The following is a 72,089-nucleotide window of genomic DNA, read 5'->3' as shown; positions in this document are numbered from 1 at the left end:
GGGTGGGGAGAGGTCGAGGGGGTATAGGAGGGATAAATGGTGATGGAAGGAGACTTGGGGTGGTGAGCACACAATACAGTGGACAGATGATGTGTTGTGGAGTTGTGTCCTGAAATCTGTACAGTTTTGTGAATCAGTGTCACCCCAATAAATTCAAAAGGAAAGAAAATAAAAAAGGAGTGTGTATGTTTGACAAGACAGGCAAGAGAGCCACTGAGTTTCATGAACGGGAAAATAACGATGACTGCTTTTGGAGAAAATATCTTACGAAGTTACACAAATAGATGAGAAGGAGGCCAGTTTCGTTACTAGGCAACGAGAGTGGAAACAGACCTCAAAGCCATTCTCAAGGACAGGTGCCAGGACCCAGTGGCAGGATGAATGAAAATAAAGGGCCAGAGAAGAAGTGGAAAGTAAAGTCTGGAAAACTGAAAGAAGGGAGCTAGACTCCAAGGGATGGGGGCAGTTGGATGGGTGAGCAATTCGGGAAAGACAGGTGCCTGGATCAGTTCACGTTTGAAGCCACGGAGGACATCCGTCTGCAGAAGACTGGGTCTGTACGAGCTGAGAGAGCGTAGAAGTCAGGGCTGGATTTCTAGATCCAAGGAGTATCGACACGCTGGTGACATGTTAATGCTTCTCTGCATTCCATGTAAGGGTCGAGACAGGGATCTCAGAGGCCAGAGGGAGAGCGGGAGCTGGTCAACCTGGATGAAATTCACCTAACGAGTCTCTTGAGAGCCTGAGGCATTTCCTGCTCATCTTTGCATGGCACACATAGAGTGCCCTGACTAGCTCACAGTAGGAGTCCTCAATAACTATTTGATTAAAAAAAAATGCAGTTCCTACCCATGCTGCATGGATCCAGGGCTACCTGAGGACTCGGGAGGGCAAGCACCTGAGGTCTTCACTGGGAGGCGATGCCGTCAGAGCAGGGACACCGTTTTCCTCCTCACAGCCCTGAGGACCCATCTGACCTTTCCTTCTCTGTGGGCCCCTTCTTCTTGGCAAGTGGAAAGGAATACGCAAGACCTCAGTGCCTCTCCGATCTGTAGTATGTTTTGATGTAAAAGACCAAGGTAAGCACCCATATTCTTTTTTTCTCCAACAGTGAAAGGGAACAAACCCAACAGCAAGCGTAAGTATGCACAGTGTGCTTGCTGTTTGTGTGGGTTCTAAAAAATCCTCAGTCCCGCCCTACATAGTTTTGTAATCAAAGTGGCAATGAAGTCTGTGCAGGCCAGCTCTGCCCCTGTTCCTCAGGCTGCGTCATTCTACGTCCTCATTGGTTGGCATCTTTCTTCCATCATGGAGCCACAATATTGCTTAAAAATGAAAAAACAAAAAAAAGCCAGTCATCTAATTGAGGGTTCTTAGGATTTGCCATTCCAAATGTGCAGGTGTGAGGATAGCCCTAGACTCTGTATACCAATCTCCAACAGACCATGATTACCCCTACATCCAAACTACACAGACTTCTGAAAACCGTGAGCTGGTTTTTAACAATATGAAATTTCTGCAGACACTCACTTAATTAACTCCATGAATCTTGTCAAGTCGTTTTTGGCAACGTCTTTGCTTGTGGAATTTCTAAAGTCCAAAGACCTGCCAGAATCTTTCATTTGCTTTTTTCTCTTTCCCTCTTCCTCACCGGGCTTTGAGGGGAACCTGTGAGTGTGGGTTTTATTTGCCAGTCATCATGGGTGGATGTGAAGTTTTAAATGGTGTCTTTCTTTGCAGGTAGGTTGGCAGACAGGGCGCTGCTGGCAAACTCGATGATTTCAGACGCTCAGCCTGGGATGGGAAAACCCACTTTGAATTGCTTATTCATTCTTCTTTTAAGGGCTAGTGTCTCAACATTTTACTCAGCACCTAGTTAGTTGGGAGAATTTTATTTGCTGCTTCTTGCAGAGAATTTTTTTTTGTGTGTGTGAAAAGGCAAAATCAAGTTGATTTATTTATTTTTATCTTCTACTTTTTTTTTGTTCTTTGACAGAGAGTAGATTCATAGCCCAAAGCCTTTGACTTTCTTGGGCTTGGCATGTCTCCTTGGGGCCTGCTTGTCCTATCTGTCTCTGTATTTATATAGCTGTGGACACCCTGCCTTGTTTCTCTCAAGTAACATGTGACACTTTCAGCTCATACTTGGCTGCTGGGCCCTGGAGGGCTGCAATGTTCTGAGGCTGTATGAAGGGGTATATTAGAGAGTTGAAAGGGAAATGCTTGTTTGGGCCAGGCTTCTCTTGGGACATTACCCATTACTCTCCTTTTCTTCTCCCCCTTCTCACTGGCCAACCAAGCACCATGAGCTTCCTTTGGAGGACCCACATAATTACATGGTACATGGTTGTGGATCCCTAAATTGGGGTATTATTATATGATACATAGTACTCCAGGAGTTGGATACATCCTTTGTGATTGTAGTTTGGAGAAGAAAGTGTAGGGAGGATGGTAGAAGGTACCTACAGGTTATCATTCATTCATTCACTCATTCATTCATTTCTTCATTCATTGCCCATTTACTGAGCAGCACTAGGGATTTGGATTTAAAGCATGACTTCACCGGTAGTATGGCGTAGCAGAAAGACCCTAGGATTTGGAGTCAGGAGATCTGACTTTGCTACCTTCTGGGTAAGTCAGCATGAGTACAACATGCAGGGGCGCAGAGGAAGGACGGGCTAATTTGGCCTGAGACAGCTGAGGAAAACATCAGAGGCAGGAGCTGCATTTGAGCTGTTTCTCAAAGAATCATTGGGAGTTTGTTAGGTGGGCAAGGTGAGGTGGGTAAGGATTCTAGGTGAATTGAATAGTGAAAGGAAAATCATGTGTAATGAAGATATACAACATCTTAAGGGGACAGTGAGCATATTGCTGGAAAGGTGGTCTGTAAAGGCCCTTGTTGATGCCTTGAGAAGGAGGTGGACTCAGTCTGCTGCCAGGGCTACTCCAGATGGGTCACAGGGTCAAATTTGCGTTTCATATGCTCCTGGGAGCAGCACTGAGGTGAACTGGAGAGATTGGGCCCTGAGGAGAGGGAGGAAGACAGGCAAATACGTGGTTCAGGTGAGAGCTGAGACATTGTTGCTTTTTGTGTCTAGTTCAATAAAGCACCACGGATGCCTCTGTGAAAAGGTAAGTCCATTGAAAGGGAAATCATGTGTGGATGAGAGTGGAAGAATGTCCTCAACAGTAAGTGACAACCAACTGGTTATCCGATGGTGCTGTGGTGACTGCGAAGTCTCAGGGAGGGGCTGGAGATGCCCTGAGGTTCTCCAGAGCCAGGTTTCAAAGGCCTCAGTGGTGATGGTGCCACCCTTCCAAGGAGAGCATGTTAGCTTTCCTCGATCCAGGGAGCAGGACAGAACAGTCTGCTTCCCCTGTGTGAGCCTTCGAGCCTCTTTGAAGTGAAGAGGATTTTCCTGCTGCCACAGCCAGAACGTGAGTTCTCTTTTATGTACTTTTGTCACTGGACTCCATGGGGAATCCATTCTTGGCAAAAATCTTAGTTGTGCGCTGGACTGGAAGCCACGGTTGTTGCATTGGTTGGACACCGCTGGTGCTCCGTGGAGCCCAGGAAGTAATAGTGACGACCGCGATGCCAGTCAGAGCTAACTGGTAGAAATAATGTCATTCTATGGAAAGGAAAGGAAAGGACCCTTGGTCTGGCCATGGTGATGTGGCGGTAAAGCGGGTATTTGTTGCAGGGTCACACGGAGGACAAATGGCGTCATCAGGATGGATGACAGGTTCTGTTGTAGTAACTCGATGGGAAAAGGAACACAGTGAATATGGTGCCCTACTAATTCGTGACTTTTTTCTTTATGTTAAGTTTAGACTAAAATAGAAACAGGTGAAAGTTAAGGATATGCTCACATAAGAAGCAGCAGGGAAAGCTCTGGCTTTTGTTATACCCTTGGTTCGATTCCTTACCCCCTTGGAGACACAATTTCATCTGTGCAAATAGAGACCAGACCACGTGGTCTCTAGGATATAGTCCCTTTCAGTTCCAACACTGGGCACCTGGGACACAATGTGCGAACCTGCCAAAACCCATAAGGCAGTTCAGAACAGGTAAGCAGCATAATGATTCAATATTTGGATACATTGCGAAATGATCACCACAATGAGTTTAGTTAATGTTGATCACCATACATAGTTACAAAGGTGTTTTTTCCCCATGTGATGAGAACTTTTAAGATCTACTCTTTATCAGTTTTCAAACATGCAAAATCGTGTTGTTAACTGTAGTCACTGTGCTGTACATTACATCCCCATGACTTATTTATTTTACAATGGGTGCATTGTACTTTTTGATCCCTTTCATCTCTTTTGTCACCCCCACATCTATTCTTTATGTCTATGAGTTCATTTTTTTCCCGATACCACAGATAAGTGAGACCAATCATATGGTATTTGTCTTTCCCTGTGTGACTTATTTTTCTTAGCATAATGCCCTCAAGGTCCATCCATGATGTTGCAAACGAAAGGAAAGATCTTGAGGTCTTAGTTAGCTGGTTGCTTTATGTGGATTTCTCCTCCTGTCCCTGGTACGCAGGTCAATTCCCACACGTCCAGCTGATCTATTTTTTTCCCCACAAAAATAAGGAAAAATACAATAGAAAGCAACAAAGTACATTTTGAAAATAGCTTATTGTATCTGGCCTAGTAATTCACTAGTTTACCTGGTCAAATATATTTTCTTATTATTGCTATAATAACATTGAATTATTATTAATAGAGTGATAATTGTTAAACTAATTATTATATATTACTTACATTTGTATTTACTTATTGAATGTATTCCATCTTTTAAACTCTAGGAGGATTTCTGATCAGTGCTGGCCACCCTGTCCGCGTTGCCACACACAGAGTGAGTGTATACCTAAGAAGACTCGGGCAATCAAAACCCACAAGTGTGGAAGCAGGAGTGATAGGCCCCTTTTATTTGTAGGCAAGGCTGTTTCAGCTTCCTCAAACCTCTCTCGGAGCTAGCTGGCAGGGACTGGACATCAAGGACAGCTTTCCATTCTTGAATTAACTGAAGTGCCCACATTCGTGTGTGATAATGCCCAATGTTTGTCAGGCTTTGAACTTGATCACTTAGTTTACTATCAGCACCAGAGAATTGGGCAGAATGAAGCTCCCAAGGTATGGAAAATCTTTATCAGATGTGAATCTGAACTTGTATATCAAAAATTGCCCCATTGGTTGATTTAAAAAAATAAATGGAAATATTATTTCCAAACCATTGTGAACTAGTAATGACAAACTGTCATAATAAAGCTGGTGTTAAATACAGTGCTATGTGGAATTCTATATGGATTGAGTTAATCAAGACTATTCCTGCCTTCAGGGGGTTATGCCCTCAGCTCTCAGTTTAGAAGCCTGTTATGCAAAAACATCCATCACCCCATAGACAACACCCTTTGGACAACCATCTAGTTATCACAAAGTTCACTCAAACAGATTTTTATCAGTGCAAGCATTGAAACTGGTGAATCAAAGTGTCTGCTCATGAGAAAACAACCTCCAAAGTTTACTGGTAACAGAGTAAGAAGATCCTGGTTACTCAGGACTCAGGAAACCATGGATACATAGGTGTGGATCTTTTATTGCCATATGGCCTCCGGGTTAGATTGAGATTCAAATAAAGCGGGAGATGGGAAGAAGGCAAAAATAAAAGGACCCAAATAAAAGTATTGGTATGTCTTGTTATGATATTGTGAAAGTTCCAACAGTTTATTTTTGGTGTTTGGGTAGAAGTTGGGGATCTATTTATGGGCTCAGTTATTACCCAGGAGGAAAGGATGCTGTTTGCAGCAGGAACAGCATCGATATCTATGGGTTTAGTGAGTCACGGTTTTTTGTGATGAAGCCTGGTTTCAGAACCTCCCCGCAGGGACCTCTGGTTAACTGTTGCAGGAAACTGCAACTTCATGGGGTCCTTGTTATTGCTGCTCCCCAGGGTTTCCAGGACTTTGGAATAGGAAAAGGATTTATACTGGTGATAATGATGATGACGACGACGATGGCTGATGATGCTGATGAAAATAATAATAGCTTCCATTTTGAGGGCTCATTGTATATCAAGGGATGTTAAGAAAAAAAAATTTGTAAAAATAACAGTACTTAGCAATTAATGTTACTTTCATATCGCGTGGCTGTGGTGGCGATTGTTGGCTCATCTCTCTATTAGGAGTTTTAATCATACTGTTTTTACACACGATGCTGACAACTTCATGAGTTTTCATGGTTCAACTCAAGCAGAAAGAACTTCAATATTTACTCAGCCTGAACATTTTCTTCCCAATCTATGCAGGGAACACTTCTGACAAGAGGCAGAACCTGGCCAGTTTCTTCAAGGTCTTGGCCCAGAGTACACTGCTCAGGCATTGAGGCCCCGTCAGTGCCTGCCTCCTGCTGGGAAGAGGCAGAGAGATGTCACGTTGCTTCAAAGTTGCCCCGAGTTCTCGCTGGAGACTTGGCGTGTAGGTGTGTGTTGCACATGGAGAACATCGGGGCAGGGACTGCCCAGGTACAACCAGTTTTTTGTAAGTCTCTTAGGTGGCTCTTCTGCACCCCAACATTAGGTTCAAAAGGTCACAAAGATTCAGTGAGAATAGGCTAGATATAGAGTCCCGGCTTTCTTCTTGATTTTAGAGCATAAGTGGGAATCTACCCTGATGGCAAAGGCACAATGGTTAACAACAAGCATGGCTTTGGCGTGAGATCCAGTTGAGAATATAACCTCTCTCAGGGTTTTCTTTTGTAAAAGGGGGCTAATGCCTTCTGCTTCATGGGTTTGTGGTGTAGATTAAAGATTAAATAGACTATTTATTGCTCCGATGACGTACCCAGCTAACTCAATTCTTTTAGGTCTCAGCTATTTTTTGCATTCTTTTTAAAATATACTCTATCTCTCTGCCCATAACTCCTTAGCACCTTACTCTGCACTGGGTTTCTTTAATAGTATTTATCATTACTCAAAATGCATGTCTATGTCTGCTTTCTTTTTTTGTTAACCATGTGTCTCCCTCTCACTAGAACATATGTTTTATGAGGGCTGGGACTTTTCAGCCTTGTTCTCTGCTGTATCATTATCTCCTTGGAGAGGGATGGCCCATAGCAGGTACTCAGTAAATGAGTTGAATGAATAAATGAATGAATGCAATGAATAAATGTAGAATGTGCTGCATAGCAGCTGACACACAGTGAGTACTGAAAGGATTGAAATTTCTACTGTGGATTGCATGTGGGTTGGCACTAGGTGGATGGCTCTCCTCTGGGGAGAGCTGTGTCCTTCTATCTTGGTTTGGGCCAGACAGAATGTGGAAGGCCCAAGGGCTGGTGATTGGTGTATCACCATCTAGAGAACTTTATCAGGCCTTTGGTGATGTAGGGTCCAGCCAAAGGGATCTCCACACGTGGAAGCCAGGCAGTGTTTGTAGGTCACGATGAGATACTATCAGTGCTCACTTGGGAGGTCACCACGGCCAAGGTGACATTGGCCTGCTCCCCAAAACACATCACCCACTCCCACTTTTCCTCTTGTTATGGGAATAAAGAATGGCTTTTTGCTTGTTGCTTCTCTTCTGGCCTCAACTTGCATAATGGGTATTTATAGTTTTGAAAGGGTTGCACACAAAATAAAGTCAGAGATACAATTAGTCGACTTGAGCTTCTATATTATGTCTCCTGGCTTCCATACTTTTATGATAATCGTAAGAAATCTCCAGGGTGATAATTTATGTTCAGGGGACAATCCTAGCCTCTTCTGCTTTGTTTCTGAAGATACAATTCAAATGTTCGTCTTTGTGTTAGTCGGGGTCTTCCCAGGAGCAGACCCCAAAATAGTGTTCAATGTCGCAAGGCTGTTCCTGGGGGAAGAGCCTGTGTGGAGGGACCCGTGGAGGGACCTGGAGAGGCTGCGTTAGCAGTCAGAGCACGACGTGAGCCTGGCTGAGTGAAGGGAGCCGCCGAGGAGGTGGGGTGGAAGCAGGCTGGACTGTCTGCTTCAGCAAAGCCACTGGGAAGTCCTGCCGGGTCAGCCAATGAAGGAGTACTCCCAGATAGAGCACTCCCTCTGCACCCTAGCGTTAGCAGGGAGCAGCCCTTGGGAAGTGGGGTCATGGTGCAAACACATCAATAGACTTCAGCGATTCCGTTCCCTGCAGAAGGAGGTCTGTGCGCAGTCTCAGGGTTTCCACAGTCCACGAAGCAAGATGATGTTCTCCCCATCTCCTAAAGCCGGTTACTTTTCCACGAGCTACGAGGCTGCCGGTCGGGAGGGCTGGTGTCAACCCTTTCACGCAGGAGAAGGCAAAGGAAGAGCTCGCACAGACACGAGAAGGGAGGGGTAGAGTCCTTTCTCCCAGCAGCTACTCCGGCAGCTTCGCTAGTATTCCCGACCCAGGGAGGCACCACTCGAAAGTGGGTCTGTGTCCTCGAAGGTCCCCCGACGTCTCTCTCCCCCAGGACCCGAGCTTGTGCTCAGCAGGGCTGGGTAGTTCCGAGAGTTACCGCCTTTAAGAACCAGAACCACTGCCCACTCAGAGGTCCATCTTGGGGCGCAGGCCTGCCCACCGGCCCAGTCTCTCCCTCATGATAGTTTCTGGTCCTTGGTTAGGGTCACCCAAGTCCATGCGGATGGGTTCCCACTAAGGAGACTCTCAAGGAGCGGGGCTGGCCATCTCTTGCCTCTCAGAAGGCTGTTTCGAACTCCTTATGAAAATGTCCTGATCCTCTTCAGTACCGTAACATTCCTGTATCAGCAATTCACTTCTGGGGGGAAAATAACAAACACACGCTTCACTGTAGCTCTACTCTGCTTGTGAGCCGAGAATAAAAACAGTTGAAATAACATCCCAGACAAATATTTTCCATAACCTGTAGAGAGGAATCAGTACTTGGGAAGACGGGTACTTGGCGACAGGGCCAGCTTTCCGGCCGAAGCAGTCTCGTGTGCGCCTCGCGGGCCCGCCTCTTCGGGAGATCTGCCCCGCGGCTCAGTGACCTCAGAACCGAGTGGGCCTCCTCGCACAGATCTGGGGCGCTCATTTCCGCTGGGTTCCTGTTATTTTCCTAGAGTTGTGGTATGGGAGGAGGGCTAATGAAGCCAGTCGGATAACACAGAGCTGATTTTGTTCCCCGAGCCCCTCCTTCTGCGGAACGTTGACTGAGTTGGCCCGTGGGAAGAGGCAGCTGCTCGCAAGCGGCCTCTGTGCCCCCGAAGCAAAGGAGGAGCAGCCTCCCCGTGAGCTTCAGGGCACACGCTGGGGGTGGAAGGGCTTTGTTTTTCACTCTTAGAACTTGTTGCTCCCAAACAAATGGCTGTAAATGGAGATGGAGGGAGAAGACTTGTGACTAATTTCTCTGGGGAGCCTAAACAGCTCTGCTCCTGACCCTAGCGTGTCGCCCGCCCCCCCACTGCAAGACTCATAGCAGCTTTATGACAAGGTGGGTGTTAGTGATCCGGCTCAGGAGGGGGACTCACCCGTCCTCCCGGAGGGGGTGTTCTTTCCATGACGGGGCTGACGCTCAGCCAGTGGAATGTCAGTGAGCTCAGGGAACAGGCGGTGTGTGTCAGGTTGATTCAGCTGAAGAAGTCACGGCCTGGCCTTGGCCTTATAAGGCTGTGGTTCCGGTGGAAGGGAGACTGTCTCGGCTTGAAAACCCGAAGCTCTGAGCATTCCCAGATGACATCTGTAGTTTTTCCAAGGCACATTTGGCCTCCTTGGTTCCTTGCAGTGCTGGGATTATGCAATCACAGCTTGGCAGGTTCTCCATCCTGTGAAATCTGTACATTTTCTGCTCTGGCATCTCAAAAATAATCACCGAAGCGTTTTTATCAGGGTGGGTTATCGCCAAGCAGAACCGCTCCCCCGACATTCTTGTAACTGGTACCAGGAAAGGGATGACTTGGTGGGGGAGGGGGGAGGTGCAGCGGAAGGAGGGCTGGCTGTGGACTGGATAGACTTGACTTCCTCGGTCTTGACTTCCTTTTCTTACCTGTTGAAGGAATTAGGCCCTCAGGACTCAGATTAATCTTCTGTAAAACAGAGAAAATAGGATCAACTTTGGAGGGCTGTTGTGAGCATTAGAGATAACGTATGCTGAAAGTTAAGTAAGTAAATGGACTCAGAAGTTTTGTATAAATATATATGTAGTGTGTGTGTACGTGTATTTGTGTGTAGTGATATGCCTAGTGTAGAGATGGAAGTAGTTATAAGCTGACTGCATATGTAGGGAATCTCGGCTCACATTTTAGACTTCAATAAATCACCCACACACTCATATACGTATATATACATCCTCCCATGCACACATACACGCACCATGTGTGTGCATGCATGCCCACTCACATTCCTTGTAAACCTCAACTTTTGATAAATAATTTGCTTCTGAGGTTACTCCAAGACTCCTTGTGAGTTAGTCCTCAGGCCCCCACTCTGGCAATGTCAGAACTGGGCTCTGGGCTGATGCCCAGAGGCAGTGCCGGGCCTCTCCTGCCGGCCGTCCCCAATCAAAAGATAACCAGTTGCTTACAATTCTCTCACTAATGTCCGAGCTATGAAGACAGAAGTTATTCTGAATGGTAGTTTGAGACATCTGGGAAAGAGGGAACCGCTTTTCTCCAGCTCTTGGAATCATTCCCTGTCCCTGAAGCATTCGCGTTGTTTCTGAGCAGAGTTTACAGCAAACCGTTCTTTGCACAGTGAGAAAAGATACGGCCTCTTCCCTGCGGCAGTCTCCACGCCAAAGCTCGGTCACCAGCTCCTTAGAACCTTTCGTAGAAGGCTCAACACTTCCTAATTAGGAGCCTCAAGCAATATAATGGGGAAAAAAACAAAACATTCCTGCTTAGAACAAGCGTTGCAAATGTGACTTGTCATTTCTTTAAGCTATGGATACGTGAAGCTTTGTTTTCATCATTTAATTACTCAGCCAATGGATTAAGCAAAATATTTATTAATAACCCACTGCACTCCAGGCACTGTTGAAGTGTGGGGAGTACAATGATGAACAAGACAAAGGAAATTATTGTCCTTTATGGAGACTCCAGTCCATGAATTAGCAACACGAGGTGCACCGTGCCGGGAGGAGAGTGTAGGGCCTGGTGGGAGCACCGCGGAGGGCTCTGTGTTACAGGTGTGCAGAGAGAAGGCCGATCACAGCTCAGGCTCATGGGGATTTAGTGTGGACGCTGTGCGTGAGGCTGTGGGGGGAGGCGGGGCCCAGGCATCAGATCTCGCTCGCCCTAAAAACCACTGTGGAGGGTTCGGATTATATTCTGAGGTACTGGGGAAGCTACAAAAGATTTTAAGTGTGTGTCATATGTGAGGAAGGTCAGCATTTCACTTTAGAAAGATCAGTCTGGTGACAATATAGAGTATGGGCGGGAGGGGCTGAAGTCTGGAAGCTGGGAGGATACTTGGGATTCGTTGCTGTGATCTGGGCAGATGACGGTGGGCTCAACTCTGGCAGTGGAAATAGGAAGAAGTGTAATGGTTGAAGACATTATTTAGCAGATAGGATCAATAGGACTTGGTAACTTACTGGATAGACAGACTGAAGAAAAGAAAGAAGACCAGGCTGCTGCCCATTCCTCTAACCGAAGCAACCCATACGGTGGTGCCATTTGCTGAGACGGGGCGGAAGGAGGGAAGAAAGTTTAGGGGAAAGAGTGGATTTCATTTTAAACATGTTGAGCTTGAGATGTCTGTGGTCAAGTGGAGATGTTGAATATACAGAGGGGTATCCAGACCTAAAACTACGCCAAAGTATCAAGCTTGCACATGTGGATTTAGAAGTTATGACCATGCAGGTGGTAGTTTAAGCCATGAGGATTTACTCCCTGAGAGGCTGTGGAGTGAGAATGAGACCAAGGGCACATCTCTGAGGAATATAACACATCGAAGATGGGCCAGCGGAGAAAAACAGATGAAGGAGCTAAGGAGCAACCAGAGAAGTAGGAGAAGGGGATGCGGGGTGCAGGAGAGTGGGGGGGGGGTTCAGGGAGGAAGTGGTCCAATGTGTCAGGGGCAAGTAAGAGGTCAAGGGAGATAGAGATTAAGAGTTTCCTTTGGATTTTACAGAAGAGAAATGTTGTTTGTCTTGGCAATCACAGTTTAAGTGGAGTAGTGTTGAAGGAAGCCAGATTTCAGTGGCTGATGAGTGAGTGGGAGATGAACAGGTGGATGAAGATGTGAGGGTGGTGAGGTAGGAGGGGCAGTCGTTAGGAAGGCACAGGGGAAGGAGCAGAGTTGAGCTTTTTTTATTCTATTTATTAATATGTTTTGATTGATTTTTTAGAGAGAGGGGAAGGGAGAAAGAGATAGAAACATTGATGTGAGAGAGAAACATTGATTGGCCGCCTCCTGCACACCCCCTACTGGGGATCGAGCCCACAACCCGGGCACATGCCCTGACTGGGAATCAAACCGGGACCTCTCAGTTCATGGGATGACGATCAATCCACTGAGCCCCACTTGCCAGGCCCATTTATTCTTTTTAAAAAATTTATTTATTTTGTTAAGGTAGGAGAGGCTTGAGAATATTTAGATGCTACTGAAGAGCTGTTAGGGAGGAGTTAACCTATGAGAAGGATGATCAACAGGAGAAATCCCCTGTCAGAAGGGGACATGTCCCAGATCACATGTGAAGGAATCAGCCCTGTAAGGGCGCCCCTTTCCTACTGTAAAAATGAGAAGGAAGGATGTATACAAACTAGTAGATTTGGTGGAGGAAAATGTAATATTTCCTCTCCTCATTCTGCACCCCCTCCCCCAAATCAAGGCTTTTTATTCTCAGCTTTCTCCTTGTATTTCGGGTATTATTTTAAAATACAAGGATTTATCTACCTGGGCATTTGTCCTTGTGTTTTAGGTTATCAGCTCGTATGTTTGATGACATAACTGTGAGTTCTGGAGGGTTGAGAATCTGTGTATTCACTTAGTCCTGCCACGAAGCCCTTTGCTTTTGCTGAATGGGTAGCCAGGGGCCAGGGCCCAGACTTTGGCCTTGAAATAGAACAAAACACAGTTAGAGCCTGGCCTTCATTCATCTAGTGCTCTAAGTAGGTGCAAATCAGCCACAGACACCATCAGCACTTTCTTCAGGTGGGTGCTTTATCTTTGACTCTTAAAAAATACTTTAGGAGCTATTTTCAGCTCACTAAGGAAAGGGAGTCTAGGTTCATTTTGCTTACCTTTTCATTGCTCAAGCACTTTGAAAGCATGACAAATATAAGACTTGTCTTCTTAGCAACAGTTTCCTTTAAATTCATTTGGTTGGCTTGGCTCTAAGAGAATTTATGTCTTAGGGTAGGACTCTCCCAGGAACAGTGGCCCTAAACCCTATTGAAGTATTGTTTATATGTGTAAAGCTGAGCTACACAAGGCAACTCTGAATGGGGAAAAAGATGCCACACTGTGTCCACCGGTCAGTGTTGTGGAAGAGAAATACTAAGTCCGTTGGGTGTCTTTCCTCATCAGCTAGCTGACTTACCTTTTTCAACTGATGAGTTCTCAAAAACACATTTTATTATCTGCAAGTCATTGTAATATAATGGACTTCTATACATTTGTGTTTCAGGGCTGCATTCACGTTTGATTCCTGGAAGCCTTTGAGATGAAGGGCGCGGGCCTCACCAAGCTTTGCTGCACTTACTCCCTCCCGCGGCAGGGGGCGTCAGCAGCGCGGCGCTTGCGCAGAAGGACTGTATGAGGGGGAAGCGCACTTTGGTTTCCATGTACTATCCTCTGTGGGGAAGGTGGAAACTAAGGAAACGTAGTGTACCACTCCAAGGAGTCAAACCTCGGCTCAGTTGTTCTTGGTAGCATGTTTTTTTTTATTTTCATTAATTCATTTTTGTTACAGATGCCCCCCCCCTCCTCCCTCCCCCTCCCCCCTCCCCCCAAGCATTGTTGTCTATGCTCATTGGTTACGCATCCCCTGCCCCCTGCTCCTCTCGAAATGGTGTCTTTGCACGATCAGGGGTCCTGAGGAACTGGGAGTAAGAGCAGGACCCCGTGTCAACCCCAAATAGGCAGAGCTGTGTGTTTGAATTCCACGCCGAGCGATTGCGGCATGCCCGTGGAAACGGCCACGTCATTCTGCAGTAGCCCAGATTTTATTTGTTAGCGTTACTCTTAGTCTTAAAATCTGTATGAACACAGCAGGAAAGAACATGCTAGTCATTTCTACAGGAGCCCAGGTATGAGTTTTTTGTGTGTGAAATAAATAAAACGCGAACACATATTCTTACTTAATTCTCAATACTCCAATAGGTTAATCTAGTGACAGTGTGGGCCCTGGAGAGGGTATCAGAGGACTTAAGGGCTGGGCAGCCTTCTTTGTGACTTGAACTTCTTTCAAGGCACTAAGTTCCAGGGTGTTTATCTGGTGACCGAGTTACTTATTTTCATTTGCTTCTTTGGCATGTTTATAATTAATTTTGTAATTTTCTTAGCTTTGGTTATTTAGAGCCACATTAGCATTTTAAAAAAAGTGATGCTGTCATTTTACAGCTCTTCTAGTCTCCCAGGAATTACACAAACCTTTGGTTTCAAATGCTCTGTGAGAAGACACACGGTTTGTTAGAACCTCTCCTTCATGCGACCCCAGCCCTTCGGAGCCTTGAGCTGCACGTGATAGCTTCTTTGTGGATGTGGTCAGCTCTTTCTGATGTCAAAAATACTGGGATTTTGCATAGGAAGAGTCGGCTATCATTTCGTGACTCAACCCATAATGCATGGCCGAAGCACAGGTCTCTCCATCCGTAGCTGGAGAAACAGGCTGGTAGAGTTCCCAGGAGGCTCATGATTGGGGCGCAAGGCAAGCTTTGGGTCACGGCGGAACCGTGCGAGCAGGCGGCAACCGAGTTGTAGGAAGTCCACAGTTCAGGGCAGAAACGGAACTGGTAGCAGGATCGGCGTGTGCTGAGCCGGTGAACTCTTGAACTTCTCATTTTCCTTCAGGATGTGTTTGAATGAGAGTGGGGGGCAGGTTGAACCCTAGCAGTGGAGATTCAGTGGCCCTGTGGTGAAGGTCAGAGGGAAATAACTCCATGTATTGTTGTAATTGAAGGGTTAACCTTTTTTATTCTGTGACCCTTTCTCAGAGAAGCCTTTAGTGCCCTTCTATGGGCAGTCCTAGCAAACGGATACGATTGATACCACCATTTAAGGTTTTTTTCTCCATGGCTTAACGAGTGTACAGACTCCAGGTCCCTTTCCTCAGCCCAGGAGAGCAGGATACAGGTAGAAATAGCCTCCTGCCTGTTAGGTTTTAAACTACGGTCTATGTGTGGGCTTCAAAGATTCTTTCTTTTGATAGGATTTTTTCATTTTTCTAACAATAGGATTTAGAACTTCCACAAGATCCTCAAATGTTTATAACTTTCTAAAAATTATAAACCTAACCCTAACCACCATTGTAGCATTGGTCACACACTCTGGGCCCCTGCACCATGGCTGCACAGGACATGGTGTGTACCTGCGGACTGTGGCTGCACAGGACATGGTGTGTACCTGCGGACTGCGGCTGCACAGGACATGGTGTGTACCTGCGGACTGTGGCTGCACAGGACATGGTGTGTACGTGCGGACTGCGGCTGCACAGGACATGGTGTGTACCTGCGGACTGCGGCTGCACAGGACATGGTGTGTACCTGCGGACTGCTGACAGCCCTGCAGCTGGGACTGTCCAGTGATGCAGCTCCATGAGCGGGGCTGCCCACGTGCTCTGAGAAGTAGATGAAAGCCCAGAGAACAAAGTGAAGGCATTTATTTGGGTGGATGTTAAGGGTAAGGTGCGGTGTTATGTGTAGAGATATACAAAGATGCGTAGGGGACGATCACTAACCTCAGATATTTTCTGAATTTCATGACCCATGGTGGCTCTTCTTGGCTGAGGCCAGACAGACAGCTCTACTGTTTTTTACCTGGTGAACTGCCAGGAGCTTGCAAACCTATGGCCTCCAGGTGGCTCCATGGAGTCCCACCCTGTTTCAAAAGAGTATCTGTGTAGGGGCAGCTTCATAACAGGGTCTGCTCTTAGGAGAGAGCTGGGGGAGGAGAGGAGAAAACAGTGAGAGGGAGAAACACAGCAACCGCCTGGTAATGCCAAGTCGGGGAGGATGCGGGGCGACTGGAATACTTACACGTTACTGACGGAAATGCGGGAGATGCAGCCACTTGGAAAAAAGTTTAGCAGTTGCTTATACAATTGAACATATATTTACCATGTGACCATCAGTCCCACTCCTAGGTACTTGCACAAGAGAAAGGATAACAGCTTTATATTAAACCTGAATGTAAATATTTATAGAAGCTTTATTCATAATAACATGAAAAGACAAACCACCCTAATGTGCTTCAGCTTGTGAATGGATAAGCAAACTGTGGGGCATCCACACAATGAGACAGTGCTCAGCAGTAAGAAGGTGAACTAACCCTTCATGTACAAAAAGGCTGGGCTGAATCTCTACTGCTTTGTGTTAAGTGAAAGAAGCCCGAGTCAAAGACTCGTGGTATGATTCCATTTATCTGCTATCCGGAACAGGTGAAATAGTGGGGATGGAGAATAGTAGGTAGTCGTCAGGCGCTAAGAGTGAGAGGAGGCCCTGGCCTGTGTGGCTCAGTTTGTTGGAGTGTCATCTGGTGCACTGAAGTGTCGCGGGTTCAATTCCCGGTTAGGGCACATACCCAGGTTGTGGGTTAGATCCCCAGTTGGGATATGTACGGGAGACAACCGATCAGTGCTTCTCTCTCACAATGATGTTCTAGCTCTCCCTCTCCTTTTCTCCTCTCTAGAATCAATAAAACATATCTTTGCATGAGGATTTAAAAAAAAAAAAAAGAGAGGGGAGCATTTGATCCAAAATAGGCATCACCAGGGAGTTTCAATTTTAATTTTTTGAAATGTTATTTATTTATTTATTTATTTATTTATTTATTTATTTATTTATTTATTTATTTATTTTCAGCCTGCAAGCCCGTTTTCCTCATTTTTCACACTACTGGACTCCACAGCTTGAACCAACCACTTAGGTCAGCGATTTTCACCCAGTGTGCTCCGAGAATTTTTAAAACATGCAGTACCTGACTGTTTAGTCAGGGAATATTTTGGGTGCAAAGGGGCTGTTTTACATCTAGATTTTGGTGGTGATCACATAACTCTAGACATTTGTCATAACTCATAGAACCGTGTACCAAAAAAGTATTAATTTCACTGTATGTAAATTGAAAAATAAATTTGTAAAAGAAAAGAAAGTAGCTCCTGTCTGGAACAGAGTTTATTTCAGAGCCAAGAAGGGAGCTCAAGGTTATAAGGGGACATTCCTCTCACTACTGCATGTTCCACTGGCTTTAGCCAAACCCTTGGTGTGGACAGGCAGTTGGAAGAACATGGCTATGTTCAGGGTGCAGGAGCCCTAAAGTTTGACTCATAAAACTAGATAAATTTTGGAAAAGGGCAGTTGTGTCGAAGGGGACAAATTGGTCTTCTCAGAATGAAGTTAGGAACACATATTTTGGTGGAACCACACTGGAAAAGAACAATGCAGATCAGGGCTCGTGGTGTTTGGCTGAGAAATCTGAAAAGCTGCTGGAAGACTTCCAAAGCTTGTTCCCTTCTCCTGTCTCTTTCCTCTGCTAGCAATTAAGTGAGTAAAAGCTGTGTCTGTGAAGGGAAACCAACTTTTGGGGGTAATCATGCTGTATAGAAGCAGATTTTAAGCATTTTTGTCAGCGCTGATGGGTTTTTATTTTCAATTAGCAGGCAGGGGAAGAAACTTGTGTTGGAGAGAACAAAGGGTTAGCCTTAGGCTTACCTGGGTCACAATAGCTTTGAGACCATGTGTGAGTTACCTCTCCGAGCCTCCCTTTCTTCCTCTGGGATAGAAGGTTGTTGTGAAGATGGGCGATGAGGCAAAATGACCCGAGCCTGAACTGTCCCCCACACACTTGCACACACATATCCATGTGCACACACACACACATCTGCACATCCAAGAAGTCTGGGTGAGTCATCCTCAGCCAGTGTTCATCAGGAACAGATCAGGGGCAAAGTCACACTCACGGGAAGGACATCTTTTCGTGATACGGGATGGGAGAAAGTGGTGAGGGTTATCTCCAGAAAAGTAAGATGCTCACTTTAGCAGGGCAGCATGCTCCTTCGGTGACTAGCGAGAGTTCATCGTACGTCTTTTCGGCGGGAGGCTGGACAGGAGGGAGAGGCTTGCTATTCCCCAGTCCTGGGGCCGGTCTGCTCCTTTGCCTTTGGATTTGGTGAAATGTGGGCAGAGGGGGGAGACTTCAGTTGCCTCCTAATCCACTTGAGGTCTAGGGACTGATAACCCCCATCTGGTGGGGATGGTTGGAGGTTCCCAGGGTGGAGCTACAGGAATGTTGAGAGGATCATGAGGGGGGAAGGTGGAGAGAGACAACCGTTGTGGGCGGGCTCTGGTGCTTTCTGACCCCCACAGCCGTGTGTAAGCCTCCCTTCCTTTGTGGGGTAAAGGTCAAAGGCACGAACAAGTCAGGGAAAAGGACAACATCCATTCCTCTCATACTGAGCTGCTCAGTGTCGTGCTGCGAGCCACCTGTCACCTTCGCCGGCTACTTCCGTCACGCGCTGCCTGTGAGGCCTGGAGAAGACTAAGTAGGTAGATGGAGGAACTTGGTGACGGGGACCTTAACTGTTGTGTGGTCATCATGATCATCACCACAGTTAATGTTTACCAAACGCTTCCTACACGTCGAGCTCTGCTTCAGGCATGTTCATCATTTCGATATATATTCACTCCTCACATTAACCACAAGTATGCACTTTTAGTTTGGAGACGAGGAGTGTGAGGCACAGATGGCTTCCACACCTTGGCCTTGATCACACAGTGAGAGAAGAGTTGAAACCTGGGCCCTCTGGATGGAATGCCCATGTCCTTGGTTACCTTCCTGCACAGAGGCCCCGCCCCCACCCCCACGCGAGAAGCTGTAAGAACACATTCTCGGACAGAAGCTCGGGGTTATCAAGGAGCCCTGTTTGGTTTTGAGAACGTTAGGACGGGTGTAGCAAAATGTCACGGCTTGGGGGGCTTCTACACCCCGTCAGTGTCATGATCAGCACCGTTGTCATCAGCTCTGTCCCCGGGGAAGAGGGTGCAGCCGTCTCTCCCGTGCGTTTCTGTGTTCTCTCCACGGCTTCAGTGTAACAAGCTGCACCTCGGTGAGCTCCTGATAATCTCGGTGAACTTTCCATCACAAGGAGTTGATTTGAAAACAACAAACAGAAAAAAATGAGGTCTTGCATGGTACTGATGATCCGATATAACACATTACTCAACCGAAATGGTCACCAGTGATGTAGGAAGCCTGAAAACCATCCGAGGAGCTGCCGGTCCCTGATTCTGTAGAAAGAAAGGCATCTGTCTGGGTAGGGTAGTCTAAGTGTCACGTGTCTTACAGAGAAAAAAGTTCTTGGTGACTTTCTGTCTTCTACACACATGTTCAGCGTGTGCGTGGTGTGTGTAGCACTGCGGGCTTGTAGGGCCTGGTCCAGCTCTTCAAAAAGATATAGAGGAAAACCATGAAGAGGTCAGTATGGAAGCCAGGTGAAAAACAGGGTGGGCTTTAAACTGAGTACCTGGGGGTCAGTTCAAGGCCTTCCCTTCCCAGGCTGACCTGAAATCCCCGTGCGGAGAGGTAGTCACCACCACTCTGAAATATTCAGGTCAGTGAGGATGGAAGTCTTGTTGCGTGGTCTTTGAGAGGCTGTTGTTGGAGCCTTTGCCTCAGTTGGTTAAAGTATTCAAGTTCAGGCCAGTCCTCCTGATAAGTTAACATGAAGATGCAATTGTCAGCAAGTGTTATATACCAATAGTTCTTTTGTTTTTTTTTTACCTAATCTCAGGGCTGTTTTATTAATACCAATAGTTCTTTTTTTTTTTTTACCTAATCTCAGGGCTGTTTTATTAATACTTTAATCAAGTTATTGAAGATGACTGGTATTTACTACTCAAGACACTACTATGTACAAATTCTTACTGCCACAGAACATTTGACATTTTGCAAAGCTCTCACTGGACCTACCCACAAAGAGTAGAAATTCCCAACTTTTTGGAAAGGATGCCTTGTTATTAGTGTATTAATATCAATGATATTTTGAATTGATTGGTCATTGATATTTTCTTTCTTTTTTTAAATCCTTACCCGAGGATATTTTTCTTTTTATCTTTAGATAGAGTAGGAGGAAAAGAGGGAGAGAAAGGGAGAGAGAGGGAAACATTGACGTGAGAGGGACACGTCGAGTGGTTGCCTCCTGCATGACTCCGACTAGGGCTGTGGATGAACCACAACTGAGGTATGTGCCCTTGGCCAGAATCGAACCTTGACTCATTGGTCCAAGGGCCGATGCTCTACCGCTGAGCCAAACCCACCAGGGCGGTCATTGATATTTTCAATTGTTGCTCTTCTTGTATTAATGACTATTTAAAGATTTAAGAATGTAATTTTTTAATCTTCACCCAAGGATATGTTCATTGATTTGAGGGGCTTGGGGAGAGATATCGATGTGAGAGAGAAACATCAATCAATTGCCTCCTGGACACATCCTGACCGGGGATGGAACCTGCAACCTAGGTATGTGCCTTGACCCAGATTAAACTACAACCTTTTGGTGTAGGGGACGATGCTCCAACCAACTGAACCACCCAGCCAGGGTAAGGACGTGTGTTTTTTAATTGTCTTGCCTTAGTGTAATGATTATATTATCACCATTTTGAATTTTTCCTTTCTCTTTTATTTTTTATCATTGAGATCTTTCCATTGGTAAGTGGACATTAGTGGGCTAGACAAGTCACTTGGTCCTTTTTGCTCCATCTATAAGAACCATTGACTAGAATGTGGTGTTAGGGATTCCGTATAAAGCCGTTTTCATTGATGCATTCCTGTGTTTCTGCCAGGTTGTCCCTCTGGGCTTGCATTTGTGAGCCAAGTGCAGGGCCAACGGGGCAGAACAGAACCACAGCTCGTGCCAGAAAAAAGCAAATGGACAAAAAACATAAAATCCCCCGAAACTCTCAAGCAATGAAAACAATAAACCATGAAGTGCATGTTTTATTGCTGCAGAGTGGCGGTCTTTCGAATGAGAAGCAAGGTCACACTATAACATCCCCTTTAACATCTGGAGACATAGGTCTATTGTCTGCACATTCAAGTCCTGACTTGATTCTTGAGATGAGACATTTTGAGAATCTTCACAATACTGTGGATATTGCCCAGCTATAGATCCTGCCACATCCTCATGATCTCACACTTTGGATGGGATGACTGTGTCCCCCACTCACACCCATCATGCATGGCCATCTCTGGGACTTTGCTGCGCCTGTCATCTCACCATGGGAGTGTCTACCTCTTCCTCTGTGTCCATTCATGTGCCTGTATGCGCATGCCCACACATGTCCACAGTGCCCTTGACTGTCCGCTGAACTCCAGCACATCCTTAGAGACCCAGTGCAGCCCTCTGTGATTTTCTCTGACAGTTTCTGCAGCATAGCAACCCTGAGGGGTCAGGGGAGCTCATTTTGTTCTTAGTTTCATTGTGCAACTGGATCAAGACCCTCACTTCTCCTTTTTTTGTTGTTGTTGTTGTTTTGCTTTTGTAAAATGATAATAATCCCTTTCATCGAATGAAGTTTTAAAAATATTTGTGGAAATATTCAGATAAAAGAAGCAATTTAATGAAATGAGTTTTGTGTAACTCGACCAATTCTTTGTGCCAAATCCTTGAGCCAAATCCTTTCTTGCAGCCCATTCTGATTTATATCTGTGTGTGTGTTTGTAAAAGAAAGACACAATGTGGAATAGATGTGTGTTGTTTCATGCTTTCCCATGAGCTCAGTCAAATGCACCCTGTGGTATTTACATTTTGTTCCACACAGTATAGAAAACATTGGCTGTTCAGTCAGTGACAAGTTTCTAACAAGCACCAGCTCTGGGAGGGACATGTTGTTAGGAAATGTACAAGGCTACACAGTAGGGCTATAAATTCTGATTAGTCCATATGGAACATTCTGTACTTTGCAAGAGGAGCAAGACAGATGTTTGTCTCAACTTCATTTAAAAGGCGTTTTCCTCAGATTTACACACGGAACCATATGACCGATAGGTTTTTTTTACCCCCATAACTCTTTCACCCCCATGTGTTATCCATTATGGATTTAGAAGGCTGCAAACACCAAAGCCAGTGTGAGTCAGCAGAGGCGAAATGCAGATAATAGGTTGCTTTGAGTTCTCCCTCTTTGGGGCTTCCTCCGGCTCATCCTGATCACCGCACACCAGACGCCTTGCAGGATCCGGAGCAGGTTCCTGCCCTCCTGGTATAAAGGCAAGGACTCCAGACAGGATCTTCTGGTCATTCCTTCAGGGCCCTTCTCTTAGTTAGACACCCCCCTACTGGGAGTCATTCTTTAATTTACTGGAAAAAGAAAAAGACTTAATAAGAAATTTAACATATTTCTTTATTCAAGAGACATTAGTGTATGGAATATGGCCTGGGCGCTTGGTTGGGTACAGGGATCTAACGATGAACAAGAGTAGCTTTTGGTCCTTGAAGAGCTCCCTGTCTGCCCTGAGGGACAAAGTGCAGGGTGGGGAGAGCCATAACACGGGTCTGGATGGGGTGTGACCCGGACCCTGAGAGATATATGACCGACTCTGACTGGTGAGGCTGGAAAAGGCTCATGGAGAAGGTGGCATTGGAATTGGGTCTTGAAGGATGATTAGTATTTCACCCGTTTCAACTTTATAGATATAATCCGAATATTATCCTCTTTCATTGCAGACAAAATCAATCAACATATCAAAATTGAATTTATTTGGCAGAGGGTCAAAAATAAGATTTATTAGATCATTCTCATTCAGTTGTCAAATAGAAGCTACTCTTCTTATTACAATTATAAACGGATTCTGACAAGACATGATAGGTGGTTTCCCATCTGAAAGTTCACCCAAAATATGGTAACAAAGATGTCCTATGAGATTTCAGAACCCGCGAAAAGGCTTTCAGCAGAATATTTTGCAATTCAGGAAGTCATCACTTTGCACGGTGCTGGTATACGCATATGAATTTCTGTTACCGTGGTGTATTAACTGTGAATAGATGTATAACGTGCAAGCTCCTACAGACTCTTCAGTCTACAAATTACCATGAAAATAACCGATAACCGATGAACTTTATGGTAAGTGACCTCAATCATGTTGCCTCCGTGTCACTTAGTCAGAAAGTGACATTTTACAGAAATGGAAATTGAAAGAGGGAATTGGTCAACAAAGATAAAACACAGCCAAGGACAAGATTTGATAATGCTGGATAACAAAATGTGAATCAAATATACATGGAGTTATAGGAAAAAAACCCAGCTGACTTGAATTGTTGACCCTGCCTCTAAGACACCTTAGAAGTACAGCCAGAGGAAATTAGTGAAGATGAGCTTAGAAACATAAAGGAGGAAAGTATTTGAGACAAAAAGAATTAAGATGTCCCAGAGGAAGTGACACCAGCAAAAAATCTTCACAGTGAAGGAACTTTTGGAGATATTTCACAACATTAAACGCACAGAAGATAAAGTACTGGGAGCTGACTCAACTTTAGAAAAGAGTATGACAATTTGCCAAGGCAGAAAAATATGCTCACACCATAGTTATGCTGTGAGGAAAGCAAGCAAGCCCAGTCCAAATGCGTGCTGGTAGTTGTTTTTTTACAAAGAAATAAAATATGTTAATTCTCAGTGTTTCAGATTTTTAAATTATGGTGTACTAAATAAATATTAGTTTTACTACTTTTTAAAGAAAAATTCTTATCCGAGGATATTTTTCTATTTCTCTTTAAATAGAGTGGGAGGTGGGGGGGGGGGGAGAGAGAGAGAAACATCTATGTGAGAGGGACACATGAATTGGTTGCCTCCTGCACAACCGGACCAGGGCCGGGGATGAACCCAGGTAGGTGCCCTTGGCTGGAATCCAACCCGCGACTCTTTGGTCCTCGGGCTGACGCTCTAACCACTGAGCCAAGCCGGCCAGGGCTTAGTTTTACTACTTTTTCATTTTCCTGTACATTTATAACCAACAGCAAGAGAGTTTTAAAAGTTTTGACAACGTTTTTTAAAGACCATGAATGGTGAATGATACTTTCTCCCGTTGATTATTCAGGCCGTGGTTCCGCTCACGCAGCCGTTCCTGCGGTTCTGTGCCGCACGCGAAGCAGGAACTTGCTGTGGTTGGAAAGGACCAGACACACCGAGTGCTAGTAAAGCCCATGACGGCAGGGAGATACATGTGTGGGTCCGCTCCCATTGGCAATCCCGTCTGTAAAAGCAGAGGCACTAGCTGTGTAAACCCGGTGCTCTGTTGTACATTTCGGAACTCTTCCGTTCCATAGAGCAGTTGTATATAAATATAGTAGAAGGGATGTCTTCATCTCTTTGGCCTCCTAACGACTTTCCCAATTGCTATTTGGACCCGTTTTCAGAGTTTGCCTTCATGGAGGGCAGTTGTGTTATGTTCTTTGAGTAAAGAAAAGTTCATGGTGAGATTAGATTTTTTTTTTTATCCTCACCGGAGGACATTTTTGCATATTTTGTTCAGATAGAGTGGGAGGGGGAGAGAGAGAGAGAAACATCGATATGAAAGGGACACATCGAGTGGCTGCCACCCGTACAACCCAACCAGGGCCGGGGACAAACTGCAACTGAGGTACGTGCCCTTAGCGGGAACTGAACCCGGGTCTCTCTGGACCGCAGGCCAACGCTCTAACCGTTGAGCCAAACCGGCCAGGGCGGAATTAGCTTTTTATACTGTTACCAGTCAATGAAGGCCGCTGTGAGAAATATCAGATTTTGCCTGTTCAGAGTCCATTCCCCAGTATCTGGTAATAGTCCTCTGCTTTGTGACATACTTTTTTTTTTTTTTGGATACTGTATTGATGGCCAATCTCTTAAGGGGCCTCACACTTTCTTAGCCTTTCTGCCTAAAGTATTGATTAGTGTACCATTGTACCTGATTCTCCCCAAGCAGATGTACCCAGCAATACTGTCCATTAATTCTGCCCCTTATATCCCCAGAGCTGCCTTACTTCCCATGCTTTCTGAGTCTCAATATTTAATTTTTCCTCTAATTTTGTAGACTACCTTGTATTCTTCCAGTGGATTTCCATTTTTTGTGGGCCCACATTAGCTAGAATTAGTTTCTGTACTTGTTCAGGAAATATATGCCTGGCCGGTGTGGCTCAGTGGTTGAGCATTGTCAACCCACACACCAAGAGGTCACCGGTTCGATTCCCGTGCAGGGCACATGCCTGGGTTGTGGGCCAGATCCCCAGTGTGGGGCATGCAGGAGGTGACCAATCAATGTTCTGTCTCATCGATGTTTCTGTTTCTCCCTCTCCCTTCCTCTCTGTCTCAAATCAATAAGGAAAAAAAAAAGAAAAGAAAGGAAATGTAAACTGTGTTTTGTTCTTAAATTAGTTCTACTTAAAAAGTAAAGACAGCTCTGGCCGATTTGTCTCAGCGGTTAGAGCACTGGCCTGTGGACCGGAGAGTCCTGGGTTTGGTTCCCACTAAGGGCATGTACCTTGGTTGCAGTTCATCCCCGGTCCTGGTTGGGGTTGTGTGAGTGGCAATCAGTCGATGTGTCTCTCTCACATTGATGTTTCTCTCTCTCTCTCTTCCCCCCTCTCTCCCTCTCACTCTATCTGAAAATAAATGCAAAAAAAAAAAAAAAAAAAAAAAAATGTCCTTGGGTGAGGATAATAATAAAAAAAAAGTAAAGACAATCTTTAAAACCTTCATGTACAAGAGCAATCATGGAATGCGTCTCCAAATCTTAATAAATTAGAAACTAAGAAATATCAGAGGCACTTGGCTCAATTCAATGGCTTTCTCCTTCTTTCTCCAAAAGGAGAATTTTGCCAGGGCAGTGGTCCCAAACTCACAGAAAAGTAACTAGTTCTAAAATATGGCAGTGTACTAGAGGTTCCTTCCTTTGAGCAAGGTCCAAGTGAGGTGAGAAAGGAACATCCTGGCACGGATTTCATCTATTCATTAAATTATTCGTTGAGACTTACTATTTAACAGGCACTGTTCTAGGCCCTTGGGATAAATTAGTCAACAGAATGGACAAAGATCTCTGTCCTCTTTGAACTTCCATTCTAGTGGGCGGAGACTTAAAGGGAACTCTTGTCGGCCATTATTATTTTGATCTAGGGACTACTAGGTATAGTGTATGGATCAATACAATTTTACTTGAGATTTTGACTTTTTACCTCAAATAGAAATCAAACCCAAACTAATAGCTTTTGTTAAATTATTCTCCTATTTTTGGCTTGGTCAATTATTTTCCCCTTTGCCAGTCATGGCCCAAATTGGAAGACAAGCATGTCTAGCCTGGGTGAATCTAGACTATCACCAAGAGACTGGACAGTGTCTGGTGCCTGGAATTTGGCAAAAGATTCTCTACACGCTTGTTGCTCAATAAGCATCGAATAATGGACGTTTCTGATCTGAGGCTGATTTCTCAATAGAAGATGGGAATGATCCTGCCTTGGAGGTTGGGAAATGCCTTTCTTCTCTCTTCTTTTCCTAACTTCTGGGATGGAGAGGAAATTACTCTGGAAATGAGTACCCAGAAGGCATCACTGGCTCGATTTCATGACACTAAAGGCAAAGGGATGGGTGCGTTGACGTTCAGTATGGATTCTAACATCTCTAACTACATCTGGCCAGTTAGCCATTGCTATAGAAGGAAAGATGGAATACAAACGACTTTATTTTTTTCTGAAGCTGCCAACCATACTCATTATGAATCCCTAAAGAAATACATTTTGAAAACAACTCATTGCCCTGCTTGTCGAATCATGTTATATGGGAACTGTTCAGTAGAAAGTGCGACATCTGATGTATAGGGCATAAGATGGGCGTCAGTGAACACTGTGGCCAGCAGGAACTAGGAGCCAGAAAAAAAGCAGCAGATAAATACTCTATTTGTTCTTCCAGTGGACAGCATCGAGGTCCTCTTTTGCACTGTAGAGTGTCTGTGGACATCCCGTGAAGATGTGTGATTGGCTGTGCTTCTTCATGAAGCTGGAGCCAGCTCAGTATCCATCACCTTGCACCGGCTTCCCACCCTTCCTTAGCTTCTCTCTTCCTCCTTACTCCCCAGGAATTACATCTTCCAAAAAGCATTAGCACTGGGTTCTGGTACTATTTCTGGAATATCCAAATTATGAGAGGAGGTGATCTATTTTTTTCCCCAAAGGGATAGCCTTTTGTCTTCAAACTATTTACTAAATAAGCCATCTTTCCTCACATGTTCCACTGGGTTATTTGTCTTTTTCTCCACAGCTATCAGACTTTGAATTTCTATGGATTTAAGGGTGGAGACCTGGTACGTTCTAAGTGATTCTTAAATCCACTGTCAGCCGCTTTCCTTTCCTCGAGCTCTGCGTTCGCTCAGCCTTGGTTTTGTTTTTCTGTTTAGTCCCACTCGCTCTCTCAGCGTGGAATCGGTCACCGCGTCCTCTCATCTGCTGCCAGCACCGCAGCCAGCTTCATCTCTTATTTCAAAATTCCCTGTGAACTGCATATTATACGAGCCTGCTGGTGGTCTCCTTCCTCACGGAGCTCGAGCTTCTGACTTGGACTGTATATACAGTCTGCAGAATGACAATTCCAATTCATGATCCCCTCGTACATAGGTTTAGCCATGTTATTAAGTTCTGTACACCAGGATATAAGCAGAAATGTCAGCTGGAATTGTCCTTTTTTAAATATGTTTTTATTGATTTTTTTTTTTACAGAGAAAGGAAGAGAGAGAGAAACATTGATGTGAGAGAGAAATATCGATCAGCTGCCTCCTGCACACCTGCTGCTGGGATCGAGCCCACAACCTGGGCACGTGTCCTGATGGGAATCAAACTGGGACCTCTCAGTCCATGGGACGGTGCTCAATCTACTGAGCCACACTGGCTGGGCTGGAATTTTCTGATAAACATCTTTAGAGACAGTGCAGGTATCCTTTGCCTCTACCTCTTCATTGTGCCTGGAGCGCGCCAGCCGCCATCTGGGGCCATGAGGCTGAGGCTGTCCACAGAGGAGCAAAAAGGCAGAAAGGACTTGGGTCTCTCTGGCTTTATGGGGAACCAGACCAGCCCTGGACCTTTTACACTGAGACATAAATGATCTATCAGCCTTGGCTGGTTTGGCTCAGTGGTTAGAGTGTCAGCCTGTGGAGCCAAGAGTCCTGGGTTCGGTTCCCGCTAAGGGCATGTACCTCGGTTGCAGTTTGTCCCGGGCCCTGATTGGGGTTGTGTGGGTGGCAACCAGTGGCTGTGTCTCTCTCACGTTGATGTTTCTCTTTCTCTCTTCCCCCCTCTCTTCCTCCCGCTCTATGTGAAGATAATGCAAAAATGTCCCCAGGTGAGGATAAAAAATAAATGATCTATCATGTTGTTTAATAGACTGTTATTTAGGGTTTTCTGCCATTTACAGACAAACTGAATCTGAGCTAACATGCTGAGAAAATGAGATGAAGAAGGCAGGGTAGAAAGAAGGTATTTGCCAGAAGTGCTAACTAAAGGTTTCTCTCCTAATTTTATTGAGAGCTATAGGCACCTTAACAAAACCTTTTAGCTTTGGTCTCATATGACCATTGTGGACTTTGGGTAAATTATGTGATTTATCAAATGATCATATGACTCAGAAAGTGTCATCTGGAACTTACTACATATCAGAAGCTTAGAAATTCTCACTACTAACCCATACTGAATTATCTTACTATTTCACAGAAGTCAAACATGGTGGTTTTTCACATGGTTTCTTGACAAAGGAGAGTGAAAAGAAAGAATAAATTTTCTGATTATATGATGAAAGTATTCCAAAAAGTTTTGCTGGATGAGATTGGTTGAAAAATGCAGTTACATATATACTTCTGTTGTTGAAGGACATACATCTTTCATTATTGACAAGTGGAAAGAGCCCTGGCTGGTGTAGCTCAGCTGGTAGAGTACGGTCCCGCAGCCCAAAGAGTCGCAGGTTCAATTCCAGTCAAGGGCACGTACCTTGGTTGCGGTTCGGTCCCCAACCCTGGTCAGGGTCATGCAGGAGGCAACCAACAAATGTGTCTGTTTCATAGCGATTTTTTTTTTTCCTTTCTTTTTTCTCTCTCTCTCTCCCTCCTCCTCTGAAAAAAAAAAAAAAAAAAAAAAAGGAAGAATATCCTTTAGTGAGGATTAAAAAAACAAACATATATTTGAAAAGACATTAATGAAGATTATCTTCTTCCTATAACACCAGGACTCTTTTTTAAAACTTTTTATACTGTCATCTCAAACATGAGCAGCCTCTTCCACGTATGGTCTTGACTCACTAATGAGTCAACATATGTTGGTGGAAGGCTTTTTCTTAAAGTTGCAGGAAACCTGATCTAATAGACTTTATCTGGTGCAGGGAAGAAAATCCTGGCTCTAGAGTTTGAGGATAAGGACATGTATGTCTCCTTTTTGGGGCATATGTTTATCTGGACTGCCCCAGGGCCCGCTCGCCCATGTACCCGCAGATGTGGTTACACAGAAGAGTCCGGGAAAGCAGAGGTAAATACCTTTCTGTTTTCATGGCGACCATCAGAGTGACATTTTTGAGGCAGGGGAGCAAGGCTTCACCACTCTCCGCTCTCTGGAGAGTTTGGTCAGAGACGAGAGTCGTTCAAGTTGTGGCTGGTGTGAGAAGAACGACAAGGGTGAGGGACGGTGGTTAAAATGAGTATCAGCTGCAGAGAAAACCACCCAGAGTGAAACCAGTAGTGATGCTTGTTTTGGTGGCGGTTTGGTTCACCTTCTCCTGCAAGGCTGCTGGGAATAGGAAGGAAGAAATCACAGTTAGAGCAGCACAGGCTCTACAGTCACCACGTGGAGAGAGGTGGGCGGAGAGGAAGGTCTACAGCTCCTGAGGTGTCCCCGTCACCCTCTCTCCCGCTCGGGTCTCATTCCCTGGGGCCTTAGGTTAGGTTATTACTTCTAACACACTTTGTTTAAAGGTCATTGTGAAACCTGAGAGAGTTAGTTCATCAGTCCACCCTCACAGTGGCAGACTGCTTGGTTAGGTTAGGAGTTCAGGGCCTGTGGGAGTTGAACCCAAGACAGGTACATTTTGAAAGGTGTTTAGGGGCAGGACATTTGGAGACAAGGCCACTTCTGGGGTAGGACAGAAGGCAGCCAGGGCAGTGCCCATCCAACAGGCAGAGAGCCAACGGCAGGGTGAGTCAATAGTGAGGCACACGAAGGGGAGATGGGGAAGGTCAAAGCCAACATAGTTTTGTATCAAGTCAGCTTTATATTCAATACTTCACAGGGAGAGTCTGTTCAAATCCTCGGCATTTCATTGGTTAATTTACACCTTTAAAATGATGGGCTTTGGACAAACACAAAAGAGATGCAGCAAGCACATGGCCAGAGCAGGCCTGCTGGCGTTCCCAGCACAGGAAGTGCCCCCGTCTCCCCTGGCATGTCGGCATCTTAACTTTCTCTTCTCTCTCTCTCTCTCTCTCTCTCTCTCTCTCTCTCTTTCTTTTTGTAGAGATTTTGTTGTTGTTTTATTGCTTCAGCCTTTCTCAGTTCCTTCTGATCAATTCTACCAGGCATGGTGTGCACTGAAATTTACTTAAAAAACAAAACCAAAAAACCCCCAATTATACACAGGAGCAGATATATCTGCTTTTTGGCACAAATGAATTTCTTTTAAAAGATCTTCTAGTGACAGGGAAATGCATGCCTGTCTCTTCACAGCCCAAGCCCATGGCTGCTTCTCCTGACACCCTGGCACATAATGTCCCCAGAACCGCTCTTCCTCTCCTTTGTGGCCAGTAAGCAACAAAGGGTTTTTTATTTTAAGGGTTCTGTTGTTAATCATCATTACAGGAAATAGAAAGTAGACAACAAAAGTAATGAGTAAGGGAAAGTCAAATTTTATAAAGCTCCGTATACTAGCGGGTGACCCCTGAAATACTAAAGGGTCTTAAGTTAAAAATTAGGGTGGCCCAGCCAGTGTGGCTCAGTGGTTGAGTGTCAACCCATGTACCAAGGGGTTGCCGATTCGATTCCGGGTTGGGGCACATGCCAAGGTTGTGGGCCCAGTCCCCAGTGGCGGGCATGCAGGAGGCAGCCAATCGATATTCTCTCTCATCAATGTTTCTATCTCTCACCCCCTCTCCCTTCTTCTCTCTCTAAAAAATCAATAAAGAAAAAAATTGGGGTGTCAGAAGGCTTGGTTGAATCTCCCATCCTTCTCGCTCACCTCTTAGGATGTCCAATTTGTGATCCTGAATAAGTTCTTAACTCTCTAAGTTTCAGTTTCCTAATTATACAGTGGGGAACATCCCTACTTTATCAGGTTCCTGGAGGATTAGATGAAATACTGCACATTAGTAGAATCTCAACAGGCCCACAGGATGAATGAGATAAAAGGAATGCATGATTGTTCACCTGTGATCTTTCCTCTGCTCAACAAGATATTTCAGTCAGAAGTCATAAATTTACAGTAGCTAAATATGGAAACAACCCACGTGTCCATCAATTTATGAGTGGATAAAGAAGATATGGTAATGAAAAAATGCTCAACATCACTAATCATCAGAGAGATGCAAATTAAAACAACAATGAGGTATCACCTCACACCTGTCAGAATGGCCGCCATCAACAAATCATCAAACAGCAAGTGTTGGTGAGGGTGTGGAGAAAAGGGGACTCTAATACACTGCTGGTGGGAATGCAGACTGGTGCAGCCGCTATGGAAAACAATATGGTGCTACCTAAAAAATTAAAAATTGAACTTCCATTTGACCCAGTGATCCCACTGCTGGGAATATACCCTAAGAAGCCTGAAACACCAATCAGGAAGAATATATGTACCCCCATGTTCATAGCAGCACTATTTACAATAGCTAAGATCTGGAAACAGCCCAAGTGTCCACCAGTAGACGAATGGATAAAAAAGCTGTAGTACATATACACAATGGAGTACTATGCAGCGGTAAGAAAGAAAGATCTCTTATCCTTTGAGACGACATGGAGGGACCTGGAAAGTATTATCCTAAGTGAAAGAAGCCAAGCAGAAAAAGACAATACCACATGATCTCACTTATATACGGAATATAATGAACATAACAGTCTGAGGAATACAGTAGACCCAGAAACATGGAAGTAGGGCACAGACTGACATCCCTCAGAAGAGGGGGTGGGGGGTGGGAAGAGATAAACCACAGAACTTATATGCATGTATGCATGACCAATGGACATGGACAACTAAGCTGGGATGGGGTGGAGGTGGGGTGGGGTGGGGGGAGCCAATGGGGTAAAAAGGTAAAATATCTGTAACAAAAAAATAAATAATAAATTCATAAAAAAAAAAAAAAAAAAGAAGATATGGTAAATACACACAATGGAATATTATACAGCCTGAAAAAAGAAGGAAATTCTGACATGTGGTTCAACATGGATAAACCTTGAAGACATTATGCTAAGTGAAATGAGCCATTCACAAAAGGGCAAACACAGGCACTGTAGGATCTTTTTCTATGAGTTACTAGAATCATCAAATCCACAAAGAGAGTAGAATGGTGGCTGCCGGGGCTGGGAGATTTGGGGAATGGAGGTTAGTGATTAATGGGGACATAGTTTCTGTTGAGGATGTGGAAAAAGTTTTGGGTATAAATAGTGATGATGGTTGTACAACACTATGAATATACTTGATGCCACTGAACTGTACACTTAAAATGGTTAACTTCATGTAGTATATATTTTATTATGATAAAAAATAATAATTTTTGAAAAACTAAAAAACGATGGGCTTTGGATACAATGAGTATCAGTGACTGCTTGGTTTTTCTCACTTAGGGAGTTCAGATACAGAGCTTTAGAAATCAGATGAGAAACAGGAGCTGGAAAAGCTCATTTGTGTAATAGGATGTGGGGAGGTGCCAGCTTGATCTTGGGTTATGTTTACTTTCTGAGATATGTCAGGACTCCTGATGGGGCAGAACCTATGGAAATGTATTTGCATGAATGCTTGTGAGCCTCCTAGGAGAAAGCTTACCAAGAGAGAGAGAGAGAGAGAGAGAGAGAGAGAGAGAGAGAGAGAGAGAGAGAGATGGTTAGATGCACTTGATTTGGTGAAAGAGATGTAGTCTATTGGCCATCAGAGGGGAGAAGACTTTTGAGTAATTTACACTGTCTATCACTTGACTTTTTTTCTGGCCCCGTCTCTCATGGAGTACTATCTGAATCCCAGGAGACTGGAATGGAGGTTAACACCCGAGTCTTTCATGAAACTCCGTAAGACATCCTTGCACAACAGTGTTATGTTGCTGTCCAGCTGGACAAGGATAGTCTAATAAAGAGGTACAGGTCCCACTTCTGTGTGCACTATAGTGGCTTTGGTGGATTGAGGACCTCAGAGGACATGCTTCGGATACTTCAGGATGTCAACATGTTGGTCCCAGCGGAGCTCAGAGAGAGGGAATGGAAGTGACCCCAGTGTTCAGTGGAAACCACAGAGGAGCCAAGTGGACAGAGAAGAACCCCACAGATAGGGGCTTGGGTAGAAAAGTGCAAGGAAAGTAGGAGATGCCACATGGTGGGAGATCTGATAGATTGTGGAAGAAAATATGTCCTGGGGCCCCGCGCCCTCTTTGGAAGGAGGACATCAGAGATGCTGCTCAGTGTGTATGTGTGTGATCTCGCTCGTTAACACGATCACTAACCACTAACAGTACTTGGGATCCTTCCTATATCCAGAAGATGTCCAGGGCTTCTGGGACCCATCTCCAGAGCCACAGATTCGAGGTAACTACTGCTCACAGCATCTGCTTGTCTGCTGCCTGACGGCTCCAGGTGCTAAACACAGCCAAGGTCACGGTGTCAGTCCCTGTGGTGGCTCATGAGAGGCAGCTTTCTCAGCAGATCTCATGCTTGGCCTCTTTAACCCTCTCACACATGAGTGCTGTCATTGGAAGGGGACTCAGCAAAGAAAATATGTGTGGGGAGTGGATACACCACATCCTGCTTTTGGGCCTGCAAGTCTCTGAGTGTCCACTTGACAGGTATATCTTTACATATAAAGGGGGCCTGTTACCATGTATAAAAATAGTGCAATATATTGAGCACCTATTATGTAAGAACTTCACAGAGATTGTGTTACTTCCTCCTTATAACAGTCTTATTAGATGGGTACTAACGTCTTCATTCTGAAGATGAAACGGAAGCTTAAAGAGGTTAAATAATTTGCCCCAAAATGCTCAGCTAGTAAATGGCAGAAACGTATTTGAACCCATAATTCTAAAGCCCGTGTTCTTAATTATGGTGCTATGCTAGCTCATTATGTAACTATGAATTCTTGAATTAAAATTATTTTAAATAAAAGCACTAGTAAGTCTACATAAATATTAAAATATCGACAAACAAATGGAGTACACAATTTTTAAAAATCCTCAGGCTCCCCACCCCCACCCCTGTGAAAGAGTGTGTTTTCTCATGTGCTTTGGTGAAATATTTCACTTTGGTTTATAGTTAGATTAACCAAGCACAGCGAGGACATGAAGGGATACAATAAAGTCACCCTTGGAGGTGAGGCAGGGACAGGGTCAGCACACAGGGTCTCTTGGTGGTTCCGTTACTGAGGAAATTGGATAGGACAGATAAAATTCTGCCAGGAAGCTGAGTTTGGGGCCATTTCTCCCACAGCAAAGAGAAGAAGGCAGCAGGAATCCAAATCGCTCACATCCCTCGGAGGTCCCCGGGGAAATGGCATTTTTCCAGTTTGCTCTGAAGAGTGTAAGGGACACAGCAGAGGCCCTTTTCAGTGCAGGGGGAGCTGTGTACGCGGCCTCCCATTCCAGGCGATGCCACTTTGCCCTGGGGTCCTGCTTGTTGAACCCCCCTCCCCCTTATCATCACCATTATGAATTTTTGTTTCTGGGCTCTTTTGCTAGATCTCTTTCTTGTCCCCTTTTGGTTAGGTCTGTGAAAAGGTGCCATTCCAAGCACACAGCTCTCTGTGCAGCTCTCTAGTTCTTGGGAGAGAATGTGGGAGAAACCAAACCTCAGCGATGAAACCCACACGTGCCCCAGGTCCTGCAGAGCCTCGGCAGCAGGGCCTGTCTTAGTGGGGTTTGATGCTCCAGATGGACTGTGCATCCGAAGCTGGGAATGAGCTCTCTGCCCTTGGCACACCATCCCCTGGGAAAGCAGTGAACGGCCCCTCCACGGAGACCCGAAATGTCAGCATAATGGGCAGGTTGGGATTAAGCTGGGCTCCTGGCAACTGGTAGCAATAGAACAAAATAACTTGACCAAATAAAAGATATAGGATGAAATTGGTGCCCTTTTCTCAGCTTTCACTGATGGCTTTGGAGAAAAGATCTCAAACATTCCTGGGCTGTCACCTCCCCAGCTATTTTCTTGACATTGGAATCTGTCATTTCCAATTGAGATACTTCAGGGATCTCATGGGCCTTCTGAGAACCAACTTGCCCACCTGTAGCCCCTTTGGACCAGTGAGGAAGTATTTGCATAGGAAGTGACCCTCGTAGGAGGATTTTTCAGAATATAATCTATAGAGTATCTGTACCATCTGATCTAGTTTCTTGAAAAGAAGATTCGTGGGCCTCTTCCTGTACCCAGTGAATCAGAGTATTTGGGTTTGGCACCTAGGGATCTGCATTTCAACCAGCCCTAGGAGATCCTCACATCCAGTGGAATCTCGAAACCACTGATGTATATTTATAATACTCACGGGTGAGTGTTCACCAGATGCCAGGCATGGAAGTGTTTCACATGTAAAATCTCACTTGATCCTTGGAAAAAGCACATATGCCGCAGGTACTCTCATTTTATAAAAGAGGGAATGGAGGCACAGCGAGGTTACGTCACTTTCTAGATTACACACTTGGAAGTGGAGGAAGCAGAACTTGAACCGAAGTTTTCTGCCATCTGCATAACATGGCGACATGAGGAAGACACACTGGAGAGCAGCAGCCAGCGGGGAGGGTGAAGGCAAATCCAGCTGTGGAGTCTGAGGGGAGAGCGGGAGACATGCACAGGTATACCATGTTCTGCTTTGGTTTTAAAAAGTTGCAGGACATTGTTCAGTTAGTTTTCCGAAAAGGAATGAATTGCACTAAAATCATCCTGGTTGCATCACGTGAATGGCCAGCTACGTGCAGAGGAATACCTGATCATTCGCGGAGAACACTGAGGACCCCCACGAGGCAGAGTGAGGAAAACAGAGCCTGGCTGAGTTGGAGCTTATACACTTTGCCATGTTGCTGAGTATTACTGACTATGACCTCCACAACCTCAGAGACTCTTAGACTCTGCTCTTGAGCTTTGAAGTTCTTATGAATACTGCTGTCATGATATTCTAGGTCCAGACTCCCAGCCACAGGGAATCAAGGGATGTTGGATGATCCTTCTTTTTTTTTTTTTTTTTCTGGAATCACATTGACACTCACCACACATCCTCAGAGTAAGATTATTAATCACCTCACTGAGATGAGAGTCTGAGCCTGGAGGATCGAGCTTGGGCCTAGGTCTAGGATCACCTTGGAATCACTTTCCTTATGCCTTCTCTGACCTTGTTTATCTGCTGCAATCAAAATCATTTGGGGAAATGTTTAGTTCTTCAATATTGAATATTGAAAGGAAGATGTCAAAGAAGCAACTTGTTTCTCCTTCCTTCTTTTTTTTTTATTCTCACCCGAGGACATTTTTCCATTTTTTGTTCAGATAGAGTGGGAGGGAGAGAGAGGAAGAGAGAGAGAGAAACATCGACGTGAACTGCCACCCGCACGACCAACCAGAGCCGGGGACAAACTGCAACCGAGGTACATGCCCTTAGCAGGAACCAAACCCGGGTCTCTCTGGACCACAGGTCGACGCTCCAACCGCTGAGCCAAACCGGCCAGGGCTCCTTCCTTCTTTTTTTATTTGCCCTTCCCAAACAAGGATGTTAACTGTTATTTCCCTACAGTTTCATTCATATCTTGGGTTTAGCAAGGGAACTGGAAGCCAAACATATCAGCAATAAAATAATTTCTTTTCAGGGCAATATTCATGACTCATCTGACAGAAATTTGAAGTCAGGTGCAAAGATGGTGTCTTCTCAATATCATACAGTCTTTCTTAGGTCCCACATACCTCGCATGAAACTGAATACCGAATACAGTAGACTTTGTCGATCCCAACTCCCCTATTGTTTATGGATATGGTTTGGAGAAACAGTCTGTTGGGTGTCGGAAGCACTTCTCCAATCACACCAGGAATCTCAGCGTGAACACACACACACACACGCACACACACGCACACACACACACTTACACGTTTACCAGGCCTCTTGGGAGAGGGGAAAGGAAGCAGATTTAGAGATTCATACCCGCCTTGCCCCTACACACCGCACTGAGGACTCCTGTGCATCCTGCTACAGAAGGGTGAGGATTCTGTTGAGTGGGATCTCCAGATGTCTTCATGCTCAGCTTCCTCGTCCTCTTTCTCACCTGTCCTCTTCTAGAAAGGGGTCAACCAACTTAAGAACTTAATGAGAATTATTTTGCAGTGATCATGCTCTGTCCTATAAGGGCAATAGTGGTTGTCTAACTGACATGACATGCTTTAGGCACTGCCTGCCATCATTTAGAAATTCTCTCTGGCCCTGTGTCTAGAGGACACTGAACTGGGAGTTGGGAGACATGCTCCTGGAGGGACTCTGCCATTTGCTGGTGGTGCCAGCTGAGACAAGTCCATTCTCCTCTCTGTGGCTTCGGTTCTCCCTCCGTTCCAGCATCTTTTCCTCCAATACACTCCCATACAACTGCCAGAGTAATTCTTCTGAAACATAGCCAGAATCACATGTTTGCTGCAGTGGTGACCCATCGCCCGCCACCGTGGCTTTCTGTCCTGGTCACTGCAAAGCAAACCCCAACATCTGAGCTTGGAGCTTGGAAATCTAAACTTATAAAAACAATTTTGTAAACCCCTGAACCCCTACCTTTCAAAAATATACAAATCCCTTTACAATCTGGCCACAGACTCCCATGCTAGCTGCATATCCGTGGGAGTCCCTGACAGGTGCTGTGCTTCAGCTCAGTAACCCTGCTGATTCTTCAAAGCCTGCTGTTCTTGGACCCCTCCCTGTGCTTGGGGTTATGCTTCTCCACCACTGAACCGCCCGACCCCAGACCAGCTTACATGTCAGCTCTTCCCAAGGGCTTTGCAGCTTCCCAGAGGGACAGCAGGAAACCCCTTCCTGCACCCCCAGGACACTGTGTGTTATTATACATAGTATCGCCCTTTAGCAAACATTCTGTTCCTGTCTATATCCCCTACAAGAATGGGATCTCCTTGAGAAGAAACACAGTATCTTAAACAATGTGTGCACCTCAGCCCTGCAACACGGGCATCTCGTTTCAATATTACAATTGCTGGTCGTGGGTAGGCCTGCTCTCATCCTCCTTCTTTTTTGTAATTATTTTAGCTTTTCAAATAAACTTTCTGTCCATTTCAGCGATCCGGAAAAATTTTAAATATTTTGATACTTTTAAATGTATTAGCATAAATTGAACACAGCATGCCCGTATAATGTGAATATTTCTCAGCTATAGTTATATCCCTTTTCTTTTTCCTCAAGTTGTTTATTGATATTTTTCTCCCATTTTCTTGCTCAGTTTATTCCTTGTTTAATATTTAAGGCATTTATAAAACCCCAGTTTTTGCCCTGGCCGGTTTGGCTCAGTGGTAGAGCGTTGGCCTGCAGACCAATGAGTCTCGGGTTTGATTCCGACCAAAGGCACGCACCTTGGTTGTGGTTGGTGCCTGGCCACGGTGGGGTGGTGCGGGAGGGAACCAGTCATGTGTCCCTCTCACATCGATGTCTCTCTCTCCCTCTCTCCTCTCTCCCTCCCACTGTACCTGATGATAAATAGAAAAATATCCTTGGGTGAGGATTAAAAATAAATGAATAAAACCCCAGTTTTTCTCTAACAAAGCTTTGGCCACACACTATACATTTTGATATGTAGTTTTGTCAATATCATTATTTTTTAAAAACTCCCAAACTGCAAATTTGATTTCCTCTTTGACCCAAGGGCTATTCAGGGAAGTGCTCTGTCAGCCCCTTTCCCACATCATGCTCCTGCGGTGGGACGAAGGCACAGAGAGGACATTTTAGCCGCGGGGACGGGGCTGAGGGAAGTCTGGACCGAGACCTGCGGGTACAGGCCACGTGGGCGAAGTGCTGGGAAAGCAGTCTGGGGAATCCTTGGTGAGGATGCAAAAAATAGGGCAGAGGGTGCGAAAAGGAAACATGGATGAGAATTAAAAGCACACTTCAAGATTTAACCAAGGTTCTGGCTTCTCTGCAGGTAATGGTTGATGCAGAGTTCCCTCTGCTTGGCCCCTGGGCCAGTGCTGGGGGGACGGAGGATCGCTCCACCCAGTGAGCGGACTGCGGCCGCTGGGGAAGCCCCCATGCAAGGTACACTGGCCCCTGGGGAGAAGAGGCCGTGGCTGCACCTTCCTCCTCTCCACGCCTGCAGAGATCTCTTCCGAGGAGCTGAGAACGGCCTCCTCTCTCTCAGTGGCAAAGGTGGAAAAGCTGGATTGATTAAAAAATCCATATTACCTTTATTTTTTCCCCTACTCTCCCCCTACCCAGTTTTATTGAGATATAATTACATATAACATTCTATTAGTTTAAGATGTACAGCCTGATTTGCTATTTGTGTATATTGTGAATTGATTACCACAGTACGTTATTTACATCCATCACCGCACATAGTTACACATCTATTTTACTTGTAATGAGAACTTTTAAGATTTAGGCTCTTAACAACTATCCAATATACAATACACTATTGTTAACTATAGCCACCATGCTGTACATATCCACTGAACTTATTTTCAATTTCACCCATTGTCCCCAGACTCCCCGTTCCCAACACCCTGCCTCTGGAAAACACCAATCTGTTCTGTTTCCATAAGTTCAGTTTTTTCTTTTTTTTATATTCTACATATAGGTGAGATTATTCAGTATTTGTCTTTTTCTGTCTGACTTATTTCACTTAGCATAATGCCCTCCAGGTCCATCCATGTTGTCATTAATGACAGGATTCCCTTCTTTTTTATGGCTGAATAATATTCCATGATATAGACATACTGCCCTTTTTATCCATTCATCTGTCGATGGACACGTCTTGGCTATTGTAAGTAAAGCTGCAATGAACATGGGGGTGCAGATATCTCTATGAGAGAGTGATTTTGTTTTTTCTGAGTGTATACCCAGCAGTGGACTTGCTGGATCACATGGTAGTTCTATTTTTAATTATTGAGGAATCTCCATACTGTTTTCCATAGTGGCTTTACATTCCCATCAGCAGAGCATGAGGGTTCCCAGTCCTTTAGCTCCTTGCCAGTATGTGTTGTTTGCTGATTTATTGAGGCTAGCCATTCTGACAGGTGTGAGGTGATGTCTCATTGTGGTTTTGATTTGCATTTTCCCGATGGTTAGTAATGTTGAGCATCTTTTTGTATGTGTGTTGGCCATCTGTATGTCCTCTTTGGAGAAATGTTGACTGAATTCCTTTGCCCATTTTATTTAATGGGATTGTTTGTTTTCTCTTCTCTGCTTGGACAGCACCAGCAGCACCAGTGCCTTTTGCCACAAATGGCAGACAACTCCCTTTGGCAAAGAGAGACTTCATTTTTGGATACTTCCCGCCCCTTTTTTTTTGGTATGGCTTAAGCACTGCCTGTGTTTGGCTTGACAAGTAAACCTTCAGAATGACAAGCAGTGGCTTGGAGAGGGCCTGACATAAATGGGACACAGGGGCAGCCTGTACTTCTTTCTTTTCGCGGGTGTCGGCCTTCATTTCTCCTTTCATCTGGGGCCGGCTTGCTGAGCCTGGGTGTGGGGGGAGACGTCTGCCCACCTCCTTCCTGTTGTTTTCCATCTGCAGGTTGGATGGGGCTCTCGGGAGTTCTGGCTAGGCAGTAGCTGTGCTTTATCCTGAAAGATGGCTTTGCAAGTGAGCTTCCTGGTGGTTCTGCCCTGCGTTGGCACTTCTGTGTTCCAGACTCACAGCGGGACATCACATGATGGCAGCCCTCACCAGACAGTCTGCACTTTAGTACTAAGGTCATGGCCTCTGATCTGAAGCCAGCTGAGGGACTATATGAACTTTGAAGCTACCTTGGATGGGGTGGGAAGGGGGTGGTAGTGTTGGCCCCAGTAGACGTTTAGGGAAGTTTCTCATCAGGCTCTTCTCTTCTTTTTAAGTGTTTTCTCCAAATTTGGTGGTGCCTCCTTTCTCCCAAGAATTTATTTCTTCTTCCAGTTCATATCTGTCCTCAAGAAATGATTTATTAAGCTTAATCCATCCTGAGGCTATGCTTCTTTCTTGTAGAAGAGAGTACTAGTTGTCCCCTGATTTTAGTCCTTCAAGTAATGAAATTCAGTGCGTGATTCATCTGGACCCGGGGCTGCCCGGAAGAAAAGATTCCCTTTGCCAGTCTCTCTTGCAGGTCTTTATGGCCACGTGACCAAGTCCTACCTCCGCTGCTGCTTCCCTGCTCACACCCTCCCATCCTACCGAACTGAATGCAGATGGGCTGGGGGCCATGCTGGGACAGACGAAGGGGACAACAGAGTAGGAATGGCAGAGCAACAAGATGGAAGGATGCTGGGTCTCAGACACCAAGGGGCTTCCATGTCAGCCCTGGTTATGCTTAGCCGTGTGGTTTGGGTTCTGTTCAAGCAGTTACGCCTGGTCCTAATGAACTTACTCGTGAGATGTGCGCTGATAGAGTCTGAGTGGTGAAGCAGCACCTGTTCTGTCAGAGGGAATCAGTCCAGGCAGGTACCCGGCTTCACATCCCTGCTTCCAGGACTTGCCATGCATCTGGCCATACCTGTGCCCAGGAGCCCATTTTATAGTTACGACGACGGTCTTCCCATGTACATTTTCTACTTCTGAGCTCCCTCCCAGGCTCATCCAACATAGCCTGTGTAGGCAGGAGATAGTTCACCACCCCTTCAGAGCAAACATGTAGCTGTCCTATAAACCTGTGCTCTGTATATTGACATTAACTAATAATAAATCATTTTCCTTGAATATGAAAATCAAATGTTTCTATAAAAAGCAACTGTAACTATAAGCACTTCCGTGGTATGAGGTATAGCAGGTAAAGATAAATAACCAGAGACCACTTTAAAAAAAATGAGTTGTATAAAATAGTGTAGGGAAAGCTATTACTGTAGAGGGCCAGAGAGTCAACACTTGGGGCTTTGCGGGGCCAGTAGTGGTGTCTGTTGCAACTGCTCAGCGGTGCTGCTGTAGGTGAAGCAGCCACAGACAATAAAACACAAATGAATGGCGGTGGCTGAGCGCCAGTGAAACTTTACGAAAACATGCTGTAGGCTGGATTTAGCCTGTGGGCTACAACTTGCTGACCCATGATTTAGGCTCTTATAACACTATTCACTTTTTGGGGAAGTTGTATACAAAAGTATTTAAAGGAATAGTTTTTTTTTTTCCCCATTATGCTTTTCTTGAATCAGAATTATTTTGACAATTGTGTCAATAATAAAAATTATTAAAAATATGTTAGGATTTCAGTTGGTTCTTTGTTTGACCAAGAATGATCTTAACCTATTAGATGAGAAGATAGGCAAACTCCCCATGCTGACCATGTGATATAAATGCTCACTGATACCAGTGAGGTAAGGGCAGAAGCTTGGCTCTGAGGTGTGTGAAAATATTTTGGAGGAAAGTAGGTTTACAAAAGATTAAAAAACAAAACAAAACCCTTTTAATTATAAGTGTATTTGTTTTTTACATAACTCTATTTCACATTTTTAAAGCATTTTTATTTTTTAATGATTCTTTAGAGAGAGAAGGAGGGAGAGAAAGATAGAAATATCCATGTGAAAGAGAAAGATAGAAATATCCATGTGAAAGAGAAACATCAATCATGGGTCAGCAAACTGTAGCCCACAGGCTAAATCCAGCCTACAGCATGTTTTCCTAAAGTTTCGCTGGTGCTCAGCCACCGCCATTCATTTGTGTTTTATTGTCTGTGGCTGCTTCACCTACAGCAGCACCGCTGAGTAGTTGCAACAGACACCACTACTGGCCCCACAAAGCCTGTGCGCCCCCTACTGGGGATCGAGCCCGCAGCCTGGGCATGTGCCCTGACCAGGAATCGAACTGGGACCTCTCAGACCATGGGAAGACGCTCAATCCACTGAGCCACACCAGCTGGGCTACTTTACATTTTCAATGTTCCTTCCAGCAGCTGTGTGGAAGACACTGAGCCTAGGAAAGTGTTCAAAGATTTGTGCACCTCTTAGCTTTTCTAAGTCCCAGTTTTAGTATATGCCATCCAAAGTGGTAACTCAGAGATGATTTCTTGGCCCTTTTCCCCACAAGGGAAGAACCAAAAAATGGCTGTTCATTTTTGTGCTTTCATTTTTATTTAGGAAATCCTGACAGGAAAGGGGCACGCCCATTGAGAATTTAGCAAAACCGGAGAGCCGTGCCACAATCTTGAGTAATTTACATCTGTGCTTTCTAAGGTGCTTTTGTAGCAAACGTCCCCATGGTTTTGGAATGAGAAATGAGATGTTTATTTTCCTCTTGGAAATGTGTGGCCATGCTTTGATTCCGGTTCCTCTAAATTCCACAAGCCTTCATTGAATACTCTCTATGTGCTCATTGCGTCAAGTCCCGAGAGGGGAAAAGCGGGGTTGATCAGGAGCTTCCTAGAGAAAGGAGGCTCATGGTCTTTGACTTAATGTCTCATTCTCATGGCTCACGTCGATCCGCGCACTACTCAAGGGTAACTGTCCGGGTTTCCGCTGCTGTTTTACATGAGCACCTATAAGAGAAAATATGCATCCCCCTCTTTACATTTGGTCCCTCAGTCCAACCAAAACATTAGGCCTCCCCTGGGCATCTGTCTTCTTTCAGCTGTGTCTTGGGAGCACATGCTTTTTAAAATATTAATTTTGTCACAGGTCCCCTCAGAAAAGTGTCACTTGGTGGTACTAGCAGGGATCCAGGCTCTCCTCATCCAAGTCCTGCTGTAGACCCAGGAAAACAGAGAGTGTGGATACAAGATAACCCCGTCTGCAAACAGGGGGCCCTTGGAAAGTGAACACAGCAAATATTCGAGGCGCTTTCCTTCCCGCCTGTCCTCTCCTAAGCCATATAGGGTAGAGGGACCAAAAGGAACAGCCTGGCTACTTTAAATAAAAGGAATTCTTTGATGTGGGAGTCTGAACTGGCTGTTTGGGGCCTGTGGTGGGAGGGGGTTGGGGAGAGGGGAATTCAAGTTCACGAGGAAGCTGTAGTCTTTAGGTCAAGCTGAGATGTGACCCTCAGAGCTTGCCAAGTCCACCAGGGAACATAAGTTGCCTTTGGACAGCTTCTCAATGGCTCCTCTGTGGCCCTGAGTCCCAGACCCTGGAGAGACACTGTTTGTTGTGAACCCAGAGGGTTGGCCCACACGGCAGGGACCTGCCTTGTCTACACAGGAGGTTAACCGGTGGCATCTTCCAAGTAGAGATGTGGGGAATAAAAACGTGTACCTAAAACTCGTACCCCCAATGCCTTAGCTCCCTAACTCTGTTAATTGACTTCTTTTTCCCTGGTGAAGAGGAATGCTGTTTTTGTTTGTTTGTTTTGTTTTGTTTTTAGTTTCTGTCCTTACAGAATTCACTGGGGCAAGGTTAACTCTCCTTTCCTATCTGATTTGCAAGCCTCCAGTTCTTTCTAAGTCCTGCTAAAATATCTCAAAAAGTGTCCTGATCCCCAAACTCTGAAAATGACCATTGCTTTCTCTGACCCAAACTCTTACTAACTAATCTTCTTAAAAGCCAGAATTGTTGCCAAACCATCGTTTTTGTTTGATTTTATGTTTTGTATTCTCCCAGGGACACGAGCGACATCAATTTTTAAAATTGACCACGTTTATGGTTATTGTCTGGTCAGTCTGTCTTTCTAGTTCTCGGGCACTGACCTCGGGCGGCTGTGTTTGGGCTCCCGACACTCCCAAGAATGTTGACGTTTTAAAAAGTCCTCCACCATTCTCTCTCTCTCGCCTAAAGAAAATGACTTTATCTAAAAATGAACAACAAAAAAATTTTTTTAAATTAGTTTTGGGAGCCTAGAAGTTTGTCGTGACATATCGGTGGCCAGTCAGAATGCCTGGGAGAGAAGTTTTGGTAAACAACCAACATGCTCTCCCAATCTGGTTCTTTTCCACGCCTCTTGAGTTTGAAACACAGGTCAAGAGGGTCTCCTGACTCCTGGTCTCATTTCTCAGGCAAGTTTCACAGGGGAAAACGAAGACTTTGACGTCAGAAAGCCTCAGTCTAAGATGCTCACTCACATGCTATCTGTGTGAACTTGGAGAAGTTACATGGTTTCTCTAAATCTCAATTTCCTCATGTACCAAATACAGATAAAACCTGCTTGAGATCCTTCTGGAGGTGAAATGTGATGGCATCTATAAAGTGGCCATCTCAGTGCCTGATGACAATGCTCTTCCCCGACCCCCTCCCTGCCTGTTGGCTCTCCTACTTGTGAGTATGTGGGCTCTGGCTAAGCTAGTCCGTCGCTCCGTAGTAGCTCCTGCGAGTAGAGGGAGGGTGCTGAGGCTGGACATGTGAAGTTGCATGGTCAGCCAGCGTAGACAGGAGAGAGCACATGCTAAGAGCAGGGAAACAAACTTACCTGCTTGGAGCTATCTTATACAGCCGCACCCCTAAAGCTTTCATTTGTAGGTTCACTTACCCCAGACATCAACAGGGAGGCCGAGCGAAGGAGACACTACCACGTGAGACGGTTTAACTGCACGGTACATGGGTGCCGAACAAGGATAAAGGACAGTGTCGGTTCCCGGTGATGTGGTCAGCGCCATGGAATGTCACAGAAGGCCACCAGTCTGAGAGGCCACCTGTTCTCTTTTGATTTTCTTTACTTGCAGTGTGGGGAGATGACAATTCTCATAATGCTCTCTAGGGATGGGAGGCCAGATTGTAAACACTTTACTAATTTCCTGTGAACATTCAGTGTGACTAGACTTGAGGACAGACCCAATGGGTAAGTATGGTACTTGGTGGTTTTTTACAGAGCTGAGTACATTGTTGGCACTAAATAGCGGTCTGTCGGGTGAAGGAAAGAACCCTGACAGCCCCAAAGACTGTTAACATTCCACATACTTTCTTTTCATCTTAGTTCTCACTCCTCTGGCAATATGAAGGTACCATCTAGTACGCCACTGGCTACTGTGCGGAGTGGTATTCCGAGAGGAGTTTATTCACAGGGTATGGTCCATATATGCACAACCTGTTGGATTTGCTCAGAGTTCCTCTCCATACTTCTTGATCTTTGGGCTATACCTCCAAATGGTTGTAGAGACGGACCAAAGTCATCTCAGCTTGCTTATTTATATGGAAGCATAACTGACAGTGCAAAACACCACATATCAAACCTTAAAATCAGTGGGAATACAAGAGAAATTAAGTTGGAGTCAAGTGAAGACAGTGAAGACTGAAGGAGACCACGCCAGCACCAGTAGCATGTTAGCTAAGGTCACCAGTGCTCAAGGCTCTTGGATGTCTCATTGCTTTGACCTTGCTGTGTGCGCTCAGAATGTTGATTAATGGACAGATTTTAAAAAGCAAATTATAATGTAGGATTCTCTTAACTGCTTCCACTGAGCTTGTAAAAATCCTCAAGGTGCTGACTCTGACAATCTATAAATGGAAATCTACACATGAGATGACTTGATTTCTTTATATAGATACCTTCCCAAGAAGATGTTGGACATGGGGGCAGCTTCATGACCAGGAAAATGCAGTCATTTGGTAGGACTCTGGCAGGGGGCACCATGTGGGGGAGGAGGTCCTCCTTGTGAGACGCCTTTGAAGAGCAGGAAGGGGGCGGGAGGGTTTGAGGAGAAAGGAGCAGGAGAGAGCCGGGCAGAGGAGACTCCCTGGGTTGGAACCCGTTATAGAAGGAAGGCACGGAGAAACCAGGCTGCAACACGGTGAGCGCCCAGAGAGTGAGCCCCTGAAAGCCCTTTTTGTCAGGCTTTCCCCCCCAAAATGAAATCATGCCCTGTGCGGTGGGGTAAGGGGGAATGCTTTTAGGTTTTATGGAAGACCTTTAAGGACCTCTTAACTTACTGTATTTATCCATCTCATTGGTGATTATTCTGTGCCCAAGACATCACGATAGACGCTGGGATTATGAAAAGGTGAGCATGAGACTGTCTCTGCCTTCACAGAGCCAACGATGTGTCTGAGGGCCAGGCCTCAGACATGCACTGTCTTGTTAGTTCAGTGGTAGAACCTCATGAAAAGATGGATGAATCAGACTGCCAGACCATAGTCTCATTCACCCCTTGACAAGTTTTTCTCTAACAAGGAGCTATTTTTCAAGTGTAAATGAATTTTAAATTTCTCTGAAATGACCAAAGACCACTTTTTGCTTTCAAAAGGGAAATGTACACTACATTCAGGGAACTGGCTCCCAAGTTTCTTTGTGTCCCCCTGCTCCTAGAGGTCACAGTGGAATAAAACTTACGAGGGGCTCTGTGCTCAGGGACACCTCATGACGTGGCAGCAGGTTCTACACTGGGGTCCCCTTGGCAGCCTGACTGGAGACATCAGAACATTGCTTGCCCAGCCTGAACTGGTATGAACTATTCTCTGGGTGATTCACCCCTTGAATTTTCCCATTGTTACCAGAGCCTCTTGTGGACAATCTCAAGCTTATTCAGCACATATTTTGACAATCCCACCCTCCCTGCCCAGTTACATGTCAGGCACTGTGGAAGGCACTGGACATTCAATGATATACAGGCCCAAACAGTCCCTGCTCTCAAGGAGCTTAAAATCTAGTGAGGGCGACAACATTATTAGTTTAATAATAATTACACACTTTTTTGGTAATGTGTGTAACAATGCTGCCTAAAAATTAGAATGATGTCAATGATAAGAGAGTTCACAGATGCCCGACTAATGAGCATGGTCAGTCCTTTCCCATGAGCCCTGCGCGCATTCCAATTCAGTGCAGTGCTGGCCAGGCCACGCCCACAAAGCCTTGGGTGGGACGCAAGGGTGTGGCGACCACCTACCCTGTGTGGTGGTGGTGGTGGGGCTGCGGAAAGCTTTCTTGAGAAAGCAACGTTTATATGACTTGAATAGCAAACAAAAATTGACCAAGGGAAGAGGAAGTAGAGGTGAAGAATAGAAAGTGGTCTATGCAGAGGGAGCAGGGCGAACAAAGGCCCGCGTTTGGATTTGCAAACCCTTCCAGGGGTGCTCCAGACTGGTCCCCTTACATTTTCCAAAGAGGGTTCAGAAGGCCCTGAATCGCCCAGCCGGGATGTAGTCACCTTATTGCCCGCTCTCCCTCTGCCCTCTCCTCTCCTCTCCTCTCCCCCTGCCCGCATGTTGGTCATGCAGGAGTCCACGTGTTGTACTGGAGTCTCCCTTGACCCTGGTCAGCAGAGCTCTGGGGGGAGACATTTGTGTCTAGACAAAAGATTGGTTAGTCTTTGTGAAAGTAAGTGTTTCAGGTCTGACTCAACCTGATGGAGAGCCAAGTAAGAGATGATAAGGCTGATGGGAAAGATCTCCTTAATGAATGGCAGTAAAAAAAACAGCCAGAGGTGAAGGCACGCAACAGACTTGGCGTTTCCCGAGACTGCTGGCCCCAGACAGCCCTTGAAAGCACTCAAGGGTAAGAGGTGGGAAGGTTATTTCATTTCCTCTCTGCTACTTTGTATTTTAACACTTTCCTGCCTCCCACAGTAATCTCTATTCTCACACCTCATGCCCAGTCACACTTTAGTTTTTGGGGGTAACTATTATCCCTCTTAAGTGTGATAAAATGTCTAGGTTACATGGTCCATAGAAATGCAGGGTATTTCCTGGTTGTTCCCCCCTACCCACCTTTTTTTTAACACTTTCAGCCTCAGTGTATTCATTTATAAAATGGTTGGAGAGGTGAGCCTGTGAAGTTACCATGAGGATTGGGAGTTTAAATAACAAATTATGCCCCTGGCCAGTGTGGCTCTGTGGGTTGGAGCATCGTCCTGTGTACTGAAAGGCTGCAGGTTCCATCCCTGGTCAGGGCACATTCGGAACCAACTGATCGATATTTCTCTCTCACATAGATGTTTCTCTCTCTCTCTCTCTCTCTCTCTCTCTCTCTCCCTTCCTCTCTTTCTGAAATCAATGGAAGACATGTCCTCGGGTGAGGATTAAAAAAAGGTTATACATTTTATGCAACATTGGTTATTAAAGAGGAAAATCCCCTTATTGCTCCCTAATTATCCCGGTGGCCATTATCCACACAAAGGTGTTGTCACCTTGCATGCACGTAAGGAACCCCACTTCAGAACCACCAGCGTAAGAGTAATCTGTCAGGTTTTTTGCTTTCTTCCTCCAAATAAGAAATATGCACAAGGTTTAAATTGGTAGTCAAGAGACATACTTTGCTCTCAATTTTAAATGAGACACATTAAAATAAATAAAGCCACATCTAACCTTTTAAAAACACACTGTAATGTATGAACCTCTTTCAATACTCAGTTAGGTACCGCATAACAGACAACGAACCACATATACAAAGGTGGCTCCGTTAGGTTCTAGGTCAGTGGTTCTCAACCTTCCCAATGCCACAACCCTTTAATGCAGTTCCTCATGTTGTGGTGACCCCCAACCATAAAATTATTTTTGTTGCTACTTCATAACTGTAATTTTGCTATTGTTATGTCTTGCTACTATGAAAGGGTCATTCGACCCCCAAAGGGGTCATGACCCACAGATTGAGAACCACTGTAATCTACTGGATTATAAGCAAAATGTTTGTTTACAATGTTGAAAAAAAAGGCTGTACCCACATATGATGTTGAGTTTCCTGCATCAGAGCATGCACACACGCATACACACATACACGCACACATACACACACGCACACATGTATACATTCCTGCACATGCACACAGTGAATCAGAGCATGCACACACACATACACGCATACACGCACACATGCATACACGCACACACGCACACACGCACACACGCACACACACACACTCCTGCAACGCAAAACCACTTCCCTTCCCGCCATTTCTCTTTATCTCTCTTCTCCCAGTTCTGTTTTTTTCTGTTTGCCTTTTATTATTTCTCCTCTCAAGCTTTACCTCTCTGGGTCTCTTACGATCTCTGCTCTCCCTTTTCCTACTCTTCTCTTCCTCCCCTCCCTCCCTCCCTCCCCCTGAAGTGTACTCTCCCTCTAGTGGCACCTCCCTCCTCCTGCTCCCCCCACACGCATCTAAGCAGTGCACAGACATACATTTTATCTTTTCTGTTTTTTATTTTTAATCCTCACCTGAGGATATTTTTCTATTTATCTTCAGACAAAGATGGAGAGAGGAAGAGAGAGAGAAACATCGATGTGACAGAGACACATTGATTGGCTGCCTCCCGCACAACCCCACCAGGGCCTGAGATGAACCACATCTGAGGTGTGTGCCCTTGATCGGAATTGAACCCATGACTTCTTGGTCCATGGGCCGATGCCCTAACTGCTGAGCCGAACTAGCTAGGGCTCTACTGTATTTTTCTGTAGATAAGTTTAGATACACAAATACCATTGTGTCACAGTTGCCTACAGTATTTAGTACGGCAATATGCTGGACAGGCTTGTAGCCCAGGAGCAATGGGCTAGACCATATACCCAGGTGTGTAGTGGGCTTGACCATCTAGGTTTGTGAAAGTGCATTCCATGATGTTCGTACAACACATTTCTCAGAATAGATCCCTGTTCAGTGATGCATAGATCATGTTTGGGTCTCCTTTCTCTTTCCAATGATTCTTCTGAGGTAGATAGCAGAGTTTTTAGTTTTATGGACAGAAATTTGAGACTCAAAGAAATTAAGTTTCTGGCCCCAAACCATATAACTAGCAGGTGGCAGAAATAGATTTTGACCCGGCTGTTTTGAGTTTAAGTCCCATGATGTCTCTGCTTCATTAACTGCCCCTGGGCCCAAGAACCCATGCTCCTGGAACAAGAAACAGCTCAGTCAATGGAGGGCACCTGCTATGATTCCCCCGGCATTCTGGTATGTCTTTGAGCTCTACCATTTTGGGGCTGTGTCATCTGAACTTCAGTTTTCTTATTTGACAAGTGAAGCTGATAATACCCATCAGAGTATTTCCCTGAGGATTTCAGCGAGTGCATGAGGGTCCCATACAGTACTTGGAGGCAGTATTCAAACGGTGTTGGCACCCACACTCCTGCACATAGGACTCCTATGATACAGTTTTTTGTTTATTTGACTATATGGTTATTTATTGTTTCTTATGTGCCACACACACTATATACATGTCAAGTGGCTGTAATTTTTAATCCACATTCTTCGAAGGGCAGTGACACCATATTCAGTGCCTACAATGGTGCCTTGGGCAAGGTAGATAGGAGTCAGTATTTGTTTTAAAATAATGTAAATCAAACAAATGTGTTGATGCTAAGGCAGATAGATAGAAGCTAAAAGAAAATTCAGCCTCTTAAAATGTGGGACATACCCATGAGTGGGCCCAGGAAGACATAGCCACCTCGGGCTACTGCGCGCCTTGCTGGGCTCGCCCGTCCGGAGGCATGAGGTCCGGGCACTCTGCCTGTGTTGGTCCGGCCTCCTGTCCCGAAGCCCTGCGCGTCCTTGGCCCCAGGGCTGCTCTTCCTGGGGCCCATGGAACTGGACTAACCACAAGCACAAAGAAAAGTATCTCATGTCCCAACATCCAGAGGAGTCATCATTCCTCCTTCTGGTCTCTAGGGTGGCATTGTCATGAGCGGATACACCTACATCTTGACGATGTGTAGCTGTGCTATGTCTCCACTTGGGAATGGTCCTTAGCCCAAAGCAGAAATTGGTCAGAATTCTGGCACTCTTGGTTTAGAACAGAGCCTGAACAGATAGATTTTTCTGTGTCTGTTTGCTAATGGCAATGCACAGTGTCCCTGCGTGAGCTTCTAAAATCCTCCTACGCTTACGCAAGCCTAGTCGGGGGACGAGCGTCAACGGAGCAGGCACACGACCAGCATTTCCCAGAAAGCAGGCTGCAGAGTCACTCCCTTTTGTCCAAGGTGGTGGCACGTGTAAAATCTGTGATGTCACATGGGGCAGGCTTTGGTCGTTGCTTAAAAATAGCTGAGGGTTTGGTTAACCGCAGGAGAGCTGGGGTGGGGGGCGGGCCCTCGGGCCCTCCCCTCTCATGTCCCTTCCCTCGATGATTCAGGGTGGTCCGTAAGCCCCTGTCACAAAAGCCAGATCTCTGCAGGCCACCTGTTGCCCGCTTGCGGGAATCATTTGGCATAGTCACGGCCAGTGACCAGAGTGGCCCGGTCAGAGAGCGGGAGCCTAGAGGACTCCAAGGCGCTGTGGCAGCCACACGCACACAGCCTGGCCCCGGAGCCCTTTGGCCAGTGATCCAAAATGGCATGTGGCTGACAGATGCTTATTCCAGCCGGACTGAACAAACCCGAAGAACCGAAATTCTGTGTAGTGCAGTCAGAAGACACAAGGCAAAAGCCAACCACCAGCCATCGCCACGCCCTTGCTATTTATACATGTCTTTGTGTTGGGGGTTCCTTCTGAAATTCACTTTTTGTTGTAAGAAATGAAAATAAGCTCTGGGTCACTTCGACCTCTTTATTGCAGTTTGAGCAACTTGTGCATCGTGACACGTGGCACAGTTGTGAGAATGTGTCTGCCTCCTAAGGAATAACGAGCACCCGAGGACTAGGGCCTGGACGTCCACCTTAAATGCCGCCCAGCCCCTCCCCAGCTCCACACCCTGTGCCTGGCACTAAACTTTGGACATGTGAGGTACTTGGTAATAGTTTGCTGAACTGAAAAGCTATACATTTTTGTTGTTGTTGTCACTGTTTTTATTTCTCTTCTGCCGCCACTGCTACGCATAGCACGTCTTCATAGGTGTCTCTCCCCTTCTGCTCTGGGCTGGCTTGGCACCGGGAGCTGGTGTTTTGTCCAGGTGGTCCCAAGCTTGGCATTGGGAAGTGATTTCATGAGAAGAGTCATTTGGCACTGGTCAAGGAGAGTGACAAGAATGAGAAAGACAGAGGAGATGGGACCCTGCTCCCGAGCATGGCAGCCCTGCTGTCCGTATTGTGGTCCTCGGAGCACCCCTTCCGCACAGCTGCGGCCCTCAGATTCCCTGGTGGCTCTGGCAGGCCATCAGCCCGCAGGAGTGGACAGAGCAGGACCGGGATCGGGACGCCCAGGTCCCACCTGGGGCTCTGTCAGTGGCTACACAAGTCTCATCACATGTCGCGTTTCAGTTTCTCCATCACTGAAAGGAGGGCGTGGATTGATGACCGTGATAGTGATTTTAGCTCAGTGCGGAGCCTGCCGTCTCCCCATCCAGTACTTTGCCTCCTGCTGGTCTGTCTGCCCAAAGCCCTTGTGGCATAGTGACCTCCTGAAACAACTTGGTGTCCAGAATTCTCAGGGCCGCATCTTTCAGCTCTGGAGTGGAGATATACAGACTCTGACGGGGCCGGCGGGGCTGGCGTGCATTTCCCTGATGTACCTGATGCCGATTTATGGAAACCACAGGTAGGGACTTTGAATCCCCAAGCTCATTTCCTCTTGTTAGGCTGAGAAAAATAAGTCCAGCGTGATTTAAAATAATACAACCTCACCACTGCTGACTCTCTAATAATTCTCTGTGTGACCATGATTTACAATTTTCCTTCAATATGTGCGACAGAGTCCTCTGTAGTTCAGCTTTCCCCGGGACGAGTCAGCCCACCCCAGGCTCTCCTTCTGTGTGTCCACCTCTCTCCGTTCATCTGTCAGACAGAAATGCAGATGAGCCTTAAGATCAGAGAGCGACAGCTTCACTTCTCCCTGGACCTCACTCCAGTTACCTGGGGAGGGGGGTAAAGAAAGTAACTACCCTCTGAGACTCTTGTTATGAGGAGTTTATGCGAAGTCTGCAAGGCCATTGGCTGCCATCCAGTGCTTTAATCTGCCCATTTGACTATTAAAGGACCATTGCCAAGAAGCATCCACGACTGAAATATTGCAGTGCCGATTCAGAACGGCGCCTCAGAGAACCTGGGGTCGCACGCAGATGGCTGGACCAGGTCCACATGAGCAGGAAGGCCAAGGGCTCATTCCACGTCCCCAGCAGCATCCCCGGGAGGTGGACCTGTGTGTGCACTGTCATGGAATTGTGAGTGATGGGATGCGTGTGCCGCAGACGCTCTGTCCAAAGTGAGGGTCATTCCAGGTACTGTTTTCTGAGTTAAGTACCACAAAGCTGGGCATTTGATGAAAAAATTCTCTGTGTTCCATTGGAACACCTGGCAGAGATATAGTGAATAATCATCTTATTTGGAGTTGATTCATTTCATAAGCCTCAGTTTATCAATGTCTGCAATAAAGAGCAAGCAGATAAAAGTGAGAATTGACAGATGGGTCACCAATGCTTCGCTGTCACCCTTGGATCAAACAGGCAAGTCCTTTTGAGTGACTTTGCAGATTAGCCCACCAGACCTGGTGGAGCAGGGCCCTGGGCCTTGAGGGGGGACCGCTGGGCTGTTTCGCAGGCTTGCACCCAGGCCTGACTCACACTCAGTTTCTGGCGGCCTGTTGGAAAGTTCAGACTTGGCAACCCCTTGGAAGTCAAGGTAGGTTTTCAGTGGTTTATGAAATATTAACTTTTTTACAGAGACGAGAAGGTATACCCCCCCCCCCCCACACACACACCCACACACACACCCAGGAACCTACATCTAGGTTGGCAGTGAAAACTTTCAGTCTTATCTTTGAGGTGTGGTATGTCTCCGCATCTGGAGGTTTTTAATCTCTTGCAAAGAATTCTCCTTAGGCGCTTGGAAAGCCATCTGCTCATTTTTCTTGTGCCTTGTCTTCCCATCTAGACAATGGTCTTCTTGAAAAACAGGGATCATATCTAACATTAATTTGCATTCTCCATTGTGCTGAGCATAGTGCTTGGCAGAAAGGTGCCCCATGCTATTTGAATGGATGAACAATAACCCTGCTGTTTCTTAGTAATCAGGGAGCCCATGCGGATGCGCAGAACAGATAGCCAGGAGATGTCTTTGACACTCTGTGGAAGTGGAATTCCCTGGGAAGCAGATGCTGAGATGGAGTTAGAAGTGCGGGGGGTTTATGGAATCGAGGGATAATACCTGTGAAAGATAAAAGCGGGGAAGAAACAGGATCGGGCAGGGAAAGTATTCTGATATCGGTGCGAATCTCACACCTGTCAGAGGAAAAGGGGGAGGAAGAAGGACCGAGCAAGGGGTGTCTCAATCTATAATGTAGATCTGCAATCTTGGCAATTGACGGAGGGCTGCCTGGAGAAAACGTGAGGTCAGCACGAGAGCGAGCAGGTCCCCGGGTGCCGAGTTGGGGGCTGTCGGCTACCGCACACTCCCTGCAGCCGAATAGCTGAGTCCTGGACGGGAGGACCAGGCAGCACAGCCCGTGGAGACACGACTCCTCTCCCTCATCTCTGCCCTCCCTGTTTTACTCTCCATACCAAATCCATTACATAAATTACATGTATTTCAGAATTATTTTGCAATGCAGGGTAACATCTTCTCTCTCTTAAAGTCACTGCCAATTCCATGAGCCTGTGGCCAGTGCCGTCTCACAGGGCCCCCCACGCCAAAGGACTCTCCGCTTGGGGTTTCAGGTTCTGCATCAGCTGTGTTGAAATTCTGAATGATGATTTTACCTTTGAATTTGTATTTGGTGAGTGAAGTCTGGAGGGACAATGGAGCATGTGCTGGGGGCTGGAGCCTTCGCGTACACTGATCCCATCTGCTGCCTCTCCGTCCCCCAGCTAGTGCTTGGCTACTCGTTCCCTTGGTCCCTGGGACCCAGACCCTGTCTAGCCTCCTCATCACCTTCTGCCTCGGACAGGGACCTGGCACATGTGGAGAGGGTTGGGTTGAGGGTGGAATCGTGGAACTGAGCCTGGAGATGCCCATCTCTGACCTGAACTAGCAGTAAGTGCATTTGGAGGGTGACTCAGGGAGGGTGAGCCCACCCCTGGTCCAGCATGTCCTGGCATGGAGGTTGTGATAACTTTGAAGGTTACCCTCTGTCATGAATGGGGAGGCGGGTCCATGGAAGGGGAGATTCCTGGCTGAACTCTCCCGTCCTAGCTGGGGCACTGCGCTGTGATCTGGATGGTGGCAGGACACTGTTGGGTCTGTACTCGTCCGTGAGTAGCCCTATACCCAAGGAAGCAAGACACTAAATAGCAAATAAAATCCCCTAGGACAGACTGTGAGGAAGAGAGATAGAGAGAGAGACAGGGGGTGGGGGTGGGGGCAGGAGAAAGGAAATAGCTTTATACCTTTAAAGGATTTAAATATGTACCTTTAGAAGCACTTAAAAAAATTTTTTTAAATTGATTTGAGAGAGAGACACACACACATGGATGAGGGAGAACATCGATCAACTGGCCGCCTCCTGCATGCCCCCCACTGGGGATCAGGCCCACCACCTGGGCATGTGCCCTGACCGGGAACCGAATTGGCGGCCTCCTGGTGCAGGGGTCGACGCTCAACCACTGAGCCACACTGGCTGGGCCCCTGAGGAGCACTTTAGCCTTCTGTGTGAGCAAGGGGCCTCATAGTTTCATTTTACAGTGGTCCCTACAAATGAAGTCGTCGTGTCAAGGGACACCTAGGCACTGCAACAACTGTCTGGGTGTCCTTTGACACCCACCCGGGCTCCTGGCACCCGCTCACGCTGCAGGCAGACTCAGCACTCCAAACCCAAATCTGGTGAGGTTACCACCTGCCCCGTTATGGCCTCTGGGGCTCCCAGTGCCCTCGGGGGTTAGTTCTATAAAGCCTGGAGCAGAATCTGAAGACAGTTCCTCTCCATGCCAACAGCTTCCTGCTTTCTCTTCCAGAGGCATGTAAGGTCCCCGGGAGCACGCTGAACCAGGGGCAGTTGGGGTCAGTGGTCCCCTTGCTTTCCCCTCCGAGGAACAAATCTGAGTGTCCGCCTGGCCTCTCAGAGGCCCCTGGGAGGAGAGCTCCGGGCAGAATCACTCACTGCTGCCCCAGTATTGCTTTCCTCTTCCTCCTCTCTCTTTCCTGCGCCCTCACTGAGCATCCTGCGTAAACACCTGAACCCACCAATTCTTGGCTCAGAGTCAGCTTCTCGGGACCTGAAGCCAGACCCAGGCCCCGCTCCCTTCTGGCCTCATCCAGCGCGCTTCTCGCTCTGCTGCGGTTCTGCTGGCCTTGCCCCCCCCCCCCGCCGCCCGCTGGCCCCCTGTGCCATCCTTTCCTTCCGAGATGCTCCCCATTCTGTTTTCATCCCCCTTCCCCCTTCCCAGTGAGCTCTGGTCTGTAATTCAGATCTCAGCTGAAAGAGCCCCCAAGGAGGCCGTTCCTGACTCAGGGTCATGGAGAGTTTCTTCAGTGATGCAACCTCAGAGCCGCGGTTCCTTCTGCACCTGACAGCTCGGCTCGGTGTGTGAACCGTGCGCATTATAAATGACAATTTGAGCAACACCTGTCTTTTTCAGTAGACTATAAGCTTCCTGAGAGGAATGACGACATGCCTTATTGCTTCCCATTTTTCTCCAAAACCGTCACAAAGACTGGCTCATTGTCGGTGCCCAGGAAACATTCACTAAAAGCCAAATGAGTTCAAAGATCTTTTAAAATTGTTGCAGAGACCGCTCACAACAGACAGGGACTCTGAGTGAGTTAAGCTGTGTGACCTTGGGCAAGTTCCTTAAACTCTCTGAGTCTCAACTTTGTAATGTAGAAAAGGGGTAATAAGAGCCTATATGTTTCAGGATCCTCCTAAGAAGTACGTTAGATAATGCAGGTGAAGTGCTCGGGAGGTGTGGGACACATATTAAGTGCTAATGAAAATGTTTGGTTTATTTCTCTCCATCTCCACAATTTGTGAGAACTGAGGATTATACAGAGGCATAATTATGAGGTGGAAAATAAAATGCAGGAAAAAAGGTAAAAATGATGGAATCAGTATTTCTGGGAAGAAGAAAGAGGAGGGATTATGAAATGCCACACCAAGAGCAAATAGAGGGAGGCCCAGGCCATTCTGATGGGCTCCTTCTCCTTCACTGAATATAGGGCGTGAGAACATTTTGATGAACCTCGGCACGTTAGGTTTGCTAGTTACAAAGTAAAATTTCCTTTAGGAACCCAAGCTGAATGCCGTCTCCCACTCATTTCTCTCTCTCCTTAACAACTGCCTTGGTCATTTGGGCACCATTTGTCTCCGTGGTAGTGTCTCTGTGTTGCAAGAGATGGATGTGTCATTGGAAACTGACATCAGTGTTTCAGGGCAACGTATCGGCGTCTATTCGGTCGTCAGGCGATGGCACATCCTGTCTTTGCGTGAGTTCTTTCTCATGTGTTCTCCAGATGAGCAATTAACATTTAAATATAAATTTCAGTGCCTTTTAAAGATGAGGAAATGTAAGACATTGGAACACACTTGTGATGTGAATTCTTTGATATGATTCAAAGTCGAGAGGTGCGAACTCGTGCCTAGGGCTCCAGTGTCTACAGCCTGAAACATTGGATTTTTGCCTGTTTATTTCAGTTGTGCATTCATTTTACATGGATTGTGTTTATTTTGCAGGGAAGCATTTACTATTTCCATCCTGTTGTATGTGTATGTGTTATATTTAGAGAGGTAGATGCTTGTTGGGCCTCTTCTAGGTGGAAGGGGCGGGGCTGGATTTCAGACAAGAGCTGGAGATGTTTGCAGCCCTCGAAAGCCTCGCGCAGACAGGGCAGTGCAGACTCCAGAGCGCAAATAATTCCTGATTTGATTAGATGTTATTTCGCCCTTGCTATGCTCCAGGCACGGTCGTGAGCACTGGCAATGTGGTCTTCAAAAAACAAGGTTCTTTCTTGGAGCTTACAGTATACAATTCCAGATTATATGTGATATTCTTCATAAAAGAGGACTACCAAAATACCCTGCAAGTTTAGAAAGAAGAGAGAACATTCATCCGGGAAACTTCCAAGGAGGAGATGGACCTTAGAGAAGAGACAGGCATCTGACGGCTTAATGAAAGGCCCCAGGTTTTCCAGGAGAAGAGGGGGTAAGATCCATGTTCCCAATTCCAGTGAGCGGGGGCTTTTCCTACACCACGAGCCATCCTCCCACACCAGCCAGGTGTCGTCAAATGCAATTCAGTTCTGACACGATGGTTAAGCCAAAATGTTAACTTCCGCTCTAAATCTTCTTTTAAAAGAAAGCGTATATGAGGCCATTGCTACTAAAAAAAATAAATAATAAGAAAAGAGAACCGGTCTTGGGGTGTGGAGTCCAAACCAGCAGCAGCATGGCTATGTAGAAAGACAGACATGGTCCTTGTCCCAGAGTTTTGCGTGTTTTATACATCAAGCTGGGGGGAGAAATACTAAGCTGATCTGAAAGAATTGACATTGGCTGTAGACAAGAGGGATGGGAGAAGGCGACGCAGGGCTGATTCTGGGATGGGCACTGCGGGGTACCCCCAAAGCGTGTGCACAGTAAGAAGCTGGGGTTTGATGGGGTTTGATGGGGTCTGTCTTGGAAACAGCCACTGAAAGTCCTGCAGTAGCTCCAACATCCACTAAGGAGCAGTCTTCTGTGGGGCTAGCTCTGCAGTTGTGAACTGATTGACCCTGTTTTGTCCCTCCCTTGCACCCTCTGGCTCGCTGTCATTTAATTTAGAACATTTCAGACTTTTCTCGTCACTGTCTCTCTGGAGACGCCATCAGATTACACCGGCTGAGGGCTCGGTTCCACAGGGCCACCCGACACTTCCGGTATCAATCACAAGCCCAGGTGTCACCTGTACTTATGACCACTGGCCGTACTCAGAGATCCCCACGACCCCCTCCTTGGGCTTGCTTTACTTGGTAGTGCGCTCACAAATATCAGGAAACCCATCAACAGCTAGATGAGGGCACGCGCAGGGTGAGGTCCCAGACAAAGGGGCTGGTGTTCCTGGTGGAGCTGAGCATTGGGCACTGTGGTATGTGGAAGCATTCTGGAAGATCTCTGAACCCCATCCTTTTGGGGTTTTATGGAGGCTTCATTACATAGACATGATTGATTAAATCATTGGCCATTGGTGATCGATTTAACCTTCAGCCCCTTTGTCTCCTCTGGAGGCCAAGAGGTTGGGACTAAAGCTCCAATCCTCTAACCACTTGGTTGATTCCCTTGGCAACCAGCCTTGATTCTTAGATGTTTTTCTGAGTCACCTGATTAACAGAGCAAAAGATACTTTTTATCACTCTAGATCTATAGGAAATTCCAAGGGTTTTAGAAGCTTTGTGCCAGGAAGGTTGAAAACCAAATATACATTTCTGATAAATCACAGTATCACAGGGAGGCTTGAGGGTTTGAACACATGAGCCATGTCTAGGGAATTGCAAGTCATCTATTAAAGAGCTGACCACAAAAAAGAGTGGAGAGAGAGCTACAGAGCAGGGTTTCTTAGCCTCAGCACTACTGACATGCTGGACTGGATCATTCCTTTTTTGTAGAGGGACTGTCTTAGGCATTGTAGGATGTTTAGCAGCATCCCTGGTGCCTGTTCGTTAGTTGCCAATAAGTTGTGACCAACAAAAATGTCTCCAGATGTGACCAAATGTCCCCTGGAGGTCACAGTGGCCCTGCTTAAGGACCACCACAATAGAGTGAGTGAGACCAGATTGTGGGGGCCCTTAACTACCACAGTAAAAAGTACTCATTTCAATGGGATGTTTGTTTTATTGTTCTGATAGAAGTGCTGAAGGCTGAAATTTGCTCTTTGAGGGGAGATATTATACGTGTTATAAAAATAATCTCAAATAATTTCTTGTTTTTTTTTTAAAAGGATTTTTTTCTTCATTAATTTTAGAGAGAGGGGAAGGGAGAGGGAGAGAGAGAATGAAACATCGATGAGAGAGAACATCGACTGGCCGCCTCCTGCATGCCCTCTACTGGGAATCGGGCCCACTACCTGGGCATGTGCCCTGACCAGGAATCGAACCGGCGACCTCTTGGTGCAAGGGTCGATGCTCAACCACTGAGCTACACCAACTGGGCTCAAATCATTTCTTTATTATAGGTGAAGCAAGTTTTTAAGGGACACTTTTGCATTAGGGAAGTGAAAGGTGTAAAATTTCGTAAACATCTGGGTTGTCTCAGGACTATGAGAAATTGAGGAGCAAGAGATTTAGTCCTATCAGGACTCCTTGGTGCTGGTTCCTGACTGGCGAGAGTTGAAAAGGTGTGCTCTTCCCAAATGTAAATTCAGCCCTCTTTACAGAAAGCTTGGGAGGGCGACTCAACATCCATTCTGTAGTGTACGGGATGTGTGTGTGTGTGTGTGTGTGTGTGTGTGTGTGGTTCCCTCCCCCTGCCTCACGTCATTAGGGCTGGAATTGTCCCGCGTGCCCCTGCAGGGTTCTCTGCTTCAGAGTGCTCATAAGCAGTGAATATGGAAACCTATGGTTTCCAAGCCCAGCACTTCGGCTGATGCACTGTGGGATGTTGGGCAACATATTTAACCTTTCTGTGCCCCCGCCTTAGGTTGTTGAGAATGAGGAAGCAAGATTCATGAAATAGTCAACTTTCAGAATACATTGTGGTCAAAAAGATTGAGCGTCTGGCTGAGCAGCTCTCCCGTGGCTAATCTCCCATTTCTGTGTTATGATCAAACCTTGGACTGTGGTGGAGAGAACACCACTCAGTGCCTGTCTGTGTTTTCACCACAAGTCTGATCTTGAGCCTGGCTATATGGGTTTAAATGTTAGCTTTTAATAAGCTCTCTCCAAATCCTTCCTGAGGCTCTGCTACTGGGGAGCGAAGTATGAGATGCCAGGAGAAAAGGAAAACACCTGAATGATCTAGTGGGCAGAGCCAACTTTTAGAAATAAATTTGCTGCTCTGCTCAGATCATTGAGCTCTAGGCTAACAGCCACTTGATTTGTTTTTGATGCATTTTTTATTTTTTGGTTTTAACTCAGCATATACTGATTAAGTGCTTGTTAAGAGCCAGGATGTGGGCATTCAGCAGAAAACAGAAGGCATATGTCGTCATGGATGCTACATTCTAGTGTGAGGAGACAATAAACAAACACATATTTGTGATTTTTTTGGGTGATGCTAGAGGATAAAAATAAATTATGGAAGAGAAGAAGGATGACGGGAATTTTTAATCTTTTAGGAAGGGTGGTCAGAAGAGGCATTTTTGAAGAGGTAATATTTGAGCAGTAACCTGAAGGCCATGGGAGAAGGCCTGTCAGTCACAGCACCCCAAGTAGGGGGTTCTCAGGAGGAGGAAGCCTGGTATGTTTGCTCAGTGCCAGACTACGGCCATGAGCGGCTGAGGGACATCCTGAGATGCAGGCATACAAGCATAGGTGCCCAGCTAGACTCAAGTTCCTTTCTGCTTTTTCCACTCTGTACCCAGAAATGTGCAAAATACCCATTGCCCTATAGTCCACTGGGAAAAGCCGGGTATGGGTCTAGGTGGATTGCCCATCTTGAAAACAGAAATCCACGGAGAAAATGCTGAGTGATGGAGCTGTGTGTCTACTGTAATGGGAACCGATACAAATGGATTGGAACTGGAGAACTGGTGACTGAGAGATATTCGGGAACTGTGATTACCATCTGTGGACATCAGCACCGGAACGCTGTGATACTTTGGAGGGTTCTCTTGGCCTTGGGACTCCAGAGAAGGTCGGCAGTAAGTAATGAGAAACTCCAAGGCTGTGGTGTTCCGTTTCCTTTTAGTCGGGGACCATGTCTTCATTTACTGGCACCTCTCACTGCGTAGAACATAGTACAGGGAAAATCATCAGCACATATTTATAATGTTTATTGAATGAATGTGTTGCAATTGTATCATAGACCCAGGAATGTGGCGAAGCTGGGAGTATGTTGGGGGAGCTTCAGGTCCTGGCCCTTGCTTATTAAAGTATGAGTTTGCTTTAAGGCCAATATTTGAAAAACAATTTTTAGACTCATATCAGGATGAACTCAGTAGCCATAAACCAGTCATTTGCCATAAACTGGACAGCAGAGATATTGTCCTGAAAGAGATGCCAGAGGCTGTAGTTGTCACAGGGTTCTGGTCTCATATTCACAATGACTTTTTGATGACCACATTTCTGAAACATCTGCACGCTTGCCAAAATTGAGAAACACATTCGAGAATGAGGTTTGCTCCTATATTTATTTGTATGCCTGCGAGATCTCACTGTCTAGTGGAATATTCCATCTGCCATTGTTGGGAAATATAGAAAATATTTTATGTCTAACTACTTCTTTGGAAAGATCTGAAATGAAGGAGATTTCACAGAATCACTTGGAAAAGAGTCAAAGGAAATACTAGAACTTCTTTACTTTCCGTAATTCCTCACCATCCGTGTATCAACATCATCATCATCATTGTTGTCGTCGTCACTCCTTCTCCTCCTCCTACTACTATTTTTATTTTTTAATTGCTTATAGTGACCTTTAGTTATTTTTTTCCAAATATGTTACTGAAAATCTTTTGCCGTAGGGTAAGTTAATGGACTGCTTGTTGTGTCTCAAAGGAGACCGGTGATTCAAATTTTGTTTGTAGAAATAATAGTCAATACAGAGCTGATACTATAACCTCACTGTTCTGCAAAATAACATTGTCTGAAATATCTTACTTGCTTTGTGACCTTGGACACATTATTTAGCTTCTCTGAACTTCATTTTCATCATATGTGAAATGGGGCAAATAATAGTAAACACATCAGAGGTTCTTCTTAAAATTGTCTGAGATAATATATACATACCTTTAAATCCTGTGCCTGGTATAAGTTGGGGTTCAATAATCAAGAGATGGAATCATTAGCTATGATAATAAACAAAACTGGAAATAAAGAAAGATAACTGTAAGATACAGTTTACCAATGTTAATAAACACACTGCTTAACTTTGTATACATTTAAAGAACTGCTAAGTAGACTAAGGTCTCCACAAGTTTGGACCAGTGTAGATTAGGTATCTTAAACATTTTTGTTTTTTCAGCCTTCTTTTTTCTGTTAATCTTCACCAGAGGATATTTTTCCACTGATTTTTAGATAGTGTGGGAAGGAGGGAGAGAGAGAGAAACATCAATGTGAGAGAGACACATTAATTGGTTGCCTCCTGCATGACCCCAAACAGAGCCAGGGATTGTACCTGCAACCCTTTGGTCAATGGACTGATGCTTTAACCGCTGAGCCAAACCAGCCAGGGCTATTTTTTAAGCCTTTTAAATACTCCTCACATCATCACATCTGATACTTCTCACATGTAGCCTTCCCTTAGCATTACCATTCAGGTTTTGATATTTTTAAAGTCAGCATAAGGAGGCATAGTCTGTACAACTGTGATTAGATGGTTGTATTGGATAATTTAAAGACCTTGTTCAACTCTGAGATTCTATGCATCTCAGCCCTCGTGTGTTCCCATTGGTTGGTGTATTCAGTGATAGCAATTATTGTGGCCATCTCACAGAAAAGCACACCGGCATGCAGAGGCAAAGGAACCCCTCCGCTCAAGTTCACATATTTCATAAGTGGTATTCACATTCAAATTTATCAGATGCCAGTGTTGGTTTCCTTAAATACTATGTTACGCTACCCATGCCAGAAGCAATTGTAACCTGTAAAAAACTCTCAAACAATAAATTTTATTTAATTTTAATAAATCGATATATAGTATCAAGTCAAAATAATAGAGATTTAAAATAAAACAACACAGTTCACAAAATATCTGGGGTATAGAGATAGGGTTGAATATTAGACAAATCAAATGACATCAAGGTTTCTTAACGAATGTTGTCTTTTATACTTTAGATACCATCTGACAACCACAAGTCACAAACCAAAAAGACTAAGCTGTTCAACTTAGCATTGGCAGTTAATTAAACTACAATACATTTGATCACATTAAGATATACGTAACTTCTGTTGTATTTGCTTGGCAATTGGCCATGTATTCATGGCTGTGTGATTACACTTAACATGCAATGGTTACATTTAGAATCGCTTTGATAGGGAAAATATAAGTTTTCTTTCTCCCACTATTGAGTTCATTAGTACTAATCATGGTCTCATCATGAATCGTTTTCCTCAGTGCTATGTTCTTTTTCATTGTTATTATCATGTATATAATCATTCTCAGATCTTAGATCTTATTCTGCAGTAGGTTTCTCTTGTTCTTAACCTTGATCCCTCTCTGGGCAGTGCTGGGCTTTGTCCAACCTGATGCTTCAAGATACCTGGTCTTGTATCCTGTTGGGTTTCTTCAATATTATGATGAGGGTCTAATTTCAAATATTCTTTTATTTTATTTTTCAGATCATGGCTCTTGTTCAGAAAAATAGAGTCAACATATCAGATTGGGGTTAATCCCCAAGAACCTGGTGATTAAGAACCCTAGGGCCCTGGCTGAGCACCATCCTAATACTCCAAGGATGTGTGTTTGATTCCTGGTCAGGACACATACAAGAATCAACCAATGAATGCATAAATAAGTGGAACATTGAATGGATTCTCTCTCAAATCAATCGGTCAATTTTTAAAAACACCTAGAAACTGAGATTGTTGGTTGGGAGAAAAGTAGCCCATGCCCGGCTGGTGTGGCTCAGTGGTTGAGTGTCGACCCCTGCACCCAGAGGTTGCCGGTTCAATTCCAGGTCAGGGCACATGCCCAGGTTGTGGGCCAAATCCCCAGTGGGGGGCGTGCAGGAGGCGGCCAATCGATATTCTCGTTCATCGATGTTTCTATCTCTCTCTCCCTCTCCTTTCCCCCCTCTCTAAAATCAATAAAAAAGGGGGAAAAAATGTAGCCCATGACATCTTTGGAGAAGAGTGAGGTGGTCCTGGCCGCAACAAGGGGAGAGGGCTCAGCCCGAGTATTGCTGGACCCTGACCCTGGGCCTGGGGAGCAGGAAGATGGGAATAGACTAGACGCGTCCTTGTTCTTCTTGGATAAGAGTTCTACCACTCCCCGCTCCCCACTCCACCTCGACCCTCACACCGCTAGGCGTCAGGAAAGTTTCTACAGGAAGTTTAGGTCTAAGAACAGTTTTAGGTGTAGTGGGATGTGAGGGGTATGAGACATCCCTGCCCTCCACCAAACCCTCTTGAAAAAGTTATCCCCATCTGTTTTCTATTGTCCAACATTCCTTTCACATATGTCTTTAATTACATGATAAGATATTAAAGGTTTAAACTTGCAAATGCGGTAAATGATGAGTCCTTTGTTGAATTCAGAGAAAGGGTTAGGAAGAGCCTGACCTTTACAACTTTCCCTAGGCCGCCCTATTTTTATCTTGGTGAGGACCTCTGTGTGATGTGATGATTTTTTTTTCTTTTCTGTTTTTTTTTTTTTTTTTTTATTTCGGGGAGAGTGGTTCTTTACATTCTGAACCTCTAATCGTAAGTCATCACTTCTATCACAATGGCCTCTTCCAAACAATGACTTATGTTGTCATCGGTGCCCACATCTGACACACTGGATTATTCATACATTGTTTCTAAAAGTCCTTGTCGGAGGGCTTATATTACCTCTGGCAGGTGACAATGGTGTTCAGTGTACCAGTTACGTAAATCTAGGAAGAGGGCAAATTGGGGTATCATACAGAAAATCAAGACAAAAATAAAAGGGATTTTAGTCATTGAGGGAAAAGAGAGGCATTTTTCCTGAATTATATGAACCAGCTGCATATTTTGGATTGAACTCAGCATGTTACTTATTTGAGTTGTCATACATTCAAAAAATATCCACTTGGCACCTGTGATGGTCTAGGAACCGGATTCAGCGCTGTAGTTACAGTAGTGAACAAGAGAAGCGTGGTTCCTCTGCACAGAGCCATTGTCTAGCGGCTGGAAACGAAGCCAAGAGAGTCCCTGAAGTCATCTAGTACAAACCTCCGCATTTTACAGGTTGGAAAATGGAAGCACCAGGAGGTGACGAAAATTGCCCTTTGTCACAGTTGGTTAGTGGCAGAGCCAGGACTGTAACTTGACTCTGACAACTCCCATTCCCATTCCCTGGTTAAACCAACCCGGTGAGTTAGCACAAGGCCACAGGCATTGTGGCGAGAATCCACTCGGACAGTTCGCTGTGGCCTGAGAGGGTCCCTTGCTTTCACCAAGCCTCACGGATGCCCAGAAAGTGACTTAGATATTGAGACAAATCTTGTTCATGACATTAGGGCATGTTGGGGTGTGAGGAGGAAGGAGCAGTGTTTACTGGGGAGAAAGTTGCCCTCCCCCCACCCCCGGGCATTTCCAGGCCTGCCTGAGCAGAAAAGTTTGGCTGAATACTGGATGGTTATTAAAATGATAATTAAAGAGGCAACAGGAAGGGAGCAGGTTCCAATACCATCCAGAAGAGTCAGCACTTTCCCTGTAATGAATTCTTTATACCGCAGGGTTATTACTCAACTGAAGGGAAACTGCAATGCCATTGTGTCTGGTATCAGTGAAGATACATTCCCAGTCCATGGATCTAATAACCGACTTGTTGCTTATAAAAGTACGTCTCAGAACAACGGGAAGGTAGGCGATGGTCTCGAATCACCCCCACGCTGTCTGCAGCTGCTCTTTGAAAGGCTTTTGCAGGCAACTTTTAGCTTCCTTTCAAGATTGCCTTTTAAAGAGACCCCTGTTTCTGGAATGTTCCTGGGAAATAAGAGTTTTAAGAGTTTATTGGGCCCTGGCTGGTTTGGCTCAGCAGTTGGAGCGTTGGCCCGTGGACCAGAGAGTCCCGGGTTTGGTTCCTGCTAAGGGCATGTACTTCGGTTGCAGTTTGTCCGCGGTCCCGGGTGGGGTCATGTGGGTGGCGACCACTCAGTGTGTCTCTCTCACATCAATGTTTCTACCTCTCTCTCTTTCTCCCTCTCTCTCTTTCTTCCTCTCTCTCTTTCTTCCTCTCTCCCTCCCGCTCTACCTGAAGATGATGAAAAAAAAAAAAAAAAAAAAAATGTCCTCAGGTGAGGATAAAAAAAAATTTTAATTAAAAAAAAAAAGAGTTTATTGGGAGTTTTTTAGTAGACTTATTTCATCTGGCACTGCAAATGCATTTATTTATTTTATTTTTATTTTTTAAATCCTCACCTGAGGATAGTTTTCCATTTATCTTCAGGCAGAGTAGGAGGGAGGGAGAGAGAGAGAAAGAAAAAAACATCAATGTTAGAGAGACATGTTGATTGGTTGCCTCCTGGTTGACCCAACCAGGGCTGGGGACTGAACTGCAACCGAGGTGTGTGTCCTTGACTGGAATCGAACCTGAGACTCTTTGGTCTGCAGGCCGACACTCTAACCACTGAGCCAAACTGGCCAGGGTTGGAAATGCATTTTAACATGGAAGATTGGAGCTTGTTTCTGCAGTCCACTCAAAGTCACCAAAAAGGAGGGTCCTTCCCGGAGTTTCCTCAAACATTTCCCTGATGGCCTGTGCGTGCTGCGCACTCCGATGGGTGAGCCCAGGGTCCATACCATCACTGGACTGGGGTGTCATCCCCTGCTCTCTCCCTCGCTCAAGGAAGCACACTCGGATCAGTTTCCCAAAATCATTTCACTTCTGAACCGTCCCTTGCAGGGGTTTCTGTTGATCATTCAGGGAACTCCTGTTCTGTAGAACAAAAGTTGGGAAACGGTGACAAATACACATGCAAACTGAATGAACATGATGATGTTGCAGGACTAACCTCGAAACAGGTTAATTTATTTAAATGAAATACGTAATGCATACGATTCTACACGAATTTTTCTTGTCAGTCCGGCTTTGGAGTGGAAACAGACTCACAGGTGGACGGAGGAGCCGGGTCTATCCCCTTTCGTTCTGAGCATGCAGAAGCAACGGGGAGTCCACTAGGCTGGGGCCAGTCCACTTCTGCTCCAAAAGATGCACCGGGAAGGACGTGCCTCAGATCAGCAGGGCTTCCTCAAGTTCGTGTGCTCACTGATGCCTCATTTCCCGTCAGCAGGAGAAAAGCAGGCAAAAAGATAGTCACTCAGTAAGTTAGTCATGTTGGGAAACTTATCTGTTTCAGGCACCGGTTCCTCTCATGCAAGGGGAGGCAGATGTGTGGTCCAGCCTGCAGACTAACGCCATTTCTCAGTACTATCACTAATACCCGACAGGACATGTACTATTTCCAGCTTGTCACTTGTCCACTGGCTTGCGAAACCACCATCCAAAAGAGCAAAAGCGTTTCTGCTTCCTTGGGCCATTGCCTCCTGACATTCTTTGCTGATTACCTCTGAAGCAGCTGTGATCGCTTCTGTGGATGATCAAAGCATCAGTTGATGGCTCTTCATCTCACGACAGACAGGCTGCCTGGCTGGTCCCAGCAACATGCCTGTGGGTGATGTTCAGGGACGTGGGCCTTGGCCTGGCTCCCAGCTGGGCTGCACTTTACAGAGCAGGTTTTGAAGTCATGGACTTGTATGATGGGGTGAACTGGTGGTATTATAAATATTTAGTCCACCCTCTTCCCCTAGCTTCTAGCGGGAATGAATCTAAGCCAAACCAGACTGGTAGCAAACAGAAATACCCTTAAAGGTCCCTTGAAAGGAGATTCTACAGTCACCTTCCTCTCATTTTGGTAGCTGCAAACCTGATGTTTCCTGATGATGAAAGGTCTAAGGTTTGCTATCCTCCATGGAATGTTCCTTAGGGTCCACTGAATTAATCCACATACACATTATATGTATGCATATAATATAGTACACACATATGTATATAATCAACACATATATACACATTTTATACACACATATATATAATCACCCATATATAGATATAAAATTATTTACTGCTACCATTAGGCACTGTGTAACAGTCTTTCTCCAAGGGGATTTAATACATTTAAAGATACAAGACCTATGCAAGGCTGCATAAGAACCACGTGAGTCTGGACCGTGAGCTGGCGTTATTGTAGAAAGTGTTATGAAGGAGGTACATTAAAACACTTCTACTATGGGTATGACTACTTTTGAACATTTATTGAACACTTACAAATTCCTGGTACAGTTCTAACTGTGCATCCTCTTTACATTCTCTCCTAAGTGCTCCTTGACGGGTTCGATCATCACAATAACCGTGTAAGGAAGAACGAGGCGACCGAAGCATGAAGAGGTCAAGTGGTGGTAATTTGGCTCTGGGTTTAAATCAGAACCGTCAGGTTGTAAAGCTGCTGATCCCTTCCGCCAGTACGCGGCCTCTGATGGAGGGACCGCAGGATGTGCAGAGGCCGCTCCCGACAAGAGGAGCCTGCTCGGCAACGGAGTGTTGGCAGCGATATGTAAATGGCTGGTGGGCGCTTGGTGTAATGATGGGCACGGTGCCTGGAATAGAGCAAATGCTTGATAAATATCTGGTGAACTGAACTGAATGGTTAGAAAGAGAATGGAGAAGTTGGCTATTATCAGATTGCGCAGGGTTTAAAATTACTGTCTAAGTGGTTTAAACTTAGCACTGGGGATAAGATCGTCTCTAGAACGCTTGAATTTCTGGAGAGCACAACATACTAGTTCATAAACGTGTGTCACTCTAACCTATATTTTCTCATCTTTAGTGCTTTCTATAAAATAGCTAGGAAAAAACCTGAAACCATGCTAATAGTGCCAATTACAAAATCATGCTACAATCATAGCCTTCGCTGCAAAAGTTGGGTGCTGATTATCCTTGACAGTCAGTCTCTCTGTGATGCCCACAGTCCCTCCTAAAAGCATGCTCATGTGCCAGGCTGGCGGAAGCCAACTTGTGTAGAGTGTGCCCCCATTCTCCCTGCTGCAGATGATTGGGTTCCTGGTGGGCGCTGTGGCGTACAGTGCACACACTCTGAAAATATCAAGGGGATGAAACACTTAGCAGAGGGTGTAGAATGGAAAGATCATGAGAAAAAGAGCCAAAGAGGATGTGATGAGCTGCCCATCTACTAACACGAAGAGGAAGCAGAAATGATACATACGCAGAAAGTATGACGTCGAGAGAAATTGCTTTATGCATACCTCAAGCCCCAGGCTTTTCATTTCAGATTCAGTTCTGGACACTTCCTGAAATTCTCCGTAAAATTAGGAATCCTCCCACCCCTTCCCAGCATTCACTCTCCTGGACTTTTCTACTGCACTTTGCATATTGCTCCCTCAGTTTTTCCAAAACTCTTTCCGGTGATACAATATGGCACTCTCCTGGTCTTTCCCTCTGTCTTCCTTTGTCTTCTAAGCTCCTCTTCCTCTGTGCCCAAGGCTTTTCTGAAACATATTTCTCTTCTCTTTTTCTGTCTGCATGATCTTATCCATCTTCAGGCTTTAGGCTTATATCACTTTGCAGATGGTCTCCCAAAGGAAGGACGCAATCGGGATCTTTCCCGAGCTCACAGGAAGCTCACGTTTCCAGTTTTTTGCCCCATACCTCTGAAAGGTTGACATTTGACTAATTAGCACAGGCTTCCTGTGGTGCCATGGCTGTGTCTTGGTTCAAGAATTTGTCACCTCTTGTCTGACATCACCATTCTCAATGGATTGTATAAGCTGCTCCAAAAAATAGTTTCTAAATTATAGCTCTGATTATATCCCTCCATGTCCTAAAATCTTCAGTGACCCCCCGCCCCCTTCTCATCTCTCAGGAAAAATTCATATTCCTTAGCTTGGTACTTTTGTTCATCTGCAAAATGATCCCAGAATATTTATGTCTTTAGATGTTTGCAAAATAGAATCCTTTCTGTACCTCCTCTAGCTTCCAAATTTCTTTTCATTTTCCCCAAACTTTAAAAATTCTGCCCCCTCATAAAGCATTGGTTATTCTAAATAGAATTATCTCTTTTCTGTAAATTCTCATAATTTCTGGTTTTAACTATCTCAAGGCACTTTTCGTTAGGTGAT

The sequence above is a fragment of the Molossus molossus genome, unplaced genomic scaffold (assembly GCF_014108415.1).
Source record: "Molossus molossus isolate mMolMol1 unplaced genomic scaffold, mMolMol1.p scaffold_m16_p_1, whole genome shotgun sequence".
NCBI lineage: Eukaryota > Metazoa > Chordata > Mammalia > Chiroptera > Molossidae > Molossus > Molossus molossus.
This window is presented reverse-complemented; position numbering follows the sequence as displayed.